Source organism: Malania oleifera, chromosome 12 (genome assembly GCF_029873635.1).
Source record: "Malania oleifera isolate guangnan ecotype guangnan chromosome 12, ASM2987363v1, whole genome shotgun sequence".
In the NCBI taxonomy this organism is placed as follows: domain Eukaryota; kingdom Viridiplantae; phylum Streptophyta; class Magnoliopsida; order Santalales; family Ximeniaceae; genus Malania; species Malania oleifera.
The window spans coordinates 43,289,490-43,361,578 of NC_080428.1; the positions used below are offsets into that span (position 1 = coordinate 43,289,490).

Consider the following 72,089-nt stretch of genomic DNA (forward strand, 5'->3'; position numbering starts at 1 on the left):
TACACACACTACTCACCCACTTTTTCACACACCCTCACATGCTAACTTACTAACTTTTCACTAACATTTTATTTTTTTACTTGCATTCATATTAACCATAACTCATGCATTTACTAACTCATGCTAACATTTTAATTTCCCGCAGTCTAACATTTAATTTTTTGTATACTGACTTTTAAATTCTTTTATATTAATATTTAAATTCTAGTATACTAATTTTTAATTTCCTGTATACTAACATTTAATTTCTTGTATACTAACATGTAATTTCTTGTACTCCAATTCGCACACTAACACTTGTATTTTACTTCATTTACACACACTTTGCACATGTCCTTTACACACCTTTATGCACACACATGTTGCACATGTCATTCACACACATTAAATGCACACACATTTTGAGCATATTATCTACACACATTAGTGCACACACAAGTTAAACATGTTGTATGTATGCACGCATTCACATGCACCCACGTCCACATGTACATACATGCATTCACATACACCCACGTCCACATGCACGCATGTACATGCACACAATTTCACATAGTCACATGCATGCAATTTCACACAGTCACATGCACACATGCATTCATATTCACCCACATTCATACACATGCACAAGCATGCATGCACTCACATGTGAACACATGCATTCACATCCATGCACAAGCATGCATGCACTCACACGTGAACACATGCATTCACATCCATGCACATGCATGCATGCACTCACACGTGAACACATGCATTCACATCCATGCACATACATGCATGCACTCACATGTGAACACATGTATTCACATCCATGCATATGCATGCATGCACTCACACCCGAACACATATGCACATAGGCACGTGCACATGCTCATTCCCATCCATGCACACATACACTTAGGCATTCCGATACCACCCATGACATCATCATTTGGGTCATTGCTCATTCATGCATGCACGCACATCCATGCGTAATCATGCGTGCACTTACGCACAACACCTCGCACATGCATGCTCACTCGTGCCTCACATGCATACGCATATTCATGCGTCGGCGTCATTGTTCATTCATGCATGTTGGTACGTGCGCATGCACATTCTTGCACGTACTCATTCACGCACGTGCACTTCAGTCATGCACATTCATGCACGTACTCATCTACACACGTGCACAACATTCATGCATATAGGCACGTGTGCATGCACATTCTTGCACGTGTTCATACCCGTGAACATCATCCATGCACACACGTGCACATTCATGCACGTACTCATTCATACATGTGTGCATTCATGCACGTACACATTCACACACATGCACGTCATGCATGCACACATTCATGCACGTGCTCATTCATGCATGCACGCACATTTGTGCACATGCTCATTCAAGCATGCACGCACGTTCACACACACACTTATCCATGCATACACATGGTCATGGATTCGTGATCACACATGTATTATGCATCATTCATGCACTCTAGCATACACCTGAACATAAACAGCCCGCGTGTTAGGCAACGCATGCTGACTCATGGTCTCGAGCAAGACCTTAAACTGGTTTCCCCTCAGACCAGTCAACGTTTAATCGGTTCGTCATCCACTGAACCAGTTCACGCCAGTTTTCCCTACTTCACTTGATTATTATGTAGTTATTCAGGAAATCCACAAAATGTTCTCGACCAAGACCTTAAACTGGTTTTCCTTCGTGCCAGTCAACGTTTGACCGGTTCATCATTCTCGGAACCGATTCACGCCAGTTTTCTCCATTTCCCTTGTATACTATTATTATATATCCAAAAAATTCAAAAAAATCACAAAATTCTCAAAAATCCCAAAAATATTTTCACACTTGAATTTCCATTGATTTTATTTGTGCTATTTTGAAGTTTGGGAAAAATCACAGAAAAACACAAAAAAAAAAAAAAAATGTTTTCACACTTGGAAAAATCACAAAAATGTTGTTTTAGGCACAAAAAATCATTTTCATCCCGAACAAATTTTGAAAACCTCCCAAAATAGTATTTTCCTACTTAGAAAAACCTACAACTTTCAAAACCCCCGGGAGCGTATTTAGTATCCTATTTTTGATTTTTCTTCCCGATAATTGCAACCAAGGGCATAGACTCTTCCGAATATTAGATTGTCACGGTTATGAGGGAATACTTATATAGTATTTTCATTCTTTTTATTTTTGAAAGGGAGCAATTTTGACAGGCTTATTAGATTTATTTTGGGATAATTTTTTATTAGTCTGGTACCGTTTGTAAGAACGGGCGCGTAGGGGGTGCTAATACCTTCTCCTCGCGTAACTGTACTCCCGAGCCCAACTCAAGTAACGCAAGCCGATTCTACCCCTAACGGGGTAGCAATCAAGTGTTCTAACCACACTTCAAAAGGTTAGTGGTGACTCCATCACATATTGTTTTCCACGAAAATCACATTTTAAAAATCACACTTCCATTTCTCCCAATAATCGGAACCCACACATTTTCGCCAGAGAGAGCGGTTCTCTCTAGGCCGGGTCCAGGACGTCGCGATAGCTTGGCGACTCCGCTGGGGACACTTGAGAGTCGAGCCAGTGATTAGTTGGAGATTATCCCGAAATTCAAATTTGATAAGCCTTTAAGAGCACTCCCTTTTATTTTTTGATGACTTGGTTGCATATATCTGAATAATTGTGTGTATAAGATTAATTGTAAATGCTTTGATTGTTTTGGTACTTGAATAAGCATATGATTAGTTCTGATTGCTTTACCTAAGCATGTGATTAGTTGTGAATATCCTGAATAAGCATGATGCTTTGTTTCCTCTGCTGTTTGTTAAGCATGTGTTTAATTGTGAATTTTGTGTTCAAATAAGCATGCTAATAAATGTGGGGATAGTGAGATTAGGCTGAGCTTGTAAATTCACACGCTTTCACGAGCCTTCTACCCAGGCTTTATGCTTTAGGAATAAAAATGAGCACAGTACTATTAGCCCTCATGGGACATGGTCTTTGGGGGCGCGCGAACCAATCCACTCAGTTTGAACTTTGTCCGGACCTTTGTGAGAGAGGATGGAGTTTCATGCTGGGGACCTATTGTTAATAAGGATCAGAGCCTACCCACACATAATTGTCCAAAATCCCCAGCTTAGGATAGAGCCTCATAGAAACCCTATGTACATACTTACCCTAGGTCTGGGACAAAGGTCACATCCTTCTCCACATGTAATAACCTATGTCTGTTGTACATATGTTTTGAAAAATGCTCTGTGTTGTGTACATCCTGCATCCAAGTTAGGCATCCATATCACTTGGCCAATCTTTTGGAAAAAGTTCAATTCATTTTTGGAAAATCAACTTTCCCAAAGTACCATGTCGAGGGGAAAAACGATTATTCCCGAGATCATTAATGAGTGTGGTTTTTTCCCGAAACCTTGGCCAAATGATTGTTTAGGTTGCATTAGATGCATACATGTATGCATGTTCTCCTCCGATGAGCCGATAATCATGTTCCAATTTCCTATAAAATCAGGCCAAATCAAAGACCGAAACTTCAAGATTGAACCCACTTCTACCTACCTACCCTTACAATACCAGAGGCAAAGCAAATATCATGGTGGAACACATAGAAAACCGGGTCCTAGGCATAGAGCAATGACAAGATGAACTAGGCAATCAAATGAAAAGAATATTGGACTTACTACTAAACAAAGGAAAAACAGTCCAGGAATAGGATCATGAAGAAGAAACAAATCCTACCCATCCGCCAGGCTTCATGCCGATTCAGGGGCAGTCATCAGGACCGCCACCATTTACCTAGGAGAGACCACCGCCTAGTGTGCCCTCTTTTCCAACAACGACAACTCCAAAAATAGGAATGCCTTCATCAGCAGTTGTGGGAACAATCAAGACTACAACAGAATACCGCTGTGATGAGCTTGAAGAGCGGTTAAGGGCTATAGAAGGGACCCAAACTTTTAATATCACTAGACCCTCAAATTATTGCTTGGTGCCTAACGTAGTGCTCCCTCCAAAGTTTAAAATGCCCAACTTTGAGAATTTTGATAGGACCACATGCCCCCGGACCCACATGCGCCTATTTTTCCAGTTGATGGTTGTTTATGCTGACAATGAGAAATTGATGATGCATTACTTTCCGAGTAGTCTAACGGGGGCAGCGGCTAGATGGTATGTCCAAAGGGACAGGGCCTGAATCCGCACATGGGGGGATTTGGCATATGCTTTTGTGGCACAATACCACCATGTTCTAGAAATGGCTCCTGACAGGATGACTCTTTTCGAAATGGAGAAGAATCCCATAAAGAGCTTTAAAGAGTACGCTTATAGGTGGAGGGATGCGGCAACCCAAGTGGAGCCCCCGGTAGGCGACCGGGAAGATGTAATGTTATTATAAATACATTGAAAGACTCCTACCGTAGGCATCTCTTGGGAGCAACTCCCCACGATTTCATGGACATCGTGGCAGCTGAAGGAAGGATTGAAATCGACATCAAGGTACGTCAGGTCAAGGATGGTAATGCAAAGACAAGTCCAAGCCAGAAATGGACTGGTAAAAGGAGAAATAAAGAAGTTCAGATGATTCAAGAGCATCTTTATCAGAAAGGTCGAAACCAGAGGCCTAGGAAAAATTTTGTTTTCAGACCCATCGGCACAAGGCCCCAGACCAGGCCTGCGCTCACCCAGCCAAATGTTTGGGCACAGGATAGAGGTGTCCAGAGAAATTTTTGAAAAATTGATCCCATCCCAATGCCATATGTTGAGTTATTCATGCAATTGCTTGAAAGAGGGATAATCTCAACCATCCCTGAGGATTCTGTTCCAACACCTACTCCACATTGGTACAACCTAGAGACTCGATGTGCATATCACTCCAACTCCACTGGCCATGCGATCGACCATTGTTGGGCATTTAAGCACAAAGTACAATCAATTAGAGATGCAGGATGGTTGGTATTTGATGGAGAAGAGCTCGGTATATAGGGGAATCAATTGCCCAATCATAGCGACGGGCGCAGTTAAGGCTATCAATCGAAGGACTAATTAGAAATGACGTTGAAAATAAGTCATGTGTTAAGAAGGGCATTTCTTTTAGTCATTTCTTTTTTCATCATTTTGAAACTTGAATTAAATGAAATGCATTTCAGTCTCATCGCATCACCTTGTGCCAAATTTTGTCCATTCTGGCTTGCCTTTTGTGCTTTGACACAGGAAACGATTTTACCAGGAGAAGGGGCTCGGGGCCCATAGTTAGCTGATTTTACTCAAAAAGGGAAATAAAAATAGAAAAAAAAAACAAGAAAACAAAAAAGAGAAGGAAAGAATGAAGCAAAAGCCTCCAAGTTGGAAGTTGGAAAAGACCCCATTGCAAGATATGGTCCAGAAACCAATTAAGGAAAGGCGGGCAAAGACGACCTATCAAGCTTTACATTTGCTCATTGAAGGCAATGAACAAAGTCTCGTGTCTTCATTTTCCAAATTATGATCATTGTCTTAAGAGTATAATGATTATATTCTGATCAAATGAGGGATGACAATCTTTGGTCGACCAGTTTTTCCATAAAAGAACTAGACAATGATTTACCATTTGTTAACCTAGTTGAGCCTAAATGTTACACCGATTTTTTCTTAAAATTCAAATTTCCAAAATTCAATCTGGGTTTGGGTCTCATAAGGTCTGACAAGTCATTTGAGGCGATGGTCACTACCAAAAGGATGGCAAGCCGTTTTTTTGCTCCTCAAAAAAAGATCGAAGAAGAAATCCCTTGTCAGCCCTCTTGAGCCTAAAAGAATTCAATTTTTAATTAGCCCATCAAATGATCACACCCCATACTGGGGCAGTTTTAAAAAAGTAGTCCCAATTAAGCTCCCAATGAACATGATGCTTAAAAAAATCCTCCATGAAAGGGAAAGCAAAAAAAAGGAAAATGCAGAAAAATGAGAAAAAGAAAGAAAATGAAAAGGGACATGCTTAATATGTGATCTTTGACCAAGAAATACCCTTTTTCATATCAGCAAAGTTTGAGCTGTATTGTACCCTTTCTTCTCTAACTAATACCCTAAGCCTACATTACGGTCCAAATGAAAGACCTGACCAGATTGGTACATACATTGTTGTCTCAAATGATTTGTCAGACTCAATGATTGAGTTTAAATTACATAATGACCTAATCCTGAAAAGATACGTAAGCAGCTTGTTTAAATAACAAGTTCGGTCAACACTTTGCGAATATGGCATCCTAAATTGGGGCAGAATTTTTGTTATGGGATGGGATTTTTTAGCCTTGGTTCCCTTATTCTTGTTGAAACCCAAATCCCTAGCCTACATTTCGTCCCGTGTCTTAAAGTCCACCTTGAGGTTGGAATATTGATCAGATTATTCAATAAGACACTAGACATGAAGTTGATATGAGCAAGAAAGGATATTTGGTTAAGGGGTCAATGAAAAAGAAAAGAAAAGGGGGATTGGCTCATTGATGTGATTCCCTAAGCCAATGGCAAAGTTACAAAAAACTGGTAAAGACTTTTCCTGTTAAGCAAGTACAGAAGGGCAAGCTTGAGCATTCCATTCATATCCATAATGAGATTGAGTTATCTGAGTTCATGTTCATTCATTTAAATTTCAAATCAATTTTAAAACATTAAAGACACAATCCAAAGAAAGCCCTTGTTCGGAAAATGCAAGATGAATAGGACCCATCACGAAATGCTTCAACCGAGATAGACTCCATACCAAGTTTCAAAAGAGCCAATTCAGAAATGTGCTTACTCGAGTGGAATTCAAAAATATGGCCAGGATCAATTATAGATGCATGTAACTAGGGCAGATTTCGTGTTGAGTCTCATTGGATTCAGGTTGAGCACCTTCTTGATTGAATAAAATTTGAAAACAAGGCCAAGAGTAGGCACAAACCAGTTTAACTGGGGCAAATTTTTAAGCACCTGTTGAATCTGAAAATGGCTAGGATCAGTGGAAAGAAAACACTGGGGCAGATTTTGAGCGCCTGTTGAATCTGAAAGATGGCCAAATTCAGTGATAAGAAGACATTGGGGCAAATTTTGAGCGCTTGTTGAATCTAAAAAATGGCCAGAACCAGTGGCAAGAAGACACTGGGATAGATTTCGAGACCCTATTGGAATCTGAAACATAGCAAAGCTCAGTGGCCGATGAATGTAATTGGGGTAGTCCTATTGGACCCAATTCAGGCATTTTCTCGTTAGGATGTGAATTGAGCACATAGCAAAGATCAGTGGTTGATGAATGAAACCAGGGCAGTTTTTTAGTTCCATTAGAGCGAAGTCAAGTACCTTTATATCAGACTGGAACTTAAAAGTGTGACCAAGATCCAGGATCGAATTATGGACCGCAGTCGCATTGGGAGAAGAAAGGTTATGCATCCTCATGCATTTCATGCATCCTCATGCACTTCACGCACCCTCATGCATTTCATGCATTTAAGGAAAGGTATTCACATTATAGATAGTGGCATACAGACATATCGTGTAACAGGCATCAAGTATATATAACAACATGCCCCTGCATTCAAGCATCACAATTAGGTAACATGCATACATATAGCCACAAAAAGCATTTCATCCATATATATTTTGTGAAGTAGGCTTTTGAAAAATTTTTGGTGTCCCTGACTGAACCATCCTTGTCTTGACAATGCCTGAAACTAGGACCACCGATCCCAGACACCAATTGACATATTTAAAGACTAGGGCAGCCGACCCCAGGAACCAATTAAGGCATTGGTTTTTGAGCTTCAAATCGAGAAACCTAAAAGGGCTAAAGAACCTTGAGATTTGAATCCCAATTGATCATCCTCAGTAGGGCAACTTTTTGAGACCTAGAACCCCACACTTGAATGCTTTGGGCCCAAGAGATCTTAGGATTTCATTCCCGATTGATTATCCCCAGTGGAGTAACTTTGAGCCCTACGCTTGAGAACATTTTCCAAGTGATCTTGGGATTTCATTCCCAATTGATCATCCCCAGTGGAGTAACTCAGAGCCCTACATTTGAGGACAGTTTCCAAAGGATCTTGGGTTTTGATCCCAATTGATCATGCCCAGTGGGACAACTGTGTTTCAAACCTAAAAAGACATTTTTTTTCTAAAAAGAAAAAAACCTAGGGGTAGCCTACACCTAAATGATCATCTGTCGCTCATGGCATAGCCCAAGTTACCTTCCTGAGGTGCGGAAACCCGGAGTGAATATTCCGAGGCTCGTTACCCTCTTGTGAGGCGCAAAAACCCGGATTAAATATTCCGAGGCTCGTTACCCTCTTGCGAGGCACGGAAACCCAGATTGGATATTCTGAGGCCCATTACCCTCTTACGAGGTGCGGAAACCCAGATTGAATATTTCGAGGCCCATTACCCTCGTGAGGAGCGGAAACTCGGATTTAATATTTCGAGGCCCGTTACCCTCGTGAGGTGCGGAAACCCGGATTGAATATTCTAAGGCCCATTACCCTCGTGAGGCGCGAAAACCCGAATTGAATATCCTGAGGCCCATTACCCTCTTGCAAGGCGCGAAAACTCGGATTGAATATTCCGAGGCCTGTTACCCTCGTGAGGCGTAGAAACTTAGATTGAATATTCCGAGGCCCGTTACCCTCTTGTGAGGCGCGGAAACCCAGATTGAATATTTCGTGGCCCGTTACCCTCTTGTAAGGTGCAGAAACCTAGATTGAATATTCCGAGGCCCGTTACCCTCGTGAGGTGCAGAAACCCGGATTGAATATTCTGAGGCCCATTACCCTCGTGAGGCGCGGAAACCCAGATTGAATATTCCAAGGCTCGTTACCCTCATGAGGCGCGGAAACCCAGATTGAATATTCTGAGGCTTGTTACCCTCTTGCAAGGCACAGAAACTCATATTGAATATTCTGAGGCCCGTTACCCTTGTGAGGCGCAAAAACCCGGATTGAATATTCTGAGGCCTATTACCCTCTTGTGAGGCGCAAAATTCTGGATTGAATATTCCGAGGCCCGTTACCCTTTTGCGAGGCGCGAAAATCCGGATTGGATACTCTGAGGCCCGTTACCCTCTTGCGAGGCGCGAAAATCCGGATTGAATATTCCGAGGCCTGTTACCCTCGTGAGGCGCGGAAACACAGATTGAATATTCCAAGCCTCGTTACCCTCTTGTGATGCACAAGCCCAAATCAAACATTCCGAGGCTCACCATCTCCCCCTCGATGCGCAAGCACGAGTTCAAAATTTTGAGGTCTCCTCATCCTCATAACTCGGATTCCTATATCTGACACACTTCATTTCTCTAGTCCGGACCCCTACATCTGATGCAGACTACTAACCCCCGCTAACTTCTAACCAAAAATTGCTAACTACTAACTTCTCCAAAATAAATGCAACCTCCTCATCCAACCCTACCTGCCATCTCCCCCTCCCTGTTTGAAGAAAGTGACACCTGATTGACCCATAGGCACTAAACAGTGGCGTGGCCTGGTTTGGTTAAAATAGGTGTCTTTTATCTTTGCAGTCTTGTTGCTACTAATAACGTAAGAGAGTTCCTACTGTTACTTTGAAGCAACAAAGCCTACAAAGAGGGGCAGCTGTTGACACCCCAATTTTAACCAGGCTACCCCAAGAAAATCCGGCACATAAAGTTGACTTCATGCCCCGAAAATTGGAGGACCCTTCTAAGAGACCCAATCGAGTCGGTTTGTCTTCAATGAGTCTCGTTTCTCTTGCCGAATCTCAGTTTTGTTTCGTTGAGTCCCGGTATGTTTACCGAGTCCCGTGTTGTCTTCCACGAACCTCGGAGTTTCAATCGAGTCCCAGTGTGTCTACCAAGTCCTGGTTCGGAGTGTTAGTTGAGTTTCGATATGTTTTACCAACTCCCGGTTTGTCTACTGAGTCCCGATTTGTCTTCATCCATTCCTATTTTGTCTTCAATGAATCCCAATCCGTTTTTTCCGAGTCTCGGTGCCTCTACCAAGTTTCGGTTTATTTTCAGTGAGTCCGATCGTTTTTTACCAAGTCTCGGTGTCTGTACCAAATTTTGGTTCGTTTTTAGGGAGTCTTGGTGTTTTTTATTGAGTTCTGGTAGTTTCAATTGAGTCTCGTTGTCTTTGCCAGGTCCCAAAGCATTTTCACCAAATTTCAAGCGTTTTAGGAAAATGGAGTCTGGGTCCTACTTTTTTCCGAAAAATCAAGTTTAAATTTTCGGCCAAGTCTCTCTTTTCGAAGGATAGGGTCCATGAAAAAATACAAAATAAAAAATAATACAAAAAGAAAGGGGAAAATGCATCAAAATACAAAAATCCTATTAGTATTAGTATATTATTATTATTATTACTACTATTATTACTATATTATTACTATTAGTAGTATCATTTTAGAGTAATATTATTATTATTATTATTATTATTATTATTATTATTATTATTATATTTTCAAAAACAAAACAAGAAAAAAATAATAAAAGAAAAAACAAAAAGGGCCTTTAAAGGCCGTTTTCACGCACACAGCCTTTTTCACGCACTGTTCATCTTCTCTCTCGGGAGGGGGGCGCACTTCTCATGGTCTTCCACCAGACCTCTCTCGCCCTCTGGCTTTTCTCTCTAGCAGAAACCTCACACCAGAGCCCGGAGCAACTCTCCAGATTTCTTTTCCCCTTTTCCACTCTCAGACTCTCCCAGCATTCTCGCTCACTCCATTTTTATCCATCTGCCTCTCAACCTCCATACCATCCCAGATCGGCCCCCCATCCTCTTCCTCCATCTCTCAGATCCAGCCACCACCAGTTCACCCAACAACTCCCCTACGCCATCTCCACTTTCCAGCCGCAGTCACCACTGCAACCAGATCCAGCCAGCAGATCCTTCACAGCCAACCAGCAGCACCACCAAACGGCCATTACAACATTCTCGGTATATCCTCTCGTCCCTCTCTCTTACATTCCGCGGGATTACCAGGAAATTTTGTTTTTTGTATGGTTGGATTGTGTCTGCATTTGAGGTGTTTGAAAAAATGTTTTAATGAGAAAACATATTCGTGGTTTGTGCTTGTATGTGAGGTGCTTGTGAAATTTTTTTGAGGTGATTGGGTTGGTGGAGTGTGCTTGCATGTGAGGTGTTTGTCCAAATGTTTTAATGATTGTGTTTGTGTTGTTGGATTATTTTTGCATGAGAGGTGTTTGTGTAAATGTCTTGATGAAGGAAGTGTGTTTTGATTGTGGATAGAAGCCCAAGACACCGCTAGCTTTCTGCATTATCAATTGAAAGTTTGGCTTCTCAAAGGTTTATATGGGCTAAATTAATGCCATGGTTGTACCACTACAACCAAACATCACTACACACATTGCTCACTCATGATTACACACACTGCTCACCCACTTTTTCACACACCCTCACATGCTAACTTACTAACTTTTCACTAACATTTTGTTTCTTTGCTTGCATTCACATTAATCCTAACTCATGCATTTACTAACTCATGCTAATATTTTAATTTCGCGCACTAACATTTAATTTTCTGTATACTAACTTTTAAATTCTTGTATACTAACATTTAAATTCCAGTATACTAACTTTTAATTTCCTGTATACTAACATTTAATTTCTTGTACTCTAATTCGCACCCTAACACTTGTATTTTACTTCATTTACACACACTTTGCACATGTCCTTTACACACCTTTATGCACACACATGTTGCACATGTCATTTACACACATTAAATGTACACACATTTTGCGCATATTATTTACACACATTAGTGCATACACATATTACACATGTTGTATATATGCACGCATTCACATACACCCACGTCCACATGTACACACATGCATTCACATACACCCAAGTCCACATGCACGCATGTACATACACACAATTTCACATAGTCACATGCATGCAATTTCACACAGTCACATGCACACATGCATTTATATTCACCCACATTCATACACATGCACAAGCATGCATGCACTCACACATGAACACATGCATTCACATCCATGCACAAGCATGCATGCACTCACACGTGAACACATGCATTCACATCCATGCACATGCATGCATGCACTCACACGTGAACACATACATTCACATCCATGCATATGCATGCATGCACTCACACATTCACATCCATGCATATTGTCACGGTCCGACTCTTTTCACACCGTTGTGAAGGGTCGTGCAGCACTAGCTAAAGCACTCTTGCTTAACTAGCCAGCCTATCGTTTCCCAACATTCATCCACCAAGCACTTTCATTAACATTCATTCAGATGGCAGCGGAAATAATAATCAATTCATGAAAGTCGTGGCAACCAAGCAGTAAACATTGAAGCAAACATAATTCATTAACAAATCTTCCGTTGACATGTTGTACTTAGCGAGGGAGGCAAGTAGGCTAAGCACGTTGATAATTGCTAGTGAGTTTTACAATGACTGATGAACACTCACCCTCCCCTAAAGAGGATTTTATGTAATTATCATCCTGACACTAGGAAACATCAAAGTGACCGAGGAGTCATACTGCCATATTTGGCTTACAAAGACTCTACTAGCAAAAAATAACCCTACACTAGTATTTACATGATAGAAACTCATCCCAAGCACACGAGATAAGCGGTCACAAGCAAGCATAATGCCCTGAACAAGTTTAGCTCGTGACATTCTCCCCCACTTATGCGGTCGACGTCCTCGTAGACTTTGGGCGGTAGGTACACTTCAGATTTGTCTACAAACGGTTGAATATCTTCCGCAGAAATCCAGCTGATTTTTTTGTCATCAAGGTACTTCCACTTCACTAGAAACTTCTGCCGCTTCTTCCTTGAGGATATGAACTTTTTGTCTACAAGGATCTCTTCAACATCATGTCTGTCAGGTTGCACTGTCTTCAACTCTGCGCTGTTTGACTGACTTCTGCTTAGGTTGTTAGTGTTGGCGTTGAATGGCTTGAGGTAGTTGACATGAAACTGCGGTCTTCTCTCCTGATTTGCCCACTTCTTCATCTACTTAAAAGCTTTCTCCAGATAGGCTTAGGCAAACTTTGCATTCTGTCTCCCTTCACTGGTGAAGATGTACGCCTTGGGACTCTTTCGTCTGTATGGCTCGCCCACTGTGTGAGGTAACAGTGGCAGCTGGCCTGTAACAAGCTTAAAAGGGTTCTTGTTGGTTGTTGAGCGCCTTTGGGCGTTGCCATAGAACGGAGCCACATCAAATAGTTGCACGCCGTTCTTTTGATTTTCGTTGACAAAATGGTACAAGTACTCATCTAGCAGCTCTCTGAATCTCTTCATCTGTCCGTCTGTCTATCCATGATAACTCGAAGAGATGTCAAGATGTGACCTGAATATCCTGAAAAACTCTGTTAAGAAGTTGTCAGTGAACATTAAATCTTGGTCACAAATAATAACTTGGGGAACACCCCAATGTTTCACAATAGTCACAAGGAACAATTGTGTCGTCCCCTCTGCCGAACAGTACTTTGGTGCGGCCATGAAAGTACCATACTTCTTCCGTTCCCCCTTGTCTTGTTGGCAAGTGAGACAAGTTTTGGTATAATCAACCACATCATTTTGCGTGTGCGGCTAATAATACCTTCCCAGTAGTCTTGTCATTGGAGTCATTCTTCGCGAATACCCCTCAACGAACTTCCTGTAGCATTTAATAAGACCAAGAAAGGAACGCAACTCCTTCACTGTCGTGGGGATCTTCTGTTCTTGAATCATCCTTACCTTTTCCATACCCCTCCGGATACGACCTTATTCAACCACTTGACCAAGGAATTTGTTGCTCCGCCGAGCAAAAGAGAAATTCTCCTTCTTCACATTCAGACTGTTTCCCCTCAGCCTGTCGAACACCTTCCGTAGATGCTCTTCATGCTTCCTCTGAAACAACACCGATACTCCCAACGGCGTTTTGGAAAGGCGAACACATCCCATTTCCACTTCATCAAGCTGTTTCCCCAACTCTACTATCTCAAGAGGCGCAATCCAACATGGCCCTTTAGCAGGTGGTTTCACTCCTGATAACAACTCGATCTCTTGCTCCACAGTCCATCGTGAAGGCAAATTTTGAGGCAGCTTATCCGGCAACACCTCCTTATCCTCATCCAACACCGCTTGGATGGTCGTAGGCTCCAGCTCTTGGCCTACTTCTTTGTCTACCACCACCATGGCTAGACGTGTCTGCTCACCCTGACCCAATCCTTCATTGAGTTGTATGGTTGAAAGGGACTTCCCATCATCTCCTTTCGTTGCAACGACTTGCACCATACACGAGTGATCTCCCATCAGACACAGGGAACCAGCCGAAGGCATCAGCACTGCCCTCGTCCTCATTAGGAACTCTATTCTTAGAATGACTGGATAGTCATCCAATGGCACCGCTGTGAAATTCGCATGACCTTCCCACTGTCCAAGCTTTATAGCCACTTGCTTGGCTACTCCCAGAGTAGGCTGGGCTACAGAGTTAACTGCTTTCATGCGTTCTGTATCCTTCTCTAAGGATAAGTTGAGTCTCCATGCTTCCACCTACGAAACAAAATTATGAGTAGCTCCCGTATCCACCATAGCGCGAGTACTCTTCCCATTTATCCTCAAGTCCACAAACATGAATCCTTTTGCTCGTGTAACTTTCGGTGTTTTTGCCTGCTTTTCCAATGCGTTCACCAACCGCACTGAACCCACCCTCGGGGCATCATCCTCTTCCACATTGTCTTCCACTGCTTGTTCTACAATGGAAGCCTGTAAGGCATTAAGTGATGCTTTGTGAGGGCACTCAAAAACCCTATGAGGACCTCGACACGAGAAACACTCAATTTTACTCTTCCCCTTTCCATTGGGTGTGTTAAACCCTTGAGACGACGAAGGTTCCTGTGAGGTTGATGATTTAGAGTCGGCTCCCCCACTCTTGGGTTTGCCATTCCTGAAAGACTTTCCACTGTTTCCCTCTCCGCCAAACCGTTTGGACGAAGCGGTCTCATCACCAGGGTAGTCTGTCAAGCGTTCTACAGCCACTTGTGCAGTTGACAAGTCTTGAACCCTTTGCCTATGAAGTTCAGTTCTTGCCCATGGTTTCATCCCCTCAAGAAAATAGAACAACTTGTCCTTCTCCGACATATCCCGAATATCCAACATTAAAGCAGAAAATTGTTTCACATATTCGCTGATTGACCCTGTATGCTTGAGATCTCTCAGTTTTCTCCTTGCATTATACTCAACATTTTCAGGAAAGAATTGGGCCTTGAGCTCTCTTCTCAAGTCTGCCCAACTATCAATTACACAATTTCCATTTTCAATTTCTCTGTACTTGGTACGCCACCACAGTTTGGCATCACCAACCAAGTACATGGTTGCAGTATCCACATTTGCCTGTTCTGAGGCCATCCTCACAACGCAAAAGTACAGCTCCACATCAAACAAGAAGTTCTCTAACTCCTTGGCATCTCGGGCACCCCTATACGTCCTGAGTTCTGGCACTTTGGTCTTGCTAACTCCCGAAGTGTTGGAGTTCCCTATAGCAAGAACCATCACATTCATCTTTGCATCCAGATCTGCCATCCGGGCCTGCAAAGCTTCTACTGTGTGGCGAAAGTCCTTTGACAAGTCGCCTATCAAACCTGCTTGATGTTTTTGTGATCCCATCACTTCATCAACAAGTTCTTTCATCTGAGCCACCTCCGCGGCCATAGTGTTGGTTGTTTCCTCAACCTGTGCTTCCAGCACGCTGATCCTCTCAGCATTGTTTGGTGCCATGGTCACTTACCAAAGCTTCCAAAATCCAACAACGAAGGCAATTGAATTCACATAGCAACTCAACCTTGGGTTCTCCCCAAGTGTCACCGACTTGGCTCTGATACCAAATGTCACGGTCCGACTCTTTTCACACCGTTGTAAAGGGTCGTGCGGCGCTAGCTAAAGCACTCTTACTTAACTAGCCAGCCTATCGTTTCCCAACATTCATCCACCAAGCACTTTCATTAACATTCATTCAGATGGCAGAGGAAATAATAATCAATTCATGAAAGTCGTGGCAACCAAGCAGTAAACATTGAAACAAACGTAATTCATTAACAAATCCTCCGTTGACATGTTATACTTAGCGAGGGAGGCAAGTAGGTTAAGCACGTTGACAATTGCTAGTGAGTTTTACAATGACTGATGAACACTTACCCTCTCCTAAAGAGGTTTTTACGTAATTATCATCCTGACACTAGGAAACATCAAAGTGACCGAGGAGTCATACTGCCATATTTGGCTTACAAAGACTCTACTAGCAGAAAGTAACCCTACACTAGTATTTACATGATGGAAACCCATCTCAAGCACACGAGATAAGCAGTCACAGGCAAGCATAATGCCTTGAACAAGCTTAGCTCATGACACATATGCATCCATGCGCTCACACCCGAACACACATGCACATAGGCACGTGCACATGCATGCAGTGCACGTAGTCACATGCTCATTCCCATCTATGCACACGTACACTTAGGCATTCCAATACCACCCATGACATCATCATTTGGGTCATTGCTCATTCATGCATACACGTACATCCATGTGTAATCATGCGTGCACTTACACACAACACCACGCACATGCATGCTCACTTGTGCCTCACATGCATACGCATATTCATGCGTCAGCGTCATTGTTCATTCATGCATGTAGGCACATCCGCGTGCACATTCTTGCACGTACTCATTCACACACGTGCACTTCAATCGTGCACATGCTCATATATGCATGCACACACATTCATGCACGTACTCATCCACACACGTGCACTGCATTCATGCATGTAGGCACATGCACATGCACATTCTTGCACGTGTTCATACCCGCGCACATCATCCATGCACACATGTGCACATTCATACACGTGCGCATTCATGCACGTGCTCATTCATGCATGCACGCACATTCGTGCTCATGCTCATTCATGTATGCACGCGCGTTCACACACGTGCTTATCCATGCATACATATGGTCATGCATTCGTGATCACACATGTATTAGGCATCATTCATGCACTCTAGCATACACCTGAACATACACAGCTTGCGTGTTAGGCAACGCGTGTTGACTCATAGTCTCGACCAAGACCTTAAACTAGTTTTCCCCCGGACTGGTCAACATTTAACCGGTTCGTCATCCCCTGAACTGGTTCACGCCAGTTTTCCCTACTTCACTTGATTATTATTTAGTTATTCGGGAGATCCACAAAATGGTCTCGACCAAGACCTTAAACTGGTTTTCCTTCGTGCTGGTCAACATTTGACCGGTTCATCATTCCCAGAACCGGTTCATGTTAGTTTTCTCCATTTCCCTTGTATACTATTATTATATATCTAGAAAATTAACAAAATCACAAAATTCTCAAAAATCCCAAAAATATTTTCACACTTTAATTTCCATTGATTTTATTTGTGCTATTTTGATGCTTAAGAAAAAACACAGAAAATCATAAAAAAAATGTTTTCACTCTTAGAAAAATCATAAAAATGTTGTTTAAGGCACAAAAAATTATTTTCATCCCGAACAAATTTTGAAAACCTCCTAGAATAGTATTTTCCTACTTAGAAAAACCTACAACTTTCAAAATCCTCAGGAGTGTATTTTGTATCCTATTTTTTATTTTTCTTCCCGATGATTGCAACCAAGGGCATAGAATCTTCCGAATATTGGATTGCCCCGGTTCTGAGGGAATACTTATATAGTATTTTCATTTTTTTGATTTTTAAAAGGAAACAATTTCGACAGGCTTATTAGATTTATTTTGGAATAATTTTTTATTAATCTGGTACTGTACGTAAGAATGGGCGCGTAGGGGGTGCTAACACCTTCCTCTCGCGTAACCGTACTCCTGAGCCCGACTCTGGTAACGCAGGCTGATTCTACCCCTAACAGGGTAACGATCAAGTGTTCTAACCACACTTCAAAAAGTTAGTGGTGACTCCATCACACATCATTTTCCATGAAAATCACATTTTCAAAATCACACTTCCATTTCTCTCAGTTCGCAGCCGGAACCCACACATTTTCGTCAAAGAGAGCGGTTCTCTCTAGGCCGGGTTCGGGACGTCGCGACACAGTGTTTATGTAGTTTTCAGAATATCATGATTTACAATATTTTTGCACAGAAATATGCTTTATCAGATATTATATAAACAGATACATTTTACAGATAGATACTATTCAGACAGATATATTTTGCAGTTAGATATATTTTATAGACAAATATTTTACAGTATTTATAGAATTCCATTATTTTTCAAAACTATAACACTCAGATATTACAGATTATTCAGTCAGATATTACAGTTATTTCATTCAAATATTACAGTATTTCAGAGTTGATTTATAGTGTTATGGTTATTTTGGAATCATGATGAAATAACAAGATAATTATAGATATTAGTATTATACAGTAGCACTCAGATATTACAGATCCCTGATGAATTATTTCAGTCTGATTAATTATTTTAAAAAGATTCAGTCAGCAAAGCACGGAACCGTTGCTATTTTATATCTGAGTGCAACCACATATCTCAGATAGTATGTAAATTCTGTCTACCGTGCCTATGGAGGGATTGCAGTTGCCCCAGATTCCTGGGTTGAGGAGGTCGGTTTGACGAGGTAGATACCAATATCGTGCCTTTGGAGGGATTGCAGTAAAAGCCGGATTGAGGATTGGTAGAGTATTCAGGTGACTTATCTTGATAGGCCAACCAGAGTTAAGTCCAGCCTATGGGTCGCACAACCCTGTCATGAAGGGTTAAATCATGACATACAGATTTTCAAGGATATTACTCAGTTTTATATATATATATATATATATATATATATATATAGAGAGAGAGAGAGAGAGAGAGAGAGTTACAGAAAAATCAGATAATACAGTTGTATTTTAAGCCATGTAAGTGTGAGTTACACAGTATTTACATGATATCTAAGTTTAGTTATTTATCAGTAAATTATTTATATAAACTCAGTTGCCACACACTAGTAATAGCATATTTCTTCTTACTGAGCATTGTTTCATTCTAATAAATTAACATTTTTTAGGCGATCCAGCTAGACGAGCAGATCAAGCTCGCAAGTAAAGAGGTCATTTACATACCCTATCCGTAGGGTAAGTGTTATTAGGAGGAAATGTATTTTTGAATAGTGTTTAGGAATTTTGGGTAGAAGATAATGGGATGTTGTGTAATTATGTATGTATATCTTGGGATAATTCTAGATTCTGGTATCGTATATATGGATGTATGACTTTATGTTTTCCACTGCATAGGTTTGTTATTCTACGAACAAGAATTTCCTTAGTGCCCACCTGGGAACTAAGATGTTATAGCAGATATTATTAGGGGTACCTGAGTATTTTATTTTGTAGTACATTTATGAAAAAGAAATGGTATGCAATTTCAGGTTGTTACACTTAGCACCCTCGGAATACTTATCATGCTTAAAGAAAGACAGCTACGAAATTATCACAATAAATTTTCAGCGATTTGGCAATACTGTCAACTATTCCAAGTCCTGAAATAAAGTTTCGCAACCAATTAGCCTGAAATGTAGCCTTAAAGCAAGTTACAAATTCAGCTTCAATAGTGGATGCAGCAATTATTGACTGCTTCGCACTCTTTCATGAAATTGCTTCGTCGGCTAGCGAGTATACATAGTCAAATGTGGACTTTCTTGTAACCACACATCCAACAAAATCAGAATCCGAATATCCAACTACCTCAAGATGACTAGACCTTTGATACATAAGCTTGTGATCGTTTGTTCCTTGCAAGTATCTCATAACTTTCTTTGCAACCTTCCAGTGAATCATTCTTGGATTTCTTTGATATCTACCGAGCATTCAAACTGCAAAGCTAATATATGCCCTTGTGCACGCTTGAGCATACATTAAGCTCCCAACAACAGATGCATAAGGAACATCCATCATTTGTCTCCGTTTCAGATCATTTTAAAGACATTACATGAGACTGAACTTGTCTCCTTTCTAAATTGGAATGGGAGATGCTGAGCATTTGTCCATTTTAAATCTCTCTAAAGCTTTATTTATATAACCTTTCTGAGACAAACCAACCAATCCTTAAGACCAATCTCAAAATATTTCTATTCCAATCACATACTTTGCCTCTCCCATATCTTTCATTTCAAAGTTTTTAAAGAGAAATTCTTTGGTCTCATGTAATAGACCAAGATCATTAGTTGCAAGCAAAATATCATCAACATATAGAATCATAAATGTAAACTTACTCCCACTAATCTTCAGATATATACACTGATCAATAGTGTTTTCTTTAAATCCAAAGGAACCAATGGTATTATTAAACTTAAGATACCATTGTTAGGAAGCTTGTTTAAGTCTGTATATTAACTTCTTAAGTTTACAGACCAAATTTTCTTTCCCTTCAACTATAAAACCCAATGGTTGATCCATATAAACATCTTCATCCAAATTTCCATTTAGAAGGGCAGTTTTCACATCCATTGTCGTAATTCTAAATCGTAATGAGCTACTAAAGTCATAACAATTATGAAAGAATCTTTCTAAGAGACTGATGAAAAGGTCTCTTTATAATCAATACCATCTTTCTAAGTAAAGCCTTTAGCAACAAGTTTGGCCTTGTAACATTCAAGATTACCACAAGAGTCGTGTTTGGTTTTAAAACCCCATTTACATCCAACTCTCTTGCAACCTTCTGGCAATTCTACAAGATCCCAGACTCATTTTGTTCCATAGAATTTAACTCATCTTTCATCGCATCCATCCATTTATTAGAATTATCATAGCTAATGGCCTGTGAAAACGAAATTGGATCATCTTCAATTCCTAAGTCAAAATCTGAATCTTGAAGATAAACCACATAATCATCCGAGATAACAGATCTCTTTTCTCTTTGAGATCATCTTAACGCAACCTCTTGTGGTTTTTCTATAATATGTTCACTTGAAGAGTAGGAGTTGTAATTTCCTTAATTTCCAAGGAGTTGTAATTTCCTTAATTTCCACATTTAATGGAACCATACTCCCACTAGTTTCATCATTCTTAATAAACCTAGCATTTCCAGTTTCAACTATTCTAGTGGCATGATTAGGACAATAAAATATATACCCTTTTGATTTTTCTGGATAACCAATGAAATTACCACTGATTGTTCTTGCATCCAGCTTCTTTTCTTGTGGATTATAAACTTTAATTTCTATCTGATAATCCCAAACATGCAGGTGTCATAAACTCGGTTTCCTGCCAATCCAAAGCTCAAATTGTGTTTTTGGAACTGCGTTATTAGGAACACAGTTTAATACGTACATGGCAGTTTTTAAAGCATACATCCACAACAAAATGGGTAAATACTTTTGCTTATTATGCTTCTAACCATATCCATCAAAGTCCAATTACTCCTTTCTGATACACCATTCTATTCTAGTGTACCTGGCATTGTGTATTGAGCATAAATACCGCGTTTTTCAAGAAATTTAGCAAATGGACCAGTAAGTTGTCTAGTTTTGTTATACCTTCCATAACATCCACCTCTTCTATCATATCTAACAATTTTCACCTTTCTGTCTAATTGTCTTTCAACTTCATTTACATAAATTTCCAAAGCACTTACTGCTTGAGATTTATCATGTAGCAAGTAGACATATTCATAACGTGAAAAATCATCGATAAAGGTGATGAAATATCTATCATTATTAAAGGTATTTACATCAAAGGGTCCACATATATTAATGTGTATAATTTCTAAAAGTTGAGTGCTCCTTGTGGCTCCTTTATTTGTGTGTCTTGTCTGCTTTCCTTTAATACAATCTATACAAATGTCAAGGTCAGTAAAATCCAAATTTGGAAGTATTTTATTCTTTACTAATATTTCCAATCTTTCTTTGGAAATATGACCTAACCTTTTATGCCACAAGTAAGCAAATCGTTCATTCACTAAACTTCGTTTAGTGCCAATACTATGATGCGAGATTAAAAGTGTTTTAACATAATGATTATCAAGTTTTAACTTATATAAACCATCACAAAGCATACCACAACCAACCATACTTGTAAAGACCCAGAAAATTAATAGTAATTAAATAAAGAGGAAAGGAAAATTTAAAGGAGATAAAGCAGGGTTCGTCGACAAATGCCCTAACTTCGTTGACGAACTCCCTCATATAGTTTGTGGACGAGGTTCAGTGCCTCGTCGACGAAGAGATACTGAAAGGGGGACATGCAGACCATTTGGTTCATCGAAGAACTCATTATCCTCATCAGCAAACTTCCTTCTTCGGTTCGTCGATGAGTCCATGTGTCTCGTTGACGAAGCCACGTGGCCAACCATCTATATAAGTGCAAAAATTAGATTTTGATGGGAAATTCAATTGCTCTTTTCTCTCTCTCTCTAAAATTCGGTTTCTCTCACTTCTCTCTAAGATTCCGGCTCCGTTTCTCCCGGGTTCAACGATCAAAAGCTACCACAATGATCCTGGAGAGAGTCTCTACAACTTAATGGGAGCAGAATTTCAATTTGAGAAGTTTGGGAACTGTCCCAAAATCAAGTTGAGTAGGTTATTTAAGGGTTATTTAGCTTGTAGGTTTTTCTTAACCCAGATTTGGTTGTAGATGTTATTATACTGGTGTTTGGGATGAATAAACTTGGGTGTTGTGAATTCAAGATTTTGGGGCTTATACTGTAGACAGGCTAGAGAACCTAGTGGGTGTGCTCAGAAACCCAGGTAAATGATAAATAGTTTATAAATTAAGGAAATGTGAGTATGGAAATTATTCTGAGAATTCAATTGATTAATAGGGAAATATGTATGTGTATAATTTCAAGATTATGGAATTATGAATGTCATGGGCGTGAGTTAGAATTAGTAGGCGAGTTCAATTAGCCAGGTAAGGGAAATATGCTATGCTGGGAATTTTAAAAATTTTATTAGTAATATATGTGTGTTTTGGGGTATATTCTACGAAGTATAAATTATCTTTATTATTAGAAAATATAGATTTCAGTATAGGGATTTTTATTTAGTTGTGCGGCATGAGTTAATATTAGAACAGTTCAGAATTTATGCAGTTTTTCAGAATAACATAATTTACAGTATTTTTGCACAGAAATATGTTTTACCAAATTTTACATAATTAAGAATTACAGTGTATATACAGACAAATATTTTACAAACAGATATTTTATAGACTGATATTTTACAGTGTTACAGAATACTATGATTTCCAGAATTTCAAAACCATAACACTCAGATATTTCAGTTTATCCAGTCAGATATTACAGTATTTTCATATTAGTTTTATAGTGTTATGGTTATTTTGGAATCATGATAAAACAGTAAGATAATTATATTTGTTAGTATTATATAGTATCAGACCCTGATGAATTATTTTAGTCAGATTCAGTTAGCATAGCACGATACCATAGCTATATCAGATCAGAGTGCAACCACATATCTCAGATAGTGTGTAAATTTCTGTCAACCCTGCCTTGGAGAGATTGTAGGCTCCCCTGAATTTCGGGTGGAGGTGGCCAGTTTGACGAGGGAGATGTCAATACCGTGCCTTGAAGGGATTGCAGGCGGCCAGTCTGATGATTGATAGAGTTTCAGTTGACTTATCCTGATAGGCCAACCAGAGTTAAGTCCCACCTACGGGCTGCACAACCCTATCATGAAAGGTTAAAATATTAGTAGTATGAATAAATAGAAAGCTCAGATAATACAGTTGTATTTTAAGCCCACATAGGTGTGAGTTACACAGTATGATATTTTACATGATATCTCAGTTTAGTTATTTATCAGGAAATTATTTATGTAAACTCAATTGCCACACACTAGTAATAGCATATTTCTTCTTACTGGAAGTTGTCTCATCCCAATAATTTAACATTTTTCAGGTAATCCAGTTAGACGAGCAGGTCAGACTCAGAGATAGAGAGGATATTTGCACTGCCCTATTTGTAGGGTAAGTGTTTCTAGGAGGAAGGTATTTTGGGTAGATCACAGGAGTCTTGATAGATGATTCTGGAGAGTTATGTTTTGTATATGTATATTTTGGGAAGATACTAAATTCTGGTATTGTGTATATAGTTGTACAGTTTTGTGTTTTCCGCTGCATAGGTATTTTCCAATAGTCATTACAGGGGTATCAGAGTAAATGAGTATCAGTCTATTTATATTTTGTTTAAAAAAATGGTATGAATTTTGAGGTCATTACAATGCTGGTATCCTTAAATAAACTGAAACATCCTTTATTAAAATTAAAAGTGTATCAAAAAACATCCAATTTAGATAATAAAACTAAATTCCTAGAAATACTAGAAACATAAAATGTCTCATATAAATCCAAACAATAACCAATGTCAAAGATTAAACAATAAGTCTCGACAGCTTCAACTAGCACTTTTATTCTGTTCCCCATGAAGATAAACTTCTCATTTGGGTTTATGTCCCGGATTGTAAGAAATTCCTGCATCATATTAGAAACATGAGTTGTACATCCAGAATCAATCCACCAAGTATTATAAGGAACTTCAGTTAAATTTGATTCGAAACATGCATAAGCACTAGACTTACCCTTCTTTCTAAACCAAGCTTTCCGTTTCAAGCAGTACTTCTAGTAATGTCCAAGTTTCCCACAGAAACAACACTTGTCTTTGCTTGATACCTTTCTCTGGATATGGGAAAAGGATTCATTATCCTTTAAAGATCCTTTCCCCTAAGTCTTAAGTTTTGCTGTAATATTTGTCATTTCAATAACATGCTCATACATAGTACTTGAACCATCAAACTTCATGGTGTTAACGAACCCATTAATGTCTCGGTAAGAGACTTATCTGCTGTTTGGGAATGCTCTCCCACAAACTTTTAAACTGTTTGGCACTTTCAATTTTGGGAATAGCTGTCTTGATGTTATTTATAACACTCATTCGCATAAACATCAAACTTAATATGTTTTATATTTCCCAATTATTATAATAGGTTATTTCTTCAACATTGCTAGAATCAGTAATAGCAGCAAGCTGATCATTTAAGAGTGTCAAATCAAGATTCAATACACTGTGGTGAAATTAAACTTGTTCACTCCAATCAGCAAAATTCAACTCATTAAACATTGGAACAAATGAAGCATGCAAGCGTAACGATCGAGACACAGATACTACAAGAATTAAACACACTTAATGCTTGGAATGAAACATTTATAAGATTACAAACATAAATATATTAATGTTTTCCTTTGGGAGAAACACTAATATAAAGAACTTTAAAATGATGCTAATTAAATACTTTGGTAACATTATATGCACTCATTATAAGTATCTATTATCTTTGGATAAATAGATAAAAGAATAATACATAATAATATTACCAAATCATTATTTTTATATTATAAGAACACTTAATCGACCTTTGGGTAATTCTTGATGTCTTATAATAATTTTTAATATCATTTTAGCATCAAACATATGAAAACTTTACTTAATGATTTAATCACTTTGGTGATTGAAATCAAAACACTTTATAACATCACAATGTTAAAATATTGTGAATAACATAAACATGCTAACAGAATGCTAGCAGATTCATGTTAGCATACATTAACATTATATATCCTATTGATTTTCACAGATCAAGTCATGAAAGTTATATAATTTTCGTAGCCCATTTGTCTTATGCGTCACAAAAAGAATAAATTTATACCTTCAGAAATAACATTTCTTTTACTTAAATAATTATAAAATCATTCCAGCCACTCAATCACATAATAACATTAATATATATTTATATATATTTACTATCACAACAAACATTCTGCACCGTCAGACTTTATTAATCAAGGCATACCACAAGTACATCGTTATACCTTGGAAAAACATAAGGTTACTATGCCTTGATTCATGAACTAAAATTAACAGAACATGAGCCTTTAATCATAATCAAAAATCATGAGTTTCTACAACTTTGGCTCTGATACCACATGCAAGTTTAGACACACACGATAAACATAATTTATACGTCTTAAGAACATGATTTATACATCTTAATTTTAATAACCTTCGAAACTCATAATTTTACACAACAAGCGTTAAAAGAAAATCATACCTTAATCCATAGCCTCCAAGCATATATCCTTAGACTGTAGTTCTATCTCACAACCTTACGCTTCCTTATGCTCTATCTTAATTTGATGGAAATCGTAGCACAAGCTTTCTAGGTTGAGATAGGACCAGCCCCAAACCTCATTTATATATTCATCATTTCCATCAAGTGATTAATTAATATACATAATTTATCATAATTATATACTTCTCATATTCTGAGATATTATTATTGTAAATTATGATAACATTATTATATTCAATATTAAAGACCTTTCATATTACCTCAATAAATATGATCATAATTTTATTTGAGACAATTAATGTCTTAGATCTAATTCACTGCAAAGTGCCACTATTAATTTGTCCTTTGTTTCTTGTTTATATGATACCAAGAATCCTTAGGTGGAATGAAATTAACCTATTAGACCAGTGGATAAAACAAAAAGTTTTTTTCCCACTAGTCCAACCTCCAAATAAGACATTTGGAGGATATATTAAATATGAACCAAGAGACATTGGAATAAGATTCCAAAGGGATAGATCAGATGTAGAATTTGTTTATTCCAGACCAACAATTTCTAGATAAAGATCCTTTTCTATTCCAAGACACATAATTATAAATTTTGAAAAATCTAGACCATCAACATTGAGAAAGGATCCCCTTACGAAAATGAAAGGAATATAAATAGAAGAACAAATAGCTCAACGAGTTTATGATTAGTCTAAACAAAACCTTTCACCAAGTCAATCTCAGATTTTTGAAGAATTTGTCATAAACAAAGGCAAACTAAGAAAAGAATTTCTATTAAAAAAGAACAAAGATCTAAGAGAAAAATTCTTCCAAAGATTTACTAAGGATGAAATTGAAAAATATAAGAATAGATAGCATGAAGACATGACTAGAATGAAAAAGAATATTTCATTCTTTGAGTGGTTTAAACATAGAGAAGAACACAAAAAGAATATTTAATAATTATTTTGCTATTCAACAAAACAGGAAAGTTTACAAAACAAATTATGATTATGTTGCTGGAAACCATCCCCCAAAAGAAAGAATTTATTTACAACACAAAGACAATGAAATTCAAGCAGTTCCGTTTGCAATGACTAATACTTTAGACCCAACACAACCTAAATGCAACAACATGTACAAATTATGGTTAGATAAAAATAACTATACAAATGATTGAACAATTAGATAGAATAAAAAGTTATGAGATCGAGAAATTAGAAAGAAAAAAAAAAAAAGTATAGACAAATGAGTAAAATAGGAAAGAATAAACCAAACATGGAACAAAATGATTATCTATTACACCGTTTTCCAACTGGCCAAAAAGGAAAGGAAAAAAGAGAAGAATTAAGAATGGGATTCAAATTTCATTATCCATCATACATAAAAGGATGTTTCGATAAAGATGAGATCTTAAACCAAATAGAAAAAAAAAAAAAAAAACTTTCAAAAATCTCCTCTTCTTCCAAAAATATACAAGCACTTGATGAAAACACCAACAAAGAGCCAGACCAAGAAGATTACCAATGAGAATGTCAAATTGGGCCATTGACAATTATACCATACCAATATTTTAAATGAAAAATTGTTCTCCTAGACCAACACCCCAGACTTGTAGTTTGAAGAAAGTCTACCATTTTGTTTTTATTCAAGAAATACATGTTATCAGTGGAATATTGATGGACTTTCATAATATCAAATTCTTATCTTAGCCAAATGTTTATAGTAGGACAAATTTATGTTCAAAAACAAAAACAATATATCCCAAAAGCAACCAAAGCCTTGATAATAGGATTTGAAGGATCCCTCCATAGTTTGTGGGAAAATTGCCTTGTGAAAGATTAAAGAAATGAAATAATTTTCTCAGTAAAAATAGGGGAGAAAATGATGAGCCAATTAAAACAAAAACTGGAATTGTGATATATACATGAAGGAATAACTACCTCGTGTATAACCAATTATATTACACTTTATTGGAAACCCTACTCTTAATGAAGAAAAATAAAATGAACTATTACAAAATCTCAAGTGTAGAAAATAAGCAGACTTTAAGTTGAAAAAAGATATGTTTTCAACTAGATTAATGCAACAAAGTGACTGTAGAGTCTCATATTGGGAAAAAAAACAAAAATAAAAAGTTTATTTTAGGATTAGTGACCGTTTTTTGCAACCACAGCAAGAAATAAAATGAAAGATTATTGTAGACACCCTAATTTTTACCGGAGCTTTCTTAGAAAGACCCGGTGCAATAAAAGTTTTCGAATCCCGAAAATTGTAAGATCCTTTTTGAAAAGCCCGATCTTCTAAATTGGGTCCCGATATGTTAAATTGAGTCCCGATGATTTTAACTGAGTCCCAGTGTGCCTATCGAGCCCCCAGTGTCTCTAAATCGAGTCCCGATATTTTTATTTGAGTCCTGATGTATCTATTTGAGTCCCTGTATTTTAAAACCAAGTCTCGGTGTCTCTAATCGAGTCCCAATATTTTTAATTGGATCCCGATATTTTTTTTTTTTATTTTTGAGTCCTAACATTTTTAGTTGAGTCCTGGTGTCTTATGTTGAGTCCCGATTTTTAGATCCCGGTCTATTTTAATCGAACCCTAGAATTTCAATTGAGTCCCGTTGAATTTCAATTGAGTCTCGATATTTTAATCGAGTTCGGTTCTGGCCCTCTTGTTGTCGGGAATTAAGCCCTTTTAAAATAGGGTCTCTTTTTAGTATATAATTGAACAATAAAAATAAATAATAAACAAACCCGGAGTCGCACGCATGCCAATTTGTTGGCATATAGAATAAAGGGGCAGCTGTAACCATCTACAGACTCCCTATAAAGAGAGTCCTGCGCAGAGCTGAAATGGGGGGCATTTTCACTTTTCATTTTGCTTCCCATTTCTCTTCTAGCTCGCCCATCTCTCTTCTTACCTCTCACAACTCTCTTTCTTTCTCGGTTCAGCCATTTCCCACTCACCATCCTCCACCAGATCCACGACATCATCTCACCCACAGTGAACCTCCACTTCAGCTCCAGCACCCGAAGACTCTCCAGCACAGCTGCTCCTTGCCAGTCTCCAGTAGCAGCCACCCGAGGGGTCACCAGCAGCACCAGCGGCTCGCCTCTGCAACACCAACTCTGGCCATATAGCAGGTAGTCACTCTGGTTGTCCCCCCAAAGGTAAGCCTCTTCTCTCTTTTTGCATACATATTTGTTTTACATTCTGCTGGTTTGTATATTGTTCTGGTTGCCATATTTATTGTAGTATGATTATTTAAGTTATTCAGTTCTTATATTGATATTCAGTGTTTACCATGTGTGTTTCTCGGATTTATGCTTAATAGGTTTGTTTAATTGTATTGGTTCAGAACTAGGTGTTTCGGATCTATGTGCTCTTATGACCGTATTTTGGAAACTGGTTTGAATTCATTATTTAGTTCAAGCTGGCAGAACAACTCAAGCCCAGGTTGAATTGTTATGTTCTTGTGTCTGTGGGTGCATGTGCTGGTGTGTTTATTTGGCCAGGTTGATTCTAGTATGTCTCTTGAATTTCATGAGTTGGGTTTTCCAGTGCCAGCTGCCATGGCAGGGGGCGAGGTGGTGATGATACGTGAATCCTTCGAAGGAACCGTTTTTGTTACTTTGTGCCCTTTAATGCTATTAAAACAATATACCCTTTCCATATAGAAAACCTTGTATCTCTTGTAAAGAGTGTGTCCATCAATAAAGATTTTATCTTTCTCCTCCAAATTTTAACATGGTATCAGAGCTTGGGAGAATGGTTACATTCAAAACCTAGTTTTTTTCTAACCTTCTTTGCCGCCGCCATCTCATCCTCCCTCTGCTCGACCACTGGTTCTGCATCGTCATCTGGGCGTGGTTTTCACGTCCGATTTGCAAGCCCTCAGTTCTTCCCTCTCTGATTCTCTTGTCCGGCATTTCTTATTTTTTTAGTTTTATGGATTCCCTCCAATTCGTGCTCAGTTTCTGGCAAACCACTTGCTGTTGTTTTCTCCGTCGTTCTCTAGTCTTTTCCGGCGATCCGCCTCACTCTCTCAGTCATCGCGACCCGCAAGAAGCCGAGAATCTGCAAGTTCTCGCTTCTACCCCTCTACACTGCGAATCTGCAAGTTGCTGACGCCAGTCACGCCACACTGAGTCTTTGTCTCTCGACTCCCTATTTTCTCTTTCAGCATCTCTCGGAGTTGTCTCAGTCCGGTTGTCTTCTCTGGCCAGACCCTTTCGCTCGACGTACGCTCAACCTCTCTAGCAGTCTCTCTCAGCTCCAGTTCGTCGTCTCGGCTGTTTCTGTTCGCAGTTTTCCAGCGATCCATCTCAGCTCTTTTTTTCCGGCGATCCAGCCATCTCAGCTCCGGCAACAATTTTTCCATTGATCATCTCCGGATATCCCTCAAGCCTCGGGTTGCCTTCTGCGGTGACATCTTTGCTTGTTGCTCCAACTTCGGCATCATTCTTGTCTTCGGATAGTTTTCCGTCAGCAGATCCTCAAGCCCACAGCCTCTTTGTTTCTCCACATCTCTACCTAGAAAAGAGATCAGATCTGACCCGATTCGGCGGTTTGCTTCGCTTGAACTAATCTGCAATATGACTAACATCACATCTGATTCTTCAATGGCTGCAAAGACTGTCACAGATTCTTCAACTTCTTCTGAAATTGTTCTCCCTGGTCTCACCAGCGAACAATACCGTCAACTCTTGGATCTTTTATTGCCCTTGAACATCAATTCTACTAATTTTGCTGATAACCTTACCTCTTGTCATTCTGCTTCTCTCTCTAATACTGAATGGATTGTTGATTCAAGTGCCTCCGATCACATGACTTCCAATTTGTCTTCTCTTGATAATATTCAGCTTCTCAATCAGTCATGCCTCATTAAGCTTCCAAATGGTGACATTGTTCTTGTAATTCATACGGGCACTATGCGATTTTCTCCTAATTTCTCTCTTTCTAATATTCTTTATGTGCCTCCATTTAAATTTAACTTATTATCCATCAGTAAACTTACCACTGATCTCAATTGTGTTACTATATTTTTTTCCCACTTTTTATGTCTTTCAGGACCTATCAACGAAGAGGCTGATTGGAACGTGTGAAATGCGGGATGGGCTTTATCACTATAAACCTCCCTCAGCCTTAATTTTTCACTCTCAACGTGTTTCTGACACTACTCTTTGGCATCAACGTCTTGGTCACCATTCCATTTCATGTATTCCACAAACTTTAAATATTTCTTCTCCTCATTTGCCTTGTGATGTTTGTGCTAGAGCAAAGCACACTCGTTTACCATTTTCTTTGAATACACATAAGAGCACAATTTTTTTTAATCGGATTTATTGTGATATATGGGGTGGTTATCCTACAGCTTCACTCTCTGGTGCACATTATTTTTTAACAATTGTGGATGACTACTCACGTGCTACATGGGTCTATCTTACGCACATGAAATTTGATACTTTCACTTGCCTTACAAATTTTTGCGTCATGGTCAAAAATCATTTCAATTGCACTGTTAAGCATGTACGCACTGATAATGGTCGAGAATTTCTATCCACCCCGCTTCAAACATTTTTCAATGATCATGACATTTTTCACGAGCGCACATGTGTGGATACATCTCAGGAAAATGGTGTTGCTGAGCATAAACATTGCCACCTTCTTAATGTGGCTCGGTGTTTACATTTTCAAGCTAATCTTCCCATTTCTTTTTGGGGCAAATGTATTCTAACAGCCACCTATTTAATTAATCGCACTCCTTCACTCAGCCTCAATCATAAGTCCCCTTATGAACTTCTTTTTCAGAAACCACCATTGTATACACACTTGCGAGTGTTTGGGTGCTTGTGCTATACCCAAACCACTCGCCAACATCGCGATAAATTCTCTCCTCGTGCTTTTCAATGTGTTTTCTTAGATTATCCTACTCATCATAAGGCTTATCATGTGTACGATCTTGAAAACAAAAAAAATTCTCATCTCTCGTGATGTCACTTTTCAAGAAAATATCTTTCCCTATCATCTCATACCTCCAACTCCTACATCTTTTCTCATCTTTCCCCTTCCTATTCTTGATATACACCCTTCCTACACACCTACCCATAGCACCCTACCTCTCTCCTCTTCTCCCCTGGTATCCTCGCCAACACCCTCAACCCCTCCACCACCCCCTCCACCTACCTATTCTCGGCGCAAACGCGCTATCACACAGCCCTCTTACTTGGCTAATTATATCTGCCATACTTTACCAAAATCCTCCACGACTTCACAGGTTTCACGATGTCCCTCAGGTACGGTTCATTGTTTCTCCTCTTTTTTATCTTATCATCATTTCTTTAATCAACATTTGACTTTTCTTTCTGTCATGTCCCAACATCCTGAACCCACCTCATACTCTTAGGTTGTGTTGCACCCACATTGGCGTGATGTCATGGCTTCTGAAATCTAAGCCTTAAAAACTAATCATACATGGGTTCTTCAACACCTCCCACCTGGAAAAAACACCAATTGGTTGTAAATGGGTGTTCAAAACAAAACTTCGGGCCGATGGATCCATAGAGCGACACAAAGCTCACTTGGTGGCCAAGGGCTACACTTAGGTAGAAGGTTTGGATTATCATGACACTTTTGCTCCTGTTGTTAAACTCGTTACTGTTAGGTGTGTTCTTGCAGTGGCTGCAACTCAAAATTGGCATCTCCTTCAATTGGACGTCAACAATGCTTTTCTCCATGGTGACCTTGATGAGGAGGTCTATATGCTCCCTCCACTGGGTTATTGCAAACAGGGGGAGACTCGTGTTTGTCGTCTTCATAAATCCTTTTATGGTCTTAAGCAAGCCTCTCATAATTGGTTCTCTAAATTATCTTCTGTTTTACTTGGTGCGGGTTTCACCCAATCTCAGGCCGACCATTCTCTTTTCACCTAGTCTCGGGGTCAGTCTTTTACTCTCATACTTGTTTATGTTGTTGACATATTCATGGCAGGTAATGATCTCTCCGATATTAGCACTTTCAAAGCCATGCTTGCTCAAAAATTCAAACTAAAGGATCTTGGAAAATTGAAATATTTCCTTGGCCTCGAAATTGCTCGTTCTCCCACTGGCATATTCCTTAATCAACGCAAATATGCTCTTAACATCATAGCAGTCATCTTGGTGCTCGTCCTGCCCACTTTCCCATGGAACAAAATCTTAAGCTCAATAATAATGATAGTGATCTTCTCCCCGATCCAAGCTCGTTTCGGTGACTCGTTGGACGTTTGATATATCTCACCATCACTCATCCTGGCATTGTGTTTCCGATCAACATTCTCAGTCAATATATGCACCAACCTAGACGGCCACATTATGATGTTGTTGTACGTGTTCTTCGTTACATTAAGACTTTTCCAGGACAAGGATTATTTTTTCCTACTGCCAACACTCTTCAAGTCTCAACCTATTCTGATTCGGATTGGGCTAGTTGTCCCCTCACTCGCCGATACACCATTGGTTTTTTCATTCAGTTGGGCACTAGTCCGATTTCCTGGTGCACTAAGAAACAAACTACCGTGTCTCGCTCCTCTGCCGAAACTGAGTACTGTGCACTTGCTTCCACTACATGTGAACTTACATGGCTCAAAACTCTTTTATATGTTCTTAGAGTACCGCATTCTCAGCCTATGCTCTTATATTGTGACAACCAAACGACTCTCCACATTGCCCAGAATCCAGTTTTCCACGAACGCACAAAACATATAGAAATCGATTGTCACATTGTTCGTGAGAAGTTATGAGGTAGCCTCTTTTTCACTAAGCATATTCCTACCCACCGTCAGTTTGCCGATATCTTCATCAAAGCTTTGGGTCATGACCATTTCCAAAATTTATCACGCAAGTTGGGCATTACGGATCTCCATGCTCCAACTTGAGGGGGAGTATTAAAGCAATATACACTTTCCATATAGAAAAATATACAATTTTTATTTTTTAATTATCTTATGTAAATATGTATATACTCTTGTATCTCTTGTAAAGAAGGTGTGCATCAATAAAGATTTTATCTTTCTCCTCTAAATTTAACAGATGTCGTCTGATTTTAATTTTCTCCGACACTCATGACACATTGTCGTCTTCTATTGGTTGTAGAACAGAGAGAAGAGAGAGGAAAGAATGGAAGGTGAAGACACATGATCTCTCCAGCTCAGCTGTTGCAGCAGCCTTCATAACGATCCCATTAGTGGCGTCAACAGGTTGTGACTGGGTTGCCAGGTCCAACCCAGGAGCTTGGTTGATTGTTCGTCATGATGCTTGCAGGACTGAGAGTTGGCAGCCATGGGGAAAGCTTGAGGCATGGCGTGAGCGTGATGGTAAAGACTCTGTTTGCTGCCGCTTTAACCTTCTGTCTGAAGAACAGGAGGGAGGAGAGCTTCTCATGTCCGAAATATTTACTAATGCGGAGAAGGGTGGGGAGTTTTTCATGGACACTGAAAGACAATTTCGAGCAGCAGTCACTCCTATACCGAGCCCTCAAAGCAGTGGAGACTTCTCAGCATTAAGCCCAGTTGGGGTGGGGTGTGTTATGAGCATGGAGAGGATTTTGTAGATAAAGGTATGGCGAATGAAGAGAGAAAAGAAGAGGAAAATGAATACGTGGAGAGTGAACAGAGCAAAGATAGCGAAGCTGGCGGAAATGAGAGTAGAGAGGACATTGAGGAAGATGAGAAAGCAGAAAGCAAACACAAGCAAAGTTATGAAGATGCAATTGAGAGGAACAGAGAGGAGAGTAAAGGGAAAGAAATTAAAGTGGAAGTAAATGAAGAGCACATACAAACGCAGCACACCGTTCTCATAGCCACAACACGAACCTCACAGCTACACAATTCTCACGTACACACACCGCAACGTCACAGCACAGCAACTTTGCTCTGATACACACTGTCGCACCATAAAGTGTAAGAGATGCTAGGACGATGAGTAAGGACAAGAACGACAGGAAGAGCAGGTCCAACAGTTTGAGAGACTTATACGAGAAGAAGCGGGAGGAGGAAGAGAAGGCCAGGATCAAAAGAGAAGCAACTATGCAAGCAAGGAGGAAGAAAGAGTGCCCCCAAGGCGTAGCTCAGTTGGCAAGGGCGAATTCCGGAAGTGCCGCTTGACGGTTAGCAGAAATGCCTCCCGGGTTCGATTCCGGCGGCGGGCTCCTGAATTAACTCCTCTGTGGTGTGTGTGGGGCCACCGCTACAGGGCGTGGGATTAGTCATGACCGGTGCGGCGGTCCGTAAAACGGACGTCGTTGACGGTTGTGGACACATGGCGATATTCAAAAAATTAAAAAAAAAAATAAAAAATAAAAAATAAAAAAAGGAGGAAGAAAGAGATAGGAAAGAAAAGAAAAAAAAACAGAGACAAATAAAAAAACAAAATTGTTTTAAGTATGCCTGCACCACACAAAAGCGACACGTGGCGCTCTCTTTTTCCACACGCTTAGAAGGCGGTCTTGCTCGGCCATTGGATCTCCGTCACTAAGGAACGGCCAAGATCATCCATCTCCATTATCCTTACCCTTTTTGTCCAGCCACTCCAAAAGTCGCCACGTGGCATATTAGTCTTGACCAAGACCTTAAACACGGTCAACGTTTGACTAGTTCATTATCCCCCGAACAGATTCACATCGGTTTTTTCCATTTCACTTTATTATTATTTAGATATTCAGAAAATTCACAAAAAAATCATAAAAATTCTCAGAAATTCTCAAAAATATTTTCATGCTTTAATTTCCATTGATTTTATTTGTGTTATTTTTAAAGTTCGAGAAAAATATTGAAAAATCACAAAAAATGTTTTCATACCTTGGAAAAATCACAAAATATTTTTAAAAAAATCATTTTTATCCCAAAAAAACTTCAAAAACCTTTCGGAATAATATTTTCCTACTTAGAAAAACTTACAGATTTCTAAACTCCCAAGAGTGTATTTTTATAAACTATTTTCTTGATTTTCTTTCCCGATGATTGCAACCAAGGGCATAAACTCTTCGAAGTATTGGATTGCCCCGGTTCTAAGGGAATACCTATATAGTATTTTCATTCTTCTGATTTTTGAAAGGGAGTAGTTTTGACAGGCTTATTAGATTTATTTTGGGTATAATTTTCGATTAATCTGGTACAGTTCGTAAGAACGGGCACGTAGTGGGTGCTAATATTTTCCCTTCGCGTAATCGTACTCCCGAACCCGACTCTGGTAACGCATACCGATTCTACTCCTAACGAGGTAGCAATAAGTGTTCTAACCGCACTTCAAAATGTTAGTAGCAACTTCATCACATATTGCTTTTCCACGAAAAAATCTTTTTCAAAATCACACATCCCATTTTTCCCAGTTCGCAACTGAACCCATTTTTCGTCGGAGAGTCGGTTCTCCGTGATCGGGTCCGGAACGTCGCGATAATTATAAAGGAATTAGTGGAAACTAATATATACAATTAAACTTATAAGAATGGACATATAGAGAAATAATACATGTTATAAATATGATAGGGTTAGAACTTTGTAATGATTTAAGACTAAATAATTAACTAAAAAACAAAAAAAATGACATATAAAAAGGAATTAGGAAATTGATGTGGACAATTTGGATTCAAGATACTTAGACCACTTGTATTAGGGAAAAAGAAAATAGTTAAAAAATACAAATTTCCTGGAAGAAATTACTACAAAAAACATAAGAAGTATATGACAAAGGATAAGAAAAAAGAACCAAGCGGTTACAAAAGAAAATCCAAAAAATTCAATAAAAAGGAAAAATGTTATATTTGTGGAGAAAAAGGATATTACACCAATAAATGTAGATTAAAATAAAAAATAAATCTTCTTGATATAGAACAAGAAACAAAGGACAAATTAATAGTGGCACTTTGCAGTGAATCAGAGTCATTAGAAAAAGCATTATGGAACAAGAAGAATGCAAAAGAATTTGCAATCAAAGAAGAAAAGGAAGAAGAAGAATCTAGAGAAAAGGAAGAAGGAAAGGAAGAATATTTAAATCTTATGGATAAAATAGTAATCCAAAAATAGTATTGTGAAGTCAAAATCATAATTGGATCTAATTTCTCCAACAAATTCATTGCTTTAATAGACTGAGGAAAAGGCTCAAATTGTATAAGAAAAGTATTGATCTCGACCAAATATTTTGAAAAAACCACTGAAACAATGTACGGATAAAATAACAAAAGCTCCAAATAAATTACAAAATACCAATAGCAAGATTTTGCAATGAAGGAGTATGTTTTAATACAAGTTTTATTTTAGTTAAGACAATCTCATATCCTATAATCTTAAGATTACCATTCTTATACCTTCTCACACCACTCCAAATAGCACAAGAAGGAATTAAGACAAATTTTGAAAATAAAGACATTTTATTCAAATTTTTCCATGCTCCAATACACAAACAAATGAATACACTCAAAGAACATTCTCCCTACTTGATAAAACCATATTTTGACAAATTTTTAGTTCTTGAACCATAATATATTACACCATAATTTCTTGATAATCCTAGAAGAATTGTAGACAAAATCATTGACAAAGAACTCCCTCGACTTCTTAAGGATGTTAAAAAATGACAAAATTTATATGAATTCATCTTAGTTGATATAGAGTCAGATCCTTGACAAACATAATCTGACAAAGTTAGCTTTCATAAAAATGAAAATTAATCATACCCTGTCCTTAAAACAATAGGGAAGTAACCCTAACATGATAAAGAAATTCTTAAGACCATTTTCTCTTTCTGAATTCAATTATTGGGATTATAGAGATGTTTGGACAAAAATTTTGTATCTACAAAATTAGGATATTCCCTTTTATGGATTATGTATTTTGACAAAAATATAACAATTGAAGTCCCTCATTGGTTCCATGGATGGTGGGATAAATTTGGACCATCTACAAACTTCTTCCATCTACAACTTCAAAAAAGTTTCAAGTTTTTGAGTGACAATATCAATCCTTCGGACCATTGGTTAGAGTTTCCAACATTATTCATATTTTACAAATTTTTGGTTTAACATGCATAGGTTGTTATGATGGAATATGCTATTCAAGACAAAATTATCGGACAACACAAAGTCCCACATTTTGGAAGACAAGTGAAAAATTAGATGGTGGATGGTATGAATTTAAGCAATTTGACAAAGCTTGTCATTTTAAGACGGTTAGAACAAAATCCATAGTTTAACAAGTCCCATGACCATGCAAAAGTTTTTTTTTTTTTTATGACAAAAGCCCAAATGCAAGCAAAGCTCATTGCTGCTGAATCAAAGGAGAAATAATCCAGATACTAAATGAAATCATGTCTACTTGTTCCAGTGAAGAAAATGCCTCTGATACAAACTATGTAGTGAACCGAGAAATTCTTGACCGATCGGAAAATGGAAAATACCACTGGGTTTCATTCTCCACCATCGACATTCCTATTGGAGTGAATTTTTCATAGGAGCATTATAGGCATCACTCTTGGGGTAAGGTAAACCCCCTCTCTCTCTCCTCAATTTATCTCAAATCTTCAGTCTAACTGACGATCTGAAACCACCACGTAGTTCTAGAAGCGTTTCTCTACAAGTCTAGTAGAGCGGATTTTTGAATTGGGCTTTCCAGGCACCACTCCAAGGTTAGGGTAAGATTTAGGAAATTAAGCAAATTTGACTATTTTGGTAATTTAATTATTTATTTGGAGTTTATGGACCTAAGAAATGTTAAAATAGTATTTTATTTGGAGTTGATTTGATAAACTAGGATTTATGAATTCAAGGTTCGGGTGAGTGTCGCGGGTATAATTTCGGGATCCCTACAGGCGTAGTTTCTGGAAACTAGGTAAGGAGATTAGATTAAGCCAGTAATTTTGTAAATTTAATAGTTAAACTTAAAAAAAAAAATAATATGTGTAGGTATATGTTTATTATGCGAATTTTAGAAAAGTCAACCGTTTGAATTGTGATTTTGAGCCAAAAGTTGTGTTATTAATTATTATTTGCGAAAATGGAATGATGAAAGTAATGAATTTTTTGGATAATTGTGGAGATAATTAAATGTGTATTTTCAGTAATGTGAATGATGAATGTGGGTTGGCGTATTTTTAGTAAATGTATAAATATGTGTATTATTCTGAATCATGTGGCATGAGTAAAAAGAATATATTGCGATGAATTATGATATATATATTTATCAGATGTTGGAAATACTGAAATGCGTTGAGAATATTTATTATGTGTGATTGTTAGATCAGAGTTGAATGTGAATGTTAAATTGCAAGTTATGGTTTGAGAACTCCGATGGATTGTGGCTTTGTGCTATGCACAGTAATGTTGCGCGTGATTTCTGAAGAGTTAGTGCACCCACACGTCTCATGGAGAGTGTGGAGACGGGATGGTCAATTGTGCTATGTAGGGTAGAGTTCCCCTTGGAGTTCGGACTAGTGTGGGAAAGCCAATCTAACTAACAAACTGAAGAGGTTGTTTTTCTTATTTGACTCTAGTGGGCTGACCAGGGTTAAGTCCAGCCTTCGGGCCGCACAACCCATCATGGGGGAAAGCATGACAGTGTGTTATCCATTTGGTAGTAAGTTCTACTTGCATAATTGTTAATTTAACCAGTGAATAAAATGAAAACAGAATATATGAATGCAGACGGGAATACAGAGAAAGTGAAATGTGAATGTGAAATGTGAAAGTGAGATTTATGTGATGTGAAAACTAAGAACTTGAAAAGATGAATAATATAGAGATAACAGACACAGAGTAAAGTAATAAATGTATTATATATTGTAGTATTATATGAATTTGGGGCGAAGGATACTCTCCTCCTGAGGGTTTGCTGAGAAAGACGAGTGCCCTAATTAATATCAGATGTAGTCATACTGGGCTGCATAACATATTAGGGTAGAGGAAAGTTACTTGTATGAGCGGGTAATCTTCCCTATCCTCGGGAACCTTCGCTGATAAATAATTGTGTGAATGTGTGTGAATACGAGACAAACTATGCACCTGATAGCTTGTTGAGAAAGACGAGTGCCCTGATTAATATCAGATGTAGCCATACTAGGCTATATGAGGTATCAAAGCAAAGGGGTGCTTCTTGTATGGGCGGGTAATCACCTCAATCCTTGGAAACTCTCATTAATAAAATATGTTGCATGTGTGTGAGTAGGGATGGAGAATGATTTCATAATTGTGGATTAATTTTTAAATGATGATTATATTTTGTACACTTAACCTCATAATAGTCACATACTAGTATTAATCTATTCCATCTTATTGAGATGTAACTCACCCGATATGAACTTCATCTTTTTTTCAGGACCTCCGCATGATCGAGCTTAACGAGCTCAGGGTTGGGTTTGTTGGCATAGTATTTTTGTGAGAAGGTATAGATTTTGGTTGTATTTTTGGCTTATGTTTTTAGTCTTTCTAATATATATATATATATATATGGATACTGGATGTTAGGAAATACTATTTTGGGATGTTTATATAATACTCTAGTATATTATTAAGGATGTTTATTTTTATTTTTTTTCACTGCGTGATTGAGGTTATAGTATCAGATACAGGTGATTGGATCACATCACACCCTAGGCCCACTTGGCGGGTTCGTGGCATGACAAATTATCTTCAAGACAATGAAGATAATTTTCTTCATGATTAATGTCATGAGCACAAGGCGGCAATTTGCCAACTTGTAAATATGCTTTGACAAGACATAAAGTAAAAGATGCTTGATAGATGCTTCGATAAGATTTAAAGCAAGAAAGAAAAGAACGGCTAGGATTAAAAGAATAATGTAAAAAGAATGGTTGCGATTTCAACATATGAAGAGTTCACAGCTATAAAAGGAGAAGTGACAGACAAGGAGGGCAGATCAACTTGAGAAGACCTCAACACTTTAAATTAGTTTCCTCAACTCTCTTGTATTCCCCATTTTCTCAATACTGGAATTTCACCTTGACCATTATTGTAATCCCATCTTGATTGCATTATAATTTTATCAAAGAGACCACATTGCATCAAGGTTGTATCATAAAACATTGTATTGAAAGTTCATAATAAGTAAGATCAATTTTATTTTTCTATCATTTATATTGTCTCTTTCATATTTATTGTCTTTGTTAAGATTTTATATTGATCTTATTTTGGGTTTTGTATTGGATGTTTTGTGTTGAATTTCCTAGGTTGAAGATTGGGATTATAAAATTTTGATCAAGCATAAATATTATATTGCAACTCTTCAAATATAAAATTAGACCAAGTAGCAGTAACTTTATTTAAAAAAATTGAAAGAATTTTAACTTTATCTTCAAAGATTAAAATATTTTCATATAAATTCAAAAAATGTAAATAAATGATCACAATTCTTCATATGCATCATAGTTTCAAATTATGTAGTCCAAAAGAATGATTGCGGTGGATATTGATGGATACACTCAAATATATAGGAATTAATTTGCGAAAGTTCACACTTTGCGTTACATGAAAAATACTCATTCAAGGGTATTTTTGTCCAAAATATATCATATGTATCTTATGGATTGATTTTCCTCCAAAAAAAAACTAACAAAGTTATAAATTTTCTTATTTTTTGAAAATTACAAGGGTGTTCTATGATCACAATAAAATCACAGGGTTCTAAAGTATTTTTTTTATCAATTCATAGGGGGGGGGGTTTATGTTATTTTTTCTTAAATAAATTAAATTCATGGATACAATTTGTAATTACAAGTGTTTTTACAATAAAATATTGGATATAAGTTGGATACCACATCATTGTCCCAATTAGTATTCATTTATTGCATAAATTGGCGGAAAATGATTCGTATAGCCGATCCCACGTAGTGGGACTAAGACTTGGTTTTGTTATTGTTGTTGTTGTTGTTGTTGTTATTTATTGCATGTAATTGTCATTTTCAATTTGAGAAATATTATTGTTACTATTTCATTGCAGTTGGTCATATGGTACCAACAAGGACGTTGGTACATAGTTCATACTCAATATTTTCTTACTCTTAACATCTACTCCCATTTTTAAATTTAGTTGTAAGATTGATGTATAATTGTCTATCTACCAAATTTTGAGCTCATTTGAAAAGTGACACAAAACATTTTATTTGCTAATTATTAGAGAAATATACACTTTCCATTTAGAGAAATATACACTTTTCAGTTTTACAATTCTCTTATATATATATACCCTTGTAATCCTTGTAATAAACAAGTATCAACAGAGAAAATTGCCTTTCTCCAAATTTAACATGGTATCAGAGCTCTAAGTTTTCTTAACCTAATTTTTTTTTCACCTTCTTTTCCACCGCTGCCGTCGTCCACTCAAGCCCTCCATCTTCGGCTATATCATTCCCTACAAACCCATCACTGTTACCATCTTCAAACAGCCATAACAACAGCAATAACAGCCACACCAGTCTCCACGCACACTTTCTTCTCCCTCATAGCCTCACAACCATCACTCATCCATGGCAAGACAGCTCTCCCTCTCTCTCTCTCTAAACCGCAGCACTCTTCAGCAACAACAGACAACGATGACGCAAATAGAGACTTGCCTTCCGTCTCTCTACAACAAATAGAAGTGGGCAACATACTTCTCTGGAAATCCATCTCTCTCTGCCGCTGACCCAACCCTGCTTCCCAACAGCCGTCATCACCCCAACGACGTCTTCTCTGGTGAAGAGCAGCAATAGCTCCTGACGACATCTCAATCTCTTGGCTCTTCATTGTCGGCATCTCTCCCTCCCTCTCTGGCGGCTCTCAAGTTCTCGGCTCTCAGTTTTTCGCTCCAACTCATTCGTCTCCGCTCATCCTTGGCTGATTAACCTTTTCGGCAGTCTCTCGTCAACTCTTAACCTTCACTCGTCATCTTCGTCGCTAGCGAAAGCAGTAGCAGCGTTTACACCATTGGCTCGTCTCTCTCAGTCTCTCATTTGTTCTCAATTCTCAGCGTTGTTCATCTTCTCCGGTAGTTCTCCAGTGTGTCCATTTTTTCTGAAAATCTTGTAAACTTATAGAGTGCCCTTGATTTTGTATTAATGAATCATCTTGTATACTTATCGTGCCCGATCAACCTATAACAATCCATTGACCAGCATTCAAGCAAGCCTTTATCAAAGCACCAATAGTTATATGATCAGGTTCTATATGTTGTGTCTCGGCCTTCATTTTTGCCAACACATCAAAAGCGCGATCAACTACTCCTGATTAACCACATGCAGTGATAAGTGCATTGAAGACAACCAGGTCTAGCTTCCTTTCCTGTTGTCTTGCGATTTCTCAACATCTCTGTTTGGTTCTCCCGCCTTCTCCAACAGTAGTCTTCGGCTGGTGCATCTCCCGTGTTCATGTTCAGTTTGGTTCGGTGTCAGTTCTCCGTCCCAACTGGTGCATTTTCGGCGCTCTCTGGTTCACATTTTTTTTGTCTTCTCGGCTAGTATTCTCCAGTATCGCTGGTGCTTGCAGCCGCTTCTTTGGAGCTTTGTTTCAACTTTCATGCACGTGGTCCTCTCTTGGCTACATCTTTGTTTTTTTCTGGCATCTTTCCACAATTCTTTCTCAGCTCTCTTGCGCAGTAATCGCCGGCATCGTCATTCCGATCATCTCCTCCAGGTGTCTCAGTTCATCTCAGTCTCCAGCGACTTCTGGGTAGTCTCCAGCCTCTGGAGTCGTATCTGCTCTCCAGCATTCTTAGATTATGCAATCGCTGAACTTGCCTTTCAGTTCTTACGATGAGGTTATCAAATCGACGATTTATCTTTTTTTGGCCATCGTAGATATCGGATCTGACCCAATTCAGCAGTTTGATTCATCTGAACTAATCTGACATTATGTCCAACATCACATCTGGTTCTTCAATGGTTGCAAATATTGTCATAAGTTCTTCAACTTCTTTTGTGATAGTTGTCCCTGGTCTCACCAGCGAACAATACCGTCAACTCTTGGATCTTCTATCGCCTTTGAACACCAACTCTACCAATTTTGCTGGTAACCTTGCCTCTTGTCATTCTGCTTCTTTTTCTAATAATGAATAGATTGTTGATTCAGGTGCCTTCGATCATATAACTTCCAATTTGTCTTCTCTTGATAATATAAAACTTCTCAACCAGTCATGCCCCATTAAGCTTCCAAATGGTGACATTGTTCCTGTAACTCATACTGGCACTATGCGGTTTTCTCCTAATTTCTCTCTTTCTAATGTTCTTTTTGTGCCTTCATTTAAATTTAATTTATTGTCCATCAACAAACTTACCACTGATCTCAATTGTTTCGCTATATTTTTTCCTATCTTTTGTGCTTTTCAGGACCTATCAACGAGGAGGCTGATTGGAACGTGTGAAGTACGAGATGAACTTTACCATTATAAACCTCCCTCCACCTCAATTTTCCATTCTCAGCATGTTCCTGACACTTCTCTTTGGCATTGATGTCTTGGTCACCATTCTATCTCATGCATTTCGAAAACCTTAAATATTTCTTCTTCTCATTTGCCTTGTGATGTTTGTGTTAGAGTAAAACACACTCGTTTCCCTTTTTCTTTGCATACAAATAAGAGCACATTTTTTTGAATTGGATTTATTGTGATATATGGAGTGGTTATCCTACAGCTTCACTTTATGGTGCACATTATTTTTTAACAATCTTGGATGACTACTCACATGCTACATGGGTCTATCTTATGCGCATGAAATATAACACTTTCTCTTGCCTTAAGAATTTTTACGCCATGGTTAAAAATCAGTTCAATTGCACCATTAAGCATGTGTGCACTGATAATGGTAGAGAAGTTCTATTCACTCCACTTCAAACTTTTTTCCATGATCAAGGCATTTTTCACAAGTGCACATGTGTGGATACACCTTAACAGAATGGTGTTGTCGAGCATAAACATCATCATCTTCTTAATGTGGCTCGGTGTTTTACATTTTCAAACTAATCTTCTCATCTCTTTTTGGGGTGAATGCATTCTCACAACTACTTATTTAATTAACCGCACTCCTTCACCCAGCCTCAATCATAAGTCCCCTTATGAACTTCTTTTTCAGAAACCACCATCATATACACACTTGCGAGTGTTTAAGTGCTTGTGCCATGCCCAAACCGCTCGCCAACATCACGATGATTTCTCTCCTCATGTTATTCGATGTTTTTTATTAGGTTATCCTGTTCATCATAAGGCTTATCGTGTATATAATCTTGAAAACAAAAAAATTTTCATCTCCCATGGTGTCACTTTTGAAGAAAATGTTTTTCCCTATCATCTCATACCTCCAACTCCTACATCCTCTCCAGTCCTTCCCCTTCCTATTCCTGATATACACCCTTCCTAGCCTTTACCTACCCAACCATCCACACCTACCCCTAGCCCCTCATCTCTCCCTCCTTCCTCATCAACACCCTTACCCTCACCCGTTTCCCCACCACCCCCTCCACCCACTTTTTCATGGCCCAAACGAGTTGTCACACATCCCTCTTACTTGGTTGATTATATATGCGCTACTTTACCACAATCCTTCACGGTTTCACAGGTTTCAAGATATCCCTTGGGTACGGTTCATTGTCTCTCCTTTTTTTTATCTTATTATCGTTTCTCTAATCAACATTTGGCTTTTCTTTCTGTCATGTCCCAATATCTCGAACCCACCTTATATTCTCAGGTTGTACTACACTCCCATTGGCGTGATGGCTTGGCTTGTGAAATCTAAGCCTTAGAAACCAATAATACATGGTTTCTTCAACACCTTCCACTTGGAAAAAAACCAATTGGCTATAAATGGGTGTTCAAAACAAAACTTCGGGCCGATGGATCCATAGAGCGACACAAAGCTCGCTGGGTGGCCAAGGGCTACACTCAGGTAAAGGGTTTGGATTATCATTGTAACACCCTGACCCCGGGGGGCCTGGGATATTAACTTTTTACTACTGATTTACAGCGGAAGTAAAAATAAACTCAACTTTTATTAAACCAAAGCGCTAATTATCCATATTACAATCATAGTTTTCAAAAGAAGGAAAATTACACAAACATAAATATCTGAAACCATACTAATATTTCTAATCAATCTTTATTTTTCTAATCCCCACCCGCATGCTTGCTAAGCCTGATTCCCGACATGTCCTTCAGAGTTATCTGAAATAAAATATGATTGGGGTGAGACGACGCTCAGTAAGTAAATAAGATTATTATTAGTGTGTGGCCAAAATGAGTTTTTTAAAGAATTTCATAAAACAATAATGAATACTATAACTTCAAGACTGCTTTTAGAATAAACATAAATTAAAAAATTTCTGCATAAAACTTTTGTCATCAATTTCAAAATCATATACTATAACTGCTAAATTAAACTTTTAACTTTAAAACTGTAAAAATATTTAATGATAAACATACATATACTTTTCCTTATACGTTTTCCTTAGATCGTCATATAAGCACCAAAATGATCCTTTTCACGTAAACTTACACTTTTCCTTCAAATTATCAGTAACTTTGTACACGTAATTAAATATGTATAAACATATATTGTAAAAACCCACCCTTAGGCCTGTTTGCCGTAAGTCATGTTTACCCCCATGACTGGGTTGTGCGGTCCGAAGACTGGACTTAGCTGGCTGGCCGACCAAACTAAATCAACGTACGTAAACTTTAAGTGAGATTTTCCTTATTAAGTCCTGGTCCGGAACCAGGAGTGCACTCAGGAGAAATCCACTAACATAAATAACCACTCTGTAAACAGTGTGGGTCCACTCTGATCCGTATAAACTTTAAGCTGCGGTACCGAGCATCTGTAACTTTGAACTTTCGTTGCCATAAGGGGTTTGAAAATCATCTTATTATAATTTATGCAATTTAAAATAATATCGTGAAAATCTCATCTTTACTCATATTTACATAAAAAATGTAACATAGAAATAAACTCATGCCACACAATTTTTGTGTTAAAAATATATATAATTTTATTTTTGAATAGAAAGAAATGCTGAAAATTTACCCGAAGGGATTGGAACATTTCTTAACCCAAAAATAGATGCAAGTATATTAAAGATAGAACTGGTATAATTAAATATGCGTAAAAATAAACTCATGGAAATTTTGTGGAACTAAGTAACATAATTAAAATTTACGTACAAAATAAGCTCGGGTATGAATTTAAAATAAAAAGAAACTAACATAATCAAAATTTACTTACCTTCTTCTTTTACCGTATGCTACGAACACAATAATTATCTTTAAGAAATGAGATTGGAAAAAGTGGGTGATTGAGAATTTATTCAAAAATTCTCTCTCCACCACAAATTCTTTCACTCACTAATCCTTCTCTTCCTTGGAAAATTGTTGTGAAAAATGAAGGTTGAGAGCTCCCTATTTATAGGAAAATTTTGGGGAAGAAATGGAATTTGTAAAAGTGTGGGGAGATTGGTGAAATTATAATTATTAAAAATTAAAGAATGGGCAAGGTATGGGTTGTGTATGGGATAGGGATGGAGGCCATGTGGGAGTGCTTGCCACCAATCCCACTAAATAATTTTTTAATTAATTACTTACCTAATTAATTAATCAATTACTTAATTAATTATTTTATTATTTTATTATTTTTTTTTCCTAATCATTATTATCATTATTATTATCATTGTTATTAATTTTAAATTACTTTTAGTATTTATTTATTTTATTATTTATTTTTGAACAAGAATTAAATTTAAATTTTGAAAACTCATGTGGGCCCCACATGGTCTTGTGAGCCCCACACAACTTCGAGACCCGAATGGATCCTACGTAACTTAAATAACTCTTATACGATTTTATGCATCCTACATAACTTTGAGACTTGTGTAAACCTCCATACGGCTTCGGGACTCATGTGGGCCCCACACAGTCTTGTGGGCCCCGCATAGGATACCTATATTATTATTATTTTATCATATATTTCTTCAAATTATATCAGTTAAAACATTATTTTATATACTTATTTACGTATATAAACAGTGTCTTGTGGCTCCGGGACTCATGTGGACCCCACATAGTCTTGTGGGCCCCATATATGATACCTATATTATTATCATCTTATTATGTATTTCTACAAATTATGTCTGTCAAAACACTATTTTATGTTTATATACTTATTTATGTGTACGAACAGTGTCTATCCTGTTTATCCTATGAAATTCCATTTTGACCAGGCCGACCTCCAGGGAGCGACTGAGCCGCAATGGTCTCTGAGCACTTGCTTAGACAAGGTCTTTCTTAGGAATCAAACATGGAATCAAGGATCCTAACAGAGAAACACTTTCTTTTTTAATACTAACTATTATTATTATTATTCTTTTTTTTTTCTTGGGTTATTACAATCATGACACTTTTGCTCCTATTGCTAAACTCATCACTATTAGATGTGTTCTTGCAGTGGTTGCCGCTCAGAATTGGCATCTCCTTCAATTGGATATCAACAACACTTTTCTTCATGGTGACCTCGATGAGGAGGTTTATATGATCCATTCACCGGCTTATTGCAAACAGGGGGAGACTCGTGTTTGTCGTCTTCATAAATCCCTTAATGACCTTAAGCAAGCCTCTTGCAATTGGTTCTTTAAATTATCTTCTATTTTACTTGCTAAGGGCTTCACCCAATCTTAGGTCGATCACTCTCTTTTCACTCACTCTCGGGGTCAGACTTTTACTCTCATACTTGTTTATGTTGATGACATTCTCATAGTAGGCAATGATCTCTCTGATATTAGCACTTTCAAAGTCATGCTCGCTCATAAATCAAACTAAAGGATTTTGGCAAATTGAAATATTTCCTTGGCCTCGATGTTGCTTGCTCTCCCACTGGCATATTTCTTAATCAACGAAAATATGCTCTTGACATTCTCACTAATAGCGGTCATCTTGGTACTCGTCTTGCCGACTTTCCCATGGAACAAAATCTGAAACTCAATAATACTGATGGTGATCTTCTCTCCGATCCAAGCCCGTTTTGGTGACTCGTTGGGCGTTTGATATATCTCATCATCACTCATCCCGACATTGTATTTCCAATCAATATTCTCAGTCAATTTATGCACCAGCCCAGACAACCACATTATGATGTTGTTGTATATGTTCTTCAATACATTAAGGCATCTCTAGGATAAGGCTTATTTTTTCCTACTGCCAAATACTCTTCAAGTCTCAGCCTATTCTGATTCGAATTGGGCTAGTTGTCCCCTCACTCGCCGCTCCACCACAAGTTTTTTTTTATTCAGCTAGGCACTAGTCCAATTTCCTGACGCACTAAGAAACAAACTGCAATCTCTCTCTCTCCTCCGCCGAACCTGATTACCGGGCACTTGCTTCCACTACATGTGAACTTACATGGCTCAAAACTCTTTTAAATGATCTTGGCATACTGCATTCCTAGCCTATGCTCTTATATTGTGACAACCAAGCGGCTCTTCACATTCCCCAAAATCCTATTTTCTACGAATGTACCAAACATATAGAAATCGATTATCATATTATTCGTGAAAAGTTACGGGCTGGCCTCTTCTTCACTAAGCATATTCCTACCCACTATCAATTTGTCGATATCTTTACCAAAACTTTGGGTAGTGAACATTTCCAAGACTTATCATGCAAGTTGGGCATTACGGATCTCCATGCTCCAACTTGAGGGGAAGTATTAGAGAAATATACACTCCATTTAGAGAAATATACACTTTCCATTTTTTCAATTCTCTCATATATATATATATACCCTTGTAATCCTTGTAATAAACAAGTATCAACAGAGAAAACCGCCTTTCACCAAATTTAACACAAATTGACATATTAAGGTAATTTTGTCCTAACAACTATCAAATATCATGCAGATGACCAATTTCATTGGGTTTAATAGTTTTTGTTAGTGAAGAGGTATTTTGTAAATAAAAATATAGTTCAAAGGCTTAGCCCCAATTTTAGAACCACTTTAAGGGTTGTTTGAAGCACTTATAAATAAGTGCTTTTAAAAAAAATACTAAATTTATTAAGTATTGATAATAAATGTTGAATTGGAAAATGTTTAAACTTATAAGTGGTGTTTGGTTGTATTTAAAATAAGTAGTGTTTGGATACTTATTTTACTATAAGGTACTGTATGAGTATTTTTAAACATATTTTAAATTACAAATATTAGTTTTTTAATTAAAATTTTCATTAATAACAACAAAACCAAACCTTTGTCCCACTTAGTGGGGTCGGCTATATGAATCCTTTTCCGTCAATTTATGCAATCATGGACCATTTCTTTTGATAGATTCAAAAATATTAAATCCTTACTCACTATCTCCTCTCAAGTTATTTTAGATCTATCCCTACCCCTTCTACTGCCCGCCATAGTAACTAAGTCACTTTTCCTCAAAGGTGTACTATGTGGCCTATGTTGCAAGTACTCATACCATCTGAGTCGTCCCCTCCTTATCTTATCTTCTATATGAGCTACACCTAAGTACCATGAATATGTTCATTCCTTAATTTATCTTTCAATATTACACCACTCATCCATCTCAGCATTCTCATCTTAGCAACCTTTACTTTTTGGATATTATGTTTTTTCATCACCCAACATTCCGATCCATATAGCATAGCTGGTCTTATAGTTGTCTTATAAAACTTCCCTTTCAATTTTAAGGGTATTCTACGATCACAAAAATTTTATTAATAATTATTTTAATTATTTATAATTAAAATTTAAATATTTACTATTAAAAAATAATATATGTTTATTATTTTTAATTAATAATGATCTTGTTATTAATTATATTTATAACATATTATTATCGTATTAAATTATGTTAAAAATAATCATTATTAATTAAAATTTTAAATTTTAATTAGTTTAATTTAATTTAAATTAATAAATAGTTCTTGTTCAATCCATAATTGAATTATAATAGCTAATATGTATTTTTAAATATATTTTAAATAAAATTATTAATATTGTCACGACGTCTCGGACCCGTCAGAAACCACTCTGGCACGTGCGGCTGCAAACTAGGACAAATGGTGTGGATTTTGAAAAGGATAGTTTCGTGAAAAACATGGTGTGATGGAGACACCATTAACCTTTTTGAGTGTGGTTAGAACACTTGATTACTACCCTGTTAGGGGTAGAATCAGTTTGTGTTATCAGATTCGAGTTCGGGAGTACGGTTACGCGAAGGGAAGGTATTAGCACCCCCTACGCATCCATTCTTACGAACGATACCAGATTAATTGACAATTATCCCAAAATAATTTTAATAAGCCTTAGAAAATTACTCCCTATCAAAAGTGTAAAGAAAATGCACAAAACAAATACTATATAGGTATTCCCTCAGAATCGGAGCATATTGTGCTCTAAAGAGCTCATGCCTCCCTTTTAAATCATGAGGATGGAAAATCGAGAAAATAGTTTACAAAAATACACTCCCAGGGTTTTGAAATCTTTATAGAAGTTTTTAAATGAAAAGTAATATTCCAGGAGGTTTTTTGGAATTTGTTCGAGATGGAAATGATTTTCTAGGCCTAAAAAATTTTTTTGTGATTTTTTCTAAGTATGAAAATATTTTTGTGACTTTGAGATTTTTTCCTTAACTTTAAAATAGTACAAATAAAATTAAGACAAAAACTGTGAAGATCAAATCTTGAAAATATTTTTGGAGTTTTTCTAGAATTGTGTGACTATCTAGAAATTTTTTTTTATTGTAAAAAAAAGAAAAGAAAAGAAACTTAAAACATATTTTTCTTGAATTTTTGTGAAATTTCTAATATTTCTGAACTTTCATAGACACAAAAACATTTTTTTTTCAATTTTTGAAGAGACACTTTAGAGATTTTCTTTTGGACTTTTTTGTAATTTCTTCAAAATTTTTCAAGTGCAAATCCATTTTAAAGCTTTGGAATATTTTTCTAAAATTTTAAAGAATTTTTCTGAATTTTTTGTATTTTCTATGAATTTTTGGAGATTTACTAAATACTTAAACATAAAAAACAAAAAAAGAACCGAATCAATTTTGTACCGGTTTAGCATACCAGAGCTGGTTCGGAGAAAGACCGGTCCAACAAGGGTCAACGGTTTTAAGGTCTTGGTCAAGACCATAGCATCATGCGGTGCACGAGTTAGCGTGTGTTTTAGTGTGTGCATGCATGAATGAGCTCGTGCATTGAGGGTGCGCATGCATGGGCATGAGTTGTATACGCACATGGGTGTATGCGCATGTGTGACTATGTGTGCATGAGTACGTGAATGTGAACATTGCATGCATGTACATGCATGAGTACGTGAATGTTTGTGCTTAAGTGTATGATTGCATGCGTGTTTATGCATGTGAACGTGTGCGTATGAATATGGTATGCGTACATGAATGCATGGATATGTGAGCGCGTGTATGTAAGTACATGCAAGTATATGAATGCGTTGCATGTGAACATGTTTACGTGTGTGAGTGTGTACATGGATGTGCATGTGTGTGTGGGTGTGTGTGAGTGTTTAGAATGTGTGCAAGTGAGCATGTGCGATGGAATTATTTTCCAGATGACTTGGAATATTTTTTGGATTTTTATTTTATTTTTCCAGATTTTTTGCCATTTTCCTAGATTTTTTATGAGTTTTTATGGATTTATTTGAAGTTTGGGATAAATTATTTGAAATAAAATAAAATAAACCGGTGAGAACCGGTTTGGGGGGGTAGGACCAATCAAACGTTGAAGGGTCCAGGAAGACCAGTTTATGGTCCGAGTAAGGACCATAGCCACGTGGCGAGGCTAGAGTGGTGGGGAAGATGCCGATGAGATCCACAATGTGGCATTATCGCAAACCTACATGGGGATGCAGATCCAATGGCCAGGAGAGATCCTAAGTGTGCCTGGATACATTAATGGTGAAGGAGGCCAGGGGGGCCACGTGTCGCATGGCGTATGGATTGGCAGGTGGTCATTAATGTCCTCTGACACAAGCAAAATCCTGGTCGTTGGTGCGGCAGAGATCTGACGGTTGGGAGACGAACGCATTCCAGCATTGATGGCCTGGATGACTAACCTACCAGGTGTAGATCTGCGGTTGAAGGTGCGGGACTCGAGGGAAGGCACCAATTCCAGGGCGATCATGCCCGTTAGAAGGGAAGATGATCCAACGGTCTAGATGGGGAGGTAACAGATCGCCCATGTGTCCTTATCTAGAGCGTTTAAAACATGCGCCAGCTGAACGGTCGAGATTTTGGTTGTGCGCGGAATTGATCTAAAGGCCATGGGAGTTCCACGTGGCAGCATCTTACGTCTTTAGGGGAAAACATACTTAAGCCCGTTTTTCTCTTTATCTCATTTTTTCATTCTCCTCACAGACTCCCTCTTTCTCTGTGAAACCCTAGTTTCGAAACGCCTCTTTGCAACTGACCTTCCTCCCTCGAAGGCTTGGCACAGATCCTTCTCTCCCAAACCCTTTTCCTTCCCACAAGAGCTCCACCTCACAGGATCTAGACCCTCGGGCTCCAATCCTCCTTTCTTTCCATAACTTTCTATTCTAAAAGGTCTGAATCCAAGTTTAGATATTTGGTTCGTTATGAAATCCTAACTTCTCGATCCCTACTTCATCAACGAAAAACTGAGTTTCAGGCGTAATGGAGAAAGATGAATGCTTAGGGGTGCTTCGGAGTGAACCAAAGTTCAGGGAGGTGCAAAAGGGTTATTCAGTTTTCGACCCTGTTCTAAGAGAGAAACAGATAAGTTCCCCCTTTCTACTTAGTGTATTTTTTTATTTTCCAAAACTTCGTTTGAAGCACAATACTGTTTCTGATTTTTGTGATTTGGGAAGTGGTGATCTAGTTGGTGTTTAGGGTCAGGGGTTAGGGTTGAAGATGAGCGGGTTCATCTTCACCCGGTGAGGTGCATCCAAATTGACTCGTGTGAGTCAACTTGACGATCTGTGTCCAAATTACCCCTGTGTGTTGACCCGGGCACATGCGTGGGCTCGGGGCAGGTCTGAGTGTGTCACGTGCCTAACTAGGATTTTTTAAAATGGGCCGGCTCACTTGGAATTTAAAAATGAAGGCCCAATTTTGATTTGAAAACAGGGCCAGCCCACTGAGGTTTTTTAAAAAAAAAAATTGGGGCCCAACTGAATTGTAAAACGAGCTAGCCCACTTAGAATTTTAAAATGAAGGCCCACTTTGGATTTAAAACAGGGCCAGCCCATTGAGGTTTTTTTTTTTTTTTTTAAACAGGGGCCCCACTGAACTTTCAAACAGGGTCTGAGCTGATTCAAAACAGATACTGGGCTAGGTTAAAAACATTTTTACGGGCTAGTTTAAAAACTGAATTAGTGAGCCAACCTTTTTTTAAGATTGGGTATTGGTCTTATTTTACTTTAAAACAAAGGTGAGGCTAGTTAGATTTTGAAAGTGGGTCGGTTCATAGGTAGCCTTGATTCAGTACATCGGACGCCAAACTCGAGTTCGGGTCTTAGAGCATAAACGGGTCAAAGGTCTGGACTCGAGTTCAAATTCAATTTTGGAACTAAAGATGGGTTCAAATACAAATCAAGGGATCAGGATCTGAACCCAAAGAAATTCTAAATTCGGGTTCAAACTCGAACCTAAATCCGAAGGAAGGTACCTGCACTCAAACTCTGCATACGTACTTATCTGGTGAATTTGAACAATTCGAGAATGAGGGCTTAGGATCTTTACCTTTTTCCTGTTTCCTCCTCCAGTCTTCTTCTCCGGCCTCTCTGTCTGTCCGAGACTGAGCTCGGGTGTTTGATATGGCGTCTGATGGATGGGTGGTTTGGGAACTTCTGAATGAGCCTCAGGGTCTGAATGGGGGAACATCAAGGGGTGTCCCTTAGTTAACCTATATGCGCCTTCTCCTTCTACCCCCCCCCCCTTCTGGGTTTCAGTTACCAATTTCGGCAAAATTTTGCTAAAATGTTCCGCCCTTCTCTACCTCCCTTCTAATCTCTCTCAATTTCTACAGAATGCTTCTATGCACTCTGCTCTCTCTCAATTTGGGCAGGGTGGTGTTGTATTCTCCCTCTCTGTTTTTCTTTTCTCCTAATTTTTGCAGAGTTTTTTCTATGCTCTAAGGGGTGTTGTCTACAGTGACAGGACTCCTTATTTATAGGGAGTCCAGGGGTGCATTTGGCGCCAAATCCCCTAACCAATTTCCCCTCTAACAAACTGTGTCAAGGAATAATTCTCTTTTGATCTCATGCGTGTGATTTCCCCTTTTTGCTTTTGTGAATTTCTGATCTCCATTCCCTTTGTGCGCAGATTGATTGTCCAAGTGGCAGCCCAAGACTTGCGGGCTTTTTGGAGTTCATCCAGGTGGCCTTCGAGGATAGGAGAGTATGGAATCCTGGTTTATTTTATTTTGCAATTTTCTTTTGGGTTGCTAACTAACTCTCTCTTCTGTGCATAGGTGAAGGTCTAGGTGGCCGCTTGGGATTTGCGGGCTTTTCAGGGCTCTTCCACATGGCAGCTTGGGGATGGAGGACTCGGCACTTGCTTTTTGCTTCTTCTTTTTTTTTGTATTTTATATCTTTTATTTGTTCTTTATTTTTCTATATTTTTGCATGTTGATGTATGTACGCCTGTATTTCTTTGTATCTCAACATTTTATCATCCTGCAACTTCCTTTTGGAATGTTTAAATTCCTGCATGTTCAGGTGCACACACGTACACGTACACTCTGTGCTGATGTGCCCTTTCCCAAGTCACAAATTCTATTTGACCAATTTTGACTAAAGAAATTGACCACTCTTGACTAAATAATTGACCAATTTTGACCAAATCAATTGACCTAATTTGACCAAATCAATTGACTAATTTTGACCAAATCAGTTGACCAATTTTGACCAAATGAAATAGGATATGATTTTAATGCCTATATGAACCTGTTTTTAAAATTAAGACCCAATCTTAAAATGGGTTAAGATTCTGAAAGCTTAACTCCAAATTTGAATGTTCTCGGACTCATGGAAACCCAGAAGACTTGATTAACTAAACTAAGTTTTGCATTTCGAAATTAAAATTAAAACTTAGAGGATGAGACCTAGACTTGTTATGAAGAGCAACGACTCTAAAATCAAAGGACCATATTAAATCTAATCATGAGGACTCCAAACTGATTTTTGAGTTTTTGAGAGTTAAATTTAATTGACTTGATATGAAGGGAGACAATTGTTTCAAAATTGAAGGACCATTTTTCTACGAAGACTCTAAACTAATAATTTTTTGGGTTTTTGAAACCAAATTAAGACTTCAAAGAAGAGGACTTTAACTTATTTTGAAGATCAAAGACTCTAAAATTAGGGGACCCTAAAGCCTAATCTCTAATGAATTTGAAAACTATGGGGCTCGGCCAAGGGAAAAATGGTTTTGAAATCCGCCCTACTAGAGGTACTTGATTTAGAAGGAATCAACCTTTGGACTCCTAAGACTCCAAACCCTAATACCTAAGGTGGGGTTTAACTTTGGAACTATGAGGTCCTATACAATAATCAAGATTAATTTTGCAACTAAAAGAGTCAATTAACACTACCATAAACATTCTGAAACAATTGGCTTAAAAACGTAAGACTTGGACTGACCATTTACAAGACTCAACTCTAACCACCCCCACCCCCCCCCCCCCCACAATTATTTTTTAGAGACTTGACTAGAATTCAAAAGACTGGACTGAAGGGTTAGGGTCTTAGTTCCAAGACTCGAGGTCATTCGGGGCTCAAAGTCAGCTCTTGTTTCATTGGGTTTCCTTGGAGTGGTCTGAATATAATTGGGGCGTCGACAAATATTTTTATAATTAAAAATTTAAATGATAATTATATTAATTTTATAATTAAAATTTAAATATTTTCTATAAACTAAAATAATGTAACATTATTTACTAATTAATAATAATCTTATTATTTTATATTTATAATAAATGATTATCACATTAATTTATGTTAAAAATAATTTTACTACTAAATTAAAAATTTTAGTTTGTTTAATGTCAATTTAAATCTATAGACGGTTCTTTTTATTCTTCTAGAATTAAATTATATTTTACTAATAATTAATAGGTTATAATGCCTAATAAAATAATATATAATTAATTTTTAATTAATAATTATATTAATGTATGACCATCGTATTAATTTATGTTAAAATAATAGTATTAATTAAATTATTATTTTTTATTTGTGATATAAATTTTAAGTGATAGATGATTATTTTTCTTCATTCAAGAGCTGAATTATGTTTCATTTAATAATTAATATATTATAATACATGATAAAATAATATATGATTATCTTTTAATATATTTTTTAATTTATAAAATAGCTACTAATTTTTTTATATTTACAAAACTGACCTTATCTATGAACTTATAAGTGGTAAAAAAGTTATCTTAAATTGCTTATCAAAATTCAGTTAAATAGTTCTAAAAAAATGGTTCTAAAAAAATACTTTTTATAATAAGTATTTGTTGTAATATAAGCCAAACTTCACCTTTTTATAAAAATACATATTTTAAGTGATAAGTATTATAAGTACTTTTTTTTAAATGCTTCCAAACGGGGGCTAAAAGTAGTTATTATAAAACAAAAAATAGTACCTTTTAAAAGCTATTTTTTTAACAGAAAAATATGTGTTTTGTCAAAAAAAGATAAAATTTGGGATTGCTTTTCGGCCACTTTAAGTGGTTACAATTGAGAGGTATGACAATTTTCGTAGTATTCAACAACTTTTGAGCATGGTAGGAGTCTCCTTTCCCCCCCCCCTCTCTCTCTCTCTCTCTCTCTCTCTCTCTCTCTCTCTCTCTCTCTGCACTAGTACTTTTGTGGCTTCGCCTCTCCTCCTCCTCCACTAGACATGATAAAATAGATAAAAATCTAATAGTCTGAACTAAATTCGACCCTCTTAAATTGACACATGATCCATTCGCTCATTAAATGCGTCGAATATGATTTAAATTTTTTTTTGTCCGCCTCTAAATGAGTTGGTTAGCGGATTTAGGATTTTATCCGATAAATATATGTCTATATGCTAACAACTAATGTTAAATTCATTGATAATCCGATATGCTCATGCTTATTAGACATCAAATCAATTAGCATAAGCTCTTTTGGTCAAGGTCTTGTCCCACACTCTCAACTCTTGCACTATTATATATTTCTTTAGATCTACGCTATGCCCACGTTCAAACTCAAGCTCAAATACTTGGTTTTTTTTTTTATGATCATTAGAAAAGTCTTTAAATTCATGCTTTGAAAAATAAAATAAAAAATTATAATTTTGTTATTAGTTCTTAAATATTTGATATATTACCAAATTATTATTTTAAAAACAACTTCAGTTATTGTATTATAAAATAAATTGTTCATTGGATGGCTCAAAAAATTATATTAGTGATGAGAATGACGGATTATCTGTCATCCACCACGAATTATCTTATCCAAACCGTCATAAATTTACAACTTAAACAACTTGGATATGAATTGTAATATTTTCACATGATAATTCATCTAATTCGCCACAGATTATCCGACTTGATTCACTTTACCAAGTCTATCTTCCACCCTCGGATGGCCTGCGCCACTACGTTATCACAAGTATTAATGTTGATTACTTTCAGTTAACAAATATTAACATTTAATATTTATCCTTGTTAATTACTTTTAATTATATTGTTAATTTGTTAGTTTATTCAATAATAATATTATCACAACTTAATAATTATGTATTATATTTGTTAGGTATTATAATATATTAATTATATGTTAAAATTGATAATAATCCTATTATAACAATTCACATTGGGTTCATTGTAATATTAACTATCCAAACACTTTTTTATAAATAACCAAACAGTATATATGACTTTTAGAACTTTTACAATCAAAATACTCTTCCAATTTGGTACTTTCGTTTCAAAAAATTAGGGTATGATATTATTGTAAAATTATGAAAAAAAAAACTAAAAATAAAAAATACAAACTAAAGGCTTAATATTTTCAAAATTAACACAATTAAAAACTTGAATGAAAAAATGCTCATTTTTGTCATCAAATCAAATGATAATTTAAAATATGATTTAAGTAATAAAATACAAAAGAACACAAATTAGAAATATTGTAACAAAAATAAAAATAAAAATTATTATAATTATTTTACTTAAGTTATTATATTTCAGAATTTATTTATAAGAATAATCATGTTGCAAATTGTTGCAACGTCTCGGAGAGGATCTGGAATAACAAGAAATAATAACAATATAAGTTCGATGGAGTCGCCACTAACCTATTATTTAACTAAGTGCGGTTAGTTCACATAATTACTACTTATTAATTGGTCTCTAAACTAATCCTATGTCAAAGAACCAATAGTCTCAGTTTACATTTACCAGAGTTAGGTTCTGGAGTTCAATTATGTGAGAAAAATGTATTAACATCCCCTACACACCCGTTCTATAAATGTTACTTAATTAACCATATATTGTCCCTAAACTAAATCTAAGGATCTTTAATTAAGTCCTTTTAAAAATTTAAATTTTAAAATTTTAAAATAAAATATAAAATAAGGTGCGATTCAGGAATGTCTAATAAGACATCCAAAGGAGAGGATCTTATTAGATAAATCTTCCCTCATAACTAATATATGTGAGGTTTGAAATACCTCTTTACCTTTTGTTTACCATTCGGACACAGACACAAAAAAATAAAATATATACAAATAATAAATTTATCAAATTTGATAAAAAAAAAAAATCTTTAAAACATTTCTAGATTTCCCTTTTTTTTTTTTTCAAAATTTTCAATATTTTTCTATAATTTTTTTGGATTTTTAAAGATCTTTTCCTTCATTTTTGATATTTTTATTTTCCCATTTTTTTGTTTTCCAAGTCAAAATAACTCAAATAAATTTTATTTATTTTTGCCTATTTTTAAATATATTTATGATTTTTATTATTTTTTCCTAGTTTTTAAAAAATTAACATTTAAATTTAAAATTAAATAAGTCGAACCGACAGTTTGGACACATCAAACTGATTCAACTAGTCTAAACTAGGTCAATGGGCCAACTCAAGTTGACCCAGGTCAAATTAGGTTTGACCCAGTTGAGGAAGAGTGGCTACGTGTCAGCCAACGGTAGCGACAAGTGGCACTACTTATTATATTTTTTATTTTTATTTATTATTATTTCTTTAAATTTTTTATAATAGGTAACATCAGCATGACGTCATCAGCCACATAGCAAGTCCTAGTTGATCTCAAGAGTTTTGACATGAGTCGTTGACGTGGTAGTTATCTGTCAGCCATCTAGAGAGAACACAGATTAGACGGTTATGATTGTAACATGTTTGTAAGGACCCGAATCCGAGTGAATTCCTACATATAAATATTTCAATTGACGCAGTAAATTTTAATTATTTTTATTACCAGGGCACTAATTAACTTTATTACAAATATACGCCTCAACTATTAAAATTAAAATTTATAAAATTCTAAAATATACAAACAAATTTTAAATTATATTATACTAAATTTCTATTCTACTTTATTCTTTTTATTTTCGCTCATGCACTTGTTACGCCAGATTTCTAGTACACTCTTCAAAATTATTTGAAATGTAAAATAATGATTGGAGTGAGACGACACTCAGTAAGTAAATAAGATTATTATTGGTATGCGGTCGAAATGAGCTTTCATAATATTATAATTTCGTAAAATAATATTTAATATTATAACTTCAAAACTGTTTTTAAAATAAATATAAATTTAAAAGTTTATGTATAAAACTTTTACTATCATCTATAGCTATAAAATTTTATAATCATATACTATAAATATTAAACTGAACTTTTTAACTTAATATATATATATATATATATATATATATATATATTTCCTTATGCGTTTTCTTTAAATCATCATTTAGGCACAAAAATGTCCATATTCACATAAACATATATTTTTCCTTCAAATTATCAATAACTCTGTACACGTAATTAAATATGTATATACATATACTGTAAAAATCACTCTTAGGTCTGTTAATCATAAGTCACTTTTATCTCCATGATCGAGTTGTGCGGTTTGACGATTGCACTTAGTTAGTTGGTCGATTAAATTAAATCAATGTACATTATCATCATCATTAAGTGAAATTTTTCCTATTAAACTCTAATCCGACTCAGACGTGCACTCAGGAGAAATTTACTACCGTATAAAATCACTCTGTAAACAGTGTGGGTGTACTCTGATCTATTTAAACTTTAAGTTACAGTACCGAACATTCGTAATTTTTGTATCCTTTGAGCCATAAGGAGTTTTAAAAACATCTTATTATATAATTTATGAGATTAAAATAATATTATGAAGATCTCATTTTTTTTTTTTTTACTTATATTTTCATGAAATACGTAACATAAAAATAAACTCATGTAATTTTTACTCATATTTTCGTGTACCACATGATTTTCATGTTAAAAATATTTTTTTAAATAAAAATTAACACTGTAAAATACCGGAGGGGTTTAGAATATTTCTTAACTAAAAAATAAATGTAATTATATTAAAGATAAAACCGATATAATTAAATATGCGTAAAAATAAATTTAGAAAATTTTTATGAAGAATAACTAACATAATCAAAATTTACTTACAAATAAATTCAGGTATAAATTTTAATGAAAATTTAACATAATCAAATTTACTTATAAATAAATTCAGATGTAAATTTTAATAAAAATCTAATAAAATCAAATTTACTTACAAATAAATTTGGGTATAAATTTTAATAAAATTTTAACATAATCAAATTTACTTACCTTTTTTTAACTTGTGAAATAGTTACCACAAAATATCTTTGAAAATGAGATTGGAAAGAGTAAGTGAGTGAAAATTTTAATTATGACAAAAATTCTCTCTCGCCACTAATTCTTTCACTCACTAATTCTTCTCTTCCTTTGGAAAGTTTTTGTAAAAAATGAAGGTTGAGAGCTTCATATACAAAGAAAATTTTGGAAAATAAAATGAAATTTATAAAAACGTGAGGAGAGAGGTGAAATTATAATTTTTTAAAAATAAATGAATGGACATGTGATGAATTAGGTATGAGCTTGGGATGGTTGGTATGGGATGGGGATGGGGATACATGTGGGAAAAATGGAAGTATTTGCCAACACTCCCATTTGATTAGTTTTAATTAATTTACTTAATTAATTATTTAATTTTTTAAAATCATTGTTATTATTTATTATTTTCATTATTATTATTTTAAAACTATGTTTTAGTATTTATTATGAAAGAAAGATTAAGTTTGAATTTTGAAAACTCATGTGGACCCCACATGGTATTGTGGGATCCACACAACTTTGAGACCCAAATGGGATCCACGTAACTCTAATAGTCCTCATACGCAATTTCGAAACTCATATGAACCCCACACGACTTCGGAACTCACGTGGGCTCCATAAGGTCTTGTGGGTCTCACATGCGCTGGATGTGGGAATGATCACCTGTATTGCGAAAATTATGAAGTGTATACAAGGATATTGATGTAAAACGGAATTGGTCGACCTATGCCTTATGGTTCAATCCTTATACAAACACATACACTCAAAACACACTTCAATTCGTAATTCTTTGTATGTACATATGGATTACGTGAAGACTTTTAGTGCATAAAGACCGTAGTTGATATGCCGAAACAAGTTCGAGTGCAAGACTCATATGGGCCCCACCCGATCATGTGGGCCTTGAATAGGATACCTATATTATTATTATTATATTATATATTTTTACAAATTATGTCAATTAAAACATCATTTTATATATATGTATTTACTTACGTGTACAAATAGTGTCTACCTTGTTTATCATATAAAATTCCATTTTGATCAGGCTGACTCCATTTTGATTAGGCTGATCTCTAGGGAACGACTGAGCCACAATGGTCTTTGAGCACTTGCTAAGATAAAGTCTTTCTTATGCATCAAATATGGAATCAAAGATCCTACAGAAAAGTACTTTTGTATTGATATTAATTTAATAACCATTTTTATTATCTTATTATTATTAGTATGCTTTAATCGTATATATATTTTTTGGGTCATTACAATGTCGCTCCCAAATACACGTTCCTGAGCGTGTCACGTGTTACAATATGGACGATGACACGTGTCAACTTGTATATATATAAAAACTCCATTTTTTCCTCTTTTTTCTTTTCTTCTCTCTCCTTTTTTGTTATCTTTCCCTTTCTCTCTTCTCACCTTCTAAGCTCTCATAGTTCTCGCAGCTCTCCCTCTACTTCTCGCTCTCTCTTTCTCTCAAATCTATTTTACTCATTCTCATCGTCCTCTCTCTACCTCTCTCTCTCTCTCTCCCCACTTTCTTTGTCTTCAATCCTCCTCTCTCTATCAAATCTTGCAGCTCTCCCTCTACTTCTCACTCTCTCTCTCTCTCTCTCTCAAATCTCTTTCTCTCACTGCTATTTCTTTTCAAATCTCACTTTTTTCATTTTCACAGGTTCAACCTGTAGAAGAAAGTAAAGGACATCTAATTAACCTGAACCCTAACATAAGCCTCCCTTTTATTTTTATTGTTTTTGGTTCTTTTGCACTTATTATGCATTTATTATGAATTTTTTTTGAGTTTTCCTACATTTTCTTAGCATCCAAACAAGTTTTCAAGTTGATTGACCTAGATTAATCGTGACTCATCAATCAATTTTAAATTGATCAATTAAACTTAAAACTAATTGGTTAATCAAATTGATTGATCAATTTTAAATTGTTCAATCTCATTTAAAAAACCAATTAACTTTTATTTTAATTTTCTAACTGACATTCTTTTGTGTGTGTGTGTGTGTGTGTGTGTGCGCAGGTGCAAGCATAGAGAATCTAGTCCACCTTTTAATTTCATTTTTTCCTTTTATGTGTTTTTATTTTTTTTATTTTCAATGTTAAAATTCAATTTTCCTTGTATTTTTATTTTCCTTGTATTCTCTCATTTATTGCATTATTAGATTTTTACCCATTTGTATTATATAAGCCCCTGAAAAAATGGGATGTCTACATAAATGACAATTGAAAAATATAAAAATACATTTAAATTTAATTATACTTTAATTTAGCTAAAAAATTATATATAAAATGAATGGTTTAATTCCAAAAAATTAAATTTTTTATGCTGTCTAAATAATTTAAAAGTCTAAAATTTGATTTTTACTTAATTTTTTGAAAACAACAACAAAAATAATAACTAAAAATCTGAAAATGCAAATAAACATGTTTTCATAATCATTTTTTTTTTCAATATTCAAAAATAAAAACAAAAAATAAAGAATAAAAATGACACCAAATATATCATTTTACAGTAAATTGTCCCAACTATCCCTTAAATATGACTTTTAAAAGTTTAGAGGGTATTTGTAATTAATACATGCTAAAGTTGAGAGGGTATACTTATATTTCCTCTTATTATTCTTTAAACTTGCTTTTTAGTGCTTTAAGTACAATTCTATTATAAATAATAATTTAAAAATAGAAAATATTTTTTGAATGACAAAATTTAAAAATTTTAAAGATATTTTTTATTTTGATTGTATTTAATGTCACATGAATATTTGTTTCCATAAAATTATGTAATATATAAAATTAAAATTTTAAAAGCTGAAAATAAAAATAAAAAGCTCAAAGAAACAAATGCATCGTCAGCACATAATTTTTACAATATTTTGGCATAAAAAATACAAATTAAAAATAATACCAAACACTCATTTTTAAATTTTTTTTTTCAAAAAGTTTTTGAAGTTATGGATTTAAAATTTTTAAAAGTAATAAATTTTTTCGATATTAAAATATTATTACATATTATTTAAATTTGTTAAAATCAAATATCTGGTTTCATAGTTTAATTAATTAATTTACTTTTTGATTACATATCCAGCCACCAACGAGCCCTTCGGACCCCTTGGTACGACACCAAACCTACTGATCAGTGTCCTCCGCCCCTAGGTCTCGCTGATCAGGATAGAGTCTAGATGCGGACACAACTTCTGTGCATCAGTTAGACATTCGACCAACCCGACCTCTGTGACACATTTCCATTACTATCCACGGTCCCCGCTGGTTTACTGAAAACTTTCACCATCTACGGTTCTCGCTGGCTCACAGAACGAACTTTTACCATTCACGGTCCCCACTGATTCAAAGAGTAAACTCTCACTATCCATAAGTACCGCTAGTTCCGTGAGTATATTTGTTTGAAATTGAACTCTCGATGCTCATTTTTACTTGCTGATGCCTTTCTACTGCGCCATGCGATGGGGGCTATAGTTTAATTTATTTTAAATATATTTTAGTTTGCTACTTTTTTTTTTCTTTACCAAACAGTAAATATCAATTTTTTTTCAGAAAAATAAATAGTTTACAGTAACCCGACCCGAATGACAGGACCAAATTAAAGCCTCAAGTCCTCATTCCTCGAAACGATTTTGGCTAGCTTTTCTTTGTGCTCCCTCCACGGGCACAGAGAGGTCTTCAAAAGCTGAACAAGTGAACGAGATTACGGCAACTGGACCAAGCAGCGGCTTCTCTTCTGTCACCACTCCCGGCGGCGGCAGAGGCGGCGACGTTGGCGAGAGGGAGGGAGAGAGAAGCAAGCGACGCAATGAACATCAAGATGCACCTGGACTTCGGTAGTTCACGTCCAGAAGCATATGGTATTTCCTAATCATTGCTGCATAAAATTGTACATTGTTTTTCAGTTTCTACGTTGGCTTGTTCTCAGTCACCCTCTGTTTCTCTTTTCTCTCTGAATCATCTCTGCCGAAATTCTTATGTTCTGTATAATTTTGATACCTTAACTTAATTACATATCAGTGGAAGTAAGGAAGAAGAAGAACAGAATCAAAGATAGAACGGACAGAGAACAACTGAATTTCTTTTCTTAACGTTATTCATTGGAATACAATTCTCCTTTTTATGCAAATTCCATAACTGCTAAGTAATTAATATCCCAAATTGCTAAGTAATTAATATCCCAAACTGCTAAGGAATTAATTTCCCAACCAAATAATTTAATCAATTTCTTAACTTCTTTATTCAAGAAGTGCCTTATCAATTCTCTCCCCTTCAAAGAAACCCTTGTTCTCAGGGGGGAATTTTTGGAAAATGAAATTTAAAGTGGGTAACAATTTCCTTCGTCGCCTCCTGCGGAAAAAAAGATCAGCTCGTTGATTTAAGACTTGAGAAGCAGCTTGTCTGCCGCCCCCCCACCCTCCCTTTTTTTTTATTTTTACCATTATTCTGATTAAAACAACTTTCAGGTGGCAGAGAACGTTGATGACATAACATTATACCTGGAAGTGTTTCTGTAAGGCTAATAAGGTGCAGGACTAATTCTGCCTTTGATTTGAACAGGGCCATAGTATAGTGCCACCAGCTAAATTAGCAAAAACCTAAAGTTCACCTGCTCTGATGTCCAAACCCACGACCCCACTCTTAGACATGTTGATCTTTTAATCCTGAAATTTTCTCAAAAATACTAACTAGGGTTTGACCCTTTTGAATTTCGCAACATTGTCCTCAAGAAAGAGAAGGGTATCATTAGTGAGTTGAAGGTGGGAAATACCAACCTCCTCCTTGCTAATTTTAAGACCCTGAATCGCATCAAGGCTTTGAGCATGTCCCAACATTCGACTCAACACATCAACAGCTAGAGTGAAAAGAGGGATAAGGGATCCCCTTGTCTCAACCCCTGTGAAGCCTTAAATACTCCCTCAGTACAGACATAATCACCAAGGGTAGGTACCCTCTATTCCATCTCTTTTGAACCAGTTCTTAGCTATCACATGGTCCAAAAAACGCCAACTCATCATGTCATAAGGTTTTTCAAAATCCAGTTTAAATAAGTAGCCTTTCCTCCCCTCTTCCTCATGCCCTTCACAACTTTTTAGCCACCAAAGCAGCATCTAAATCTGTCTATCTTTGATGAAGATAGACTTCATGGTAACTGTACCGATGTACCCCCTAACACCTCTAGCAGCCTCTTAGGCAGGATTTTGTAAAGGCTAGTAACCAAGCTGCAGCCTAAAGTGTCCCAATCTCACTTTTTTGGAACACTCTTTCTTAGGAACAAGGGCAATAAAGGTTGAGTTAACATTGTTCCCCACCACCTCACTTTGATGAAACTCGTGAAAAAACTCCATAAGATGCTCCGGATCACCTCCAACTATCCTTAAAGAAAGCTATAGTAAACCGTGAGAGCTTGGAGCCTTATCTCTTTCCATCTCAAAGACAACCCCCCTCACCCCCTCTTCTATCCAACAAAACAGCAAAGTCTACCGGAATAGGACACCAATCAAGGCCCTTTATAATCAGTTGGTGCTTATGACTCTTAATATACAAACTCCTATAGAAGTCTGTAATCTCTCCTGTAATACTTTTGGAATCACATGCTGTATATTTTGAGTCAACCTACAATTCTTTGATAAAGTTTCTACTCCTTCCATCAGCCACCTTGTGGAACAACTTGGAGTTACAATCACCCTACATCACTCACTTAACCTCATATTTTTGTGTATCCAAGTTATTACTTAGGTGGCCCATCCTGAACGATCCTCATTACTGGCTAAACCACTATTCAAGCACTCCATTTCTCCAAGAATCACATTCTTTCTCTTATTTAAGTAAAAAAAATATATATATATATATATATATCTATCCAAACTTGCAATTTGTTTTTCACAAACTTCAACTTGTTCATAAATTTAAATCCCGTTCATCCGTAGACACTACCCCCGCTCCACCAAGTTTTAATAGCCTCCTTGAAAGAAGGATGCGGTAGCCACATATTTCAAATTGAATGGAGTAGGACCCTACTTCATGGGATTCACACCTTACAACGCTAAGCAATGATTCGAGATTGGCCCGATAGGAATTTCTTGAGCAACATTTGGGAAAAAATTATTCCTAATCATTAGTAAATAGGAAAAAAGCGGCCTCTCACTTATTTGGGTCTCCCTTTAGGTGGTAATCCTATTTCTTATACTTTTTGGGATCTGGTGGTAGAGAGAGGGGAAGCATGTTTGAAGGTTGGAAGAGAGCATATTTATATTTAGGGGCTGCCACTCTCATTAGTGATGTTCTCTCTAATATCAACATTTATTTTCTTTGCCTTTTTAGAATTCCAATGGGGGAAGCTGCTGCCTTGGAAAGGATTGTGAGATATTTTTTTGGTTGAGTATAGGGGAAGAAAAGAGAAATCATCTTGTTAGTTGGGAGAAGGTTAGAAGATCTAAGTCTGAAGGGGATCCAGGCCTAGGGAATTTGGTGTCTAAAAACATCTTGCTTGTTGGAAAATGGTTATGAAGATTCCTAGGTTGGGAAGGGACTGTTTGATTAGGGTTTTGTTTGAAGGCAAATTTGTGAGATTTGACACAATTTAATCATGCACATTTGTTAAGCAACACTCTTATGGTTTCAAAGTCTTTTTTACACTGATTTTATGACACATCACATGCATTAATCCAATAGTATTATACCAACTTTGCATGCAACATATGCATCTACATGTTTTTTATTTGAAGAACAACACAAGCACCAAATATGCTCTGTTTTCAAGTCTTACATGCACATTGAACAGTTCATACGTAATCTCATACATGTTCCCGCACCAATCCATGCATTCAAATTTTCTATCCAGAACTCTAGCACAATATGCATATACTCTATATTCATTTGGTGAAACATGCATCAGTCATGCTTGTACTAATCACATCGCCAACCTGATTTTGTAAAAGATTATGCATTTTCTCCTAATTTTAGATTGATTTTATTCTAACTACAAATCCAACTTTGGTTCAAAGTTCAATACTGAGTTGCAAAAATTATTTACTATTTTTAGCAATTAGCAATTGATAGACACATGCACTCTTCTTGTGTAGTACAAATTGTCTTAAATGTCTTTACATACAGTCAGACCCAAGTATTATTAAAGGAGTAGGTTTGCATTAGGTAGTTGATAGCTAGCGTAAAACTTGCCAAATCTTTATGATATGAATCCTTAACAGATAGTCATTTGGGCACCATCTACGACACTTTGCACTTATACCATTTGGGTGTAGTGAAAAAGGGAAAGGGTGGGCTAGGTCTGACCATTTTAGATGGGATAGGGTTAAGAAGTCAATATAGGAAACTAGGGTTAGATTAGCAACTTGGAGTAGGACACTTATAGGTAGAATCATGGAGATAATTGACAAAAATGATTAGAAGAAAATTAATGTAATCTGTGTCCAAGAGACTAGGTGTGTAGGGGAGAGAGTTATAGAAATTGAAATATCAAAATTTAAGCTTTGGTATATAGGAAAAATAAAAACATGAAAATGGGGGTAAGAACCATTGTACACAAAGACCTAAAAGATAGTGTAGTTGACATTAAAAGAGTAGGGTTAGAATCATAAAAATCAAGATAGCTTTATGCCAAAAGGTAATAATGTCATTAGTGCTTATGACCCCGATTAGGTTTAGTGTCAAGGTCCTACATTGAATTTGTACTAGGGAGATCTTGGGCTTATAAGGTTGGTTCACACTCCAATTATATGAGGTGCCTTTTATAGGACAAGATCAGGAGACTAGTGGGCCAAAGTGGACAATGCCTCACGAGAGTTGGACTTGAGACCGTTACATTTTGTATTAGAGCCACCTTAGGGGTACTATCATGTGGGTGAGTCCTACACAAAGGTGTAGGCCACTTTGATGAGAGCGTCAGAGATCAGACATGAGAGCATGTCACAGTCCATATCGAATGTGTACTAGGGAGATCTTGGGCTTATAAGGTTGATTCACACTCCAATTATGTGAGGCGCCTTTTATTGGACAAAACCATGAGACCAAAAGGTAGAAGCAGATTAAACCTCACCAGAATTGGGCTTGAGACAGTTACATTTCGCAAAAAACTTTAAAAGACAATTTTAGAAAGGTATGGATAGTATTATGTAAGGATACTAGAGTTTGAGAAAATATTCACAGGAGCTGACTTGAATGGACACATTGAAAAAAATAATAAAGGTCACGAGAGGATGCATGGAGGCCATGGTTATGGGGATAAAAATGAGCTGGTGATATGATCTTTAGATTTAGCCATGTCATACGATATTGTTATAATGAATACTTGTTTTAAGAAGAGGAAAGAATACTTAATAACCTTCAAGAATGGACAAAATAAAAGCCAAATAGATTTTTTCCTAATTAGGAAGGGAGATCATTTATGATGTAAGAGTTGTGAAGTTATCCCATGTAGAAGTTTGATTACACTATATAGAGTTTTAGTGTTAGAAATATGTACTAAAAAACGGAAGAAAAGAGTAACATAAATCAACGTAAGAAAACTAGGTGGTTGAATATGAAGGGAGAATAATTGGGTGAAATGGAAGACCTAAACTCAATGATAGGTCTCTCCTTCTATTTATAATATATGTTAAGTACAATGGGAATGACCGTAATACCCTTACTAACTCACACTTATTATTAAAAAAACTTTAACACATAATAATAATACTAAATGAATAACTAACCATTAACACTCCCCCTCAAGTTGGAGCATATATATCATATGCTCCTAGCTTGTTACAATGAATTTCACACAAGAACCTCCCAAGGCTTTAGTGAACAAATTAGCAAGATGAAACTCATATTTCACATGAGTGGTTGTAATTAGCTTTTGTACAAGTTTCTTCCGAATAAAGTGGCAATCAACTTCAATGTGCTTTGTTTGCTCATGTAAGACCGGGTTGGAGGCAATATGTACAACAACTCGATTATCACACATCGATTTCATAGGCTAAGAATGTGGAAAACCTAGTTCTTCCAACATGTTCTTGAACCAAACAAGTTTACATGCAATGTGCGCCATAGCCCTATGATCTGACTCAGCACTCGACCTGACCTCCACAGTTTCTTTCTTACTTTTCCAAGACACCAAATTACCACCTACAAAGATGCAATACCCGATTGTGGAAGGTGATCCAACCCAATCTACATAAGCATATCCCTGAATATTAGTGTGACCTCGATCCTGATATAAGAGACCTCTCCCAGGTGCACCTTTAAGATATCTCAAGATGCGAATTATCGTATCCCAGTGATTTGTTCTTGGAGAATCAAGAAACTAACTCACAATACTTGTTGCAAAAGATATATTCGGTCAAGTGACTGTGAGATAATTCAACTTTCCAACATGTCTTTGATATCATCCTGGATTGGGCAACAAATCACCCATATTTGACACTAGCTTGCTGTTAGTATCCATAGGTGTATCAACGGGTTTGTATTCCAACAGTTCAGTCTCATCTAAAAGATCAAGAACATACTTCCTTTGTGACAAGACGATTCCGGTATGAGATCTCGATATTTCTACACCCAAGAAGTACTTCAATGGTCCCAAATCCTTTGTTTGAAACTTAGTCTTTATGAAATTATTTAGGCTGTGAATACCTTGATCATCATCACCATTAATCACAATATCATCCACATACACAATAAGAAGAATCCTTCCGGATGGAGTATGACGATAAAATACATAGTGATCTACTACACACTGTTGAAGGCCAAACTGAAGTACTACAACACTGAAACGACCAAATCATGCCCTTGGAGATTGTTTTAAACCATATAATGACTTCTTGGGCTGACATACTAAGTTTGACTCCCCCTCAGGAACAAACCCAAGTGGTTGATAGACCTCCTCTTGAAGATCACCATGCAGGAAAGCATTCTTCATGTCTAACTGATGTAGAGGCTAGTGATAGGTAGTGGCTAAGGAGATGAACAAACATACCGAGGCAAGTTTGGCTATAGGGGAGAACTTGTTTGAACATTCTAGGCCATATGCCTGAGTATATCCCTTAGCAACAAGGCGGGCTTTCAATCG

General features: G+C 36.6%; 2 protein-coding genes and 1 long non-coding RNA gene across 4 annotated transcripts in view; all 3 read left to right on the top strand.

The window, feature by feature from the left end:
- The first annotated feature begins 10,497 nt into the window (after window positions 1-10,497).
- Window positions 10,498-19,435, top strand: LOC131144526 (uncharacterized). The gene is made up of 2 exons (XR_009133834.1): window positions 10,498-10,914; window positions 19,069-19,435. It is a non-coding gene; the product is annotated as an uncharacterized LOC131144526 (long non-coding RNA).
- Window positions 19,436-32,418: 12,983 nt separating this feature from the next.
- On the top strand, window positions 32,419-34,722 carry LOC131143901 (uncharacterized). Its single transcript, XM_058092260.1, has 2 exons — window positions 32,419-32,429; window positions 34,203-34,722. Exons 1-2 carry the CDS (start codon window positions 32,419-32,421, stop codon window positions 34,720-34,722), a joined length of 531 nt encoding a protein of 176 aa, XP_057948243.1.
- A 30,893-nt stretch (window positions 34,723-65,615) lies between these two features.
- Window positions 65,616-72,089, top strand: part of LOC131144090 (pentatricopeptide repeat-containing protein At4g18975, chloroplastic) — a 32,712-nt gene continuing 26,238 nt past the window's right edge. The window contains exon 1 of one of the 2 annotated variants that reach the window (XM_058092471.1): window positions 65,616-65,880. In XM_058092471.1, the coding sequence (XP_057948454.1) occupies window positions 65,878-65,880 (3 nt within the window). In that variant the 5' untranslated portion in view covers window positions 65,616-65,877. The remainder of the gene's footprint in view (window positions 65,881-72,089) is intronic. The other variant, XM_058092472.1, reaches the window with a different exon arrangement.